Below are 72,089 nucleotides of genomic sequence, written 5' to 3' on the forward strand. Positions count from 1 at the left end.
ATTATTATCATGTCTATTTTAAAATAAACACTATGTAAAAAAGAAAAATATAAACATCTTTTTCCTTGTCCTGTATTTAAACAATTTGTACATAATGTTATTATATTATCGTCCCGAGCTATTTAATTAAGTCTCTCATAATTTAAATTAAAAAGCTGGAACGGCGCAATAAATTACAGCGAAAGCTTTATAAGAGTTGCTGCATTGAATAAAAACAAATGCTTGTTCATAATAACTTTGTTTTCCCTCTATCTTAATAGGATATTACTACGCGTGAACAACAACATGACACTGTGGAAGTAAAATATCGCAATTTTAACACATTTCTTTCGTTCTAGGCAAATACTTAGTATTAAACTAGCTGTCCACGCTTAGCCTATGTGTTCTTCCAGACTAGGTTCTACACCAAATTACATCCAGATCCATTTTGCCATTCTTCAGATACCAAGAAACAATCTTCAATCCATCTATCCATCCACACATCTGCATTTATAATATTAGTAAGATGTAGTACAATATCAGGAGAATAACAAGCAGTAAAAAATGTAGAGATCAAATAACTTATGTCCATTACTTAACGTCATCATTCCAAAAGTTACGATTTCACATAAATACGAGAAACTATTCTAGTAAATAATGAAACTTTCTTCACCTCCTACATGCCAATATCAATTATTTGAGAAATGCTCAAAATAGAGCTTAATTGACACTAAAAGTATTAAAAGTTAGACGTCGACTTAAGTTAGTGAGGTCGACTGCGACTCAGCAGTTTTCGAGTAATTTCAAAGTCTGTATGTAGTTGCAGTTCTAGAGCTCGAAATATTTGCAATAAATCAATATTATTACATAAAGCGCCCGCCCACGACTGCCTCACGTATGCGCAGGCTTTCAAATTTATTGACGTCACTGCTTTTAATCTTGATTCAGCATTTCCACTCGGATATTTGTTTCCACGTGCTCGATATTTATAAATGCAAAGATATTTTAGTATTTAGATACGTAGGTCAATCAATATTTATTGGATTCAACAAGAACTCAATCTAACAATTGTAAACCGTAGCATAAAGAATTTAAAGTAAAAAGTTCAAATTAGACTATAGCCTTTCCGACGCCTGTAAAACACATCCGCAAACCGGATCAGAACCAAACGAAACTAAGGTAAAAGCTGCGAAAACGAATGGAAAATGTAACGGAGATTTTGCTCCACATAAGGTTTGGTTACGCACTGTTATCCTACCTAGTAAATAGTTCATGAAAAAAACATTCAAGACTTACATGAAAATTGAGTTCGTTTCACTCTCGGTACGCTTTTTAATCTAATAAGGTAGAAATAAGGTTATATACAGTTCTACAAATAACTCTTCATCATAATTAAATCATTATTTAATATATAATAGAAATCTGTCAGTAAAAAGTTTTAAGTTATATGTGATTAAATGTATTTGTTAATTCAAAATACGTAATCAAAACCTGACTTCCATAAAACGATGATTTTTCAATTACCGGGGTAGTCGCGGTAAATTCAAGCGCGCTTAAGTCACCTTGACAGGCACGCCGGCGAGGAAAAAGCCCTTTAAGACTCTGTCACAATCTTTGTACAACAAAAGGACACTTGAATTACAAAACTTTAAACGGAAGCTCGCAAAACTTTAACGTGATTTTTTGCCAAACTTTTTAATATTAATTATAAAAAAAATTAAAGTCTTAATGCATTTTAATTCAACAAAATTAAAAATAAAATAAAAAATACTTTTAAGAAGTGAGTCAAATTAAAATATTTTTAAAGTAATAAAATTATATCGAGAAAAAAAATTGGCAATAAAAAGTTATATTAGAACTATCCTTGACTGAACTCTGAGTACGTCCGTATACTTATATTTATGTTATGTAGAAGCGACAGAGGTGTGTCCGGAGCGCTGTAAATAGAAGTCTACATGACCTTTATAGGTTACGGTTCGAATTCAAATTTAAACAATAATTAATTAGCTAAAAGTAGAATCTAGAACCACTAGGAGCCCCGCCCCAAGTTTTAAGGGTTGCCACCATTATGTCCCTTGACAATATCTAACATGGGTTAATTTAAATTATAAAACCACGTAACTTTTAATATCCAATAAACATATTATATATGATATAGAAGTTTATAAGTAAAGTTGTATTCAACGATGTTAATAACCAATCCCAGTTATATATATACAATTTACGTTTTAAGTTACGAATAATTTTTGAAGACAAACTTAGAACCAAGGTAGGTCATGAGAAATGATTCACCTATTATACTAAATATATACATTTAGTATATTTTAACAAATATATTATACCATTCACTGTTGTCCAAAGTTTCTCCTGCGCAGATCATGCGCATTTGATAGCTGCGCGAATTTCGACTTTATCAGGCATTAAAATTAAGAAACTTTTATCAGCTTATTAAAGTTGTTTTGCATGTAACTTTTACTCGAGTACATGATAAAAAAGTTTGTTTATAACTAAATAATAAAAATTTATATTATTTATTGTAATATAATGATATTAAAGTTTACTTACGTAAAAGAAAAAGCGTTGTCCATTTATTAATTACCTCTATAGGTAAGAGTTCTATAACTCTTGTCAAAGCTTTCGCGTAGCGCGTAGCAGCGTCACCTGTAGAGTCGGTATTTTTTCACATTCCGCGCGTTCTACGGCGTAGAGGCAAACGAGCGCCGGTACATCCGAACCTACACTGACGCGCCCCGCGCCGCATCGACCGCGCCCCCTCCCCGAGCGATCCTAAGAGCGACTTTACAAAACGCCTTATTACTCAGTCCAGTTAAATGCTATCGTTTTCCTTTATTAATCACATCGAAGTATATTGATAACTTATTATTTTGTAAGTAAGAGTACTCTAGTTTTGTAACACAACTTTTTTATTTCTGTACGAAATTTTTATTACTTCTATATTGGTAATGACAGTTTTAAGCTCGAGTTTATTCAGAAAACAGAAACAGTTCGTATCGATTGATATTTAGGCTAGATCAGGGCCAAAGCTCATCTCGTAGTATATCTAAGTTTCCTCGAATGATTGAAAATTTTACTTTTGCAAATTTTAACTATTAAATAATGAATATTATTTTATACAAAAATTTTAATAAATCACTTTAACATCAAAGTCAGAACGCATAGGTATCATATTATTGATATTTCTTATTATTCGTGGTAGAAATTTAATAAGAGCCCGCCGTAGCCAGGCAATATCATGATGATAAAACCAGATAAACAGCTGACTCTGGGACCCGTTTTACTGACTGATGTAAAAAGTGTTAGGTTTTTTTATCAGTCGTATAGTATAACTGCATTTAAACATGTATGATTGGGTTAAATATTTAGAAAAAATATTTAAAAAACTTTGCTAAGAAAATTTGCTAAAGTACATAATCTCAATTTATTTATTAGATTTATTTTATATTTAAACATGTTTTAAACTTAGACATATTTAATAAAATTAATTGATAATATACATAATACGATGAGTGTCGGTGGCTCAGTGGTCAAGCACTTAACTTGCAATCTGCAGGTCCTGGGTCCAAATCCCGCCATGTACCAATATGTTTTTCGATTTCCGATTTACATATTTGCATTTATCCGACGTTCTTACGGTGAAGGAAAACATCGTGATGCAACCTGCACATATCTGAGAAGAAATTCAAAGATATGTGTGAAGTCAACCAACCCGCACTTGGCCAGCGTGGTTGACTATGGCCTAATCACCCTTAACTTAGGGTAGGCTCCGAGCCCCTCGGTGGGGTCGTATAGTGAGCTGATGATGATAGTACATACATAATACGTTGCGAAATAGACACTGTCCCACGTTAATTAATGCCTTTTTTTAGAGTACTATATTTTCAATTTATCGCCTTTATATCAAGGATTATTTTGTTTTAAAAAGCTAATAGATAAATTAAATTTATGTAAGTCAAAATAATATTTTCAATCTTTCAGTTTCGTTGTAAAGTAATTCAATATTGTTTTTTTTTTTTACTTAACCCTTATGCATTTGTTTATCAAATGGATCGAAGATGAATCCGAAATAAATTTGTTAACTGTTGAAATGGATTTTTGTAAAATTTTAATTCAAAAATTGAGCCACAAATTCTGTTACTCTTTTGTCTTATTAAGAGTAGGTTCAGAATTAGTTATTTAGTCAAACTAAAAGTATATTCCATGAAATCTGAACGATCTTTTAGTAACCCATTAGTGTTGTATAGTCTCCTCGGCTCACAAGTTCGTCCTCCCTAAGCCGATTGCAATTCAATGTTCCCGAAGCTTATTGCTAAATGGCGAACGTGATAAGATAAAACGTTACATACTCAAACTCTTTTCGTGTGGATTTTTTTTTAACATTATCTCATTAATTTAAGTTCAATGTAAACTTTTTTTAGGTTACACGCAGTTTACAATTTCTTATAAAATTTTATGAGAAAAAAAACTACAAGAAGTTTTAATAAAAACGGAGCATTTAATTTTTTTTTGTAACAACGAGTTATTTTGAGAAAGGAACCTTTGAATTTTCCATTTTCATTTGAATTAATGATTAATTCAATAAATCGTATATGTTCATTATCTTTGCAAAAGAAATCAAAAGTGCTATTTGCTTTTTTATTTAAAAAAAATCATATCCATTTAGGCAAATAAAAATAATAACTAAAACCATTAGCTCTTACAATTACCATATCTTTTATCGATATTAAATTTTGTCACACAAAGCGTCAGTATTATGAAATTCGATAAACATAATCTCGCTAATAGCGTCCTCCAAATTGTTTATTTAATCATAGTAATTGGTTGGGTGTAATAGCAATTAATTATTATTTATTCTTTGCAGCACAATACAAAATAACTTCAATTTAAGTTGTCAAAATTACGTATTAATTTTCTATTAATTCGAATAAAGAAGGAACTGGAAGAAAAAAATAGCAAAAACACTTAACTGATGAAATAATTTAAATTTTTCGTGATAGCTTGACAATATGACTTCAAAATTATAAGTACATTGTGAAATATTATTTTAGTCACAAATATTACATAGAATCTTTCTTGTAAGGTTTTCATATCTAAAATCATAAAGGAAAATACCACAGCTCCGGGCATTAATATAACAACATTGTAGATTCTCTGACATATTGACATAATTCATTTGACCTTGAATTATCGGACGTCAAAAGGTCAATAACCTCTTAGAGGTCATATGTATTGGCAACAACTTGAAGAGCGATTAGTTGTCTAATATTATTAATGCAAATGCTTATTGATGTTTGTTAGAAGGTATCTTCAGAACGACTACACGGATCTTGCTGAAATTTGGCATAGGTGTAAAACATGGCCTGGAAGAACACATGGGCTACTATTTTTTTTTTAATTTCAGAGTTGGAAGTCGCGGGCGATAGCTAGTATGCTACACGCGAATGTTTAGTTGGATCTATTTTCTTAAGCAATAATTCCAAAAAGATATCAATCTTTATATTTGAACTATTTCCTGGATATCTAAAGGCCTCCTAGAAAGAAATCCTAGTTAAGCCACCATTATTGTTCAATGTACACACCTCTTGTTTTCTTTTTGCAGTCTTCCCCTAAGGAGTGGTATGCACGCAGAGAATTATGTTTCATAGAAGTCTGCGATAAAATAAAAGACCGTCCTTTAGAAATTTAATGACGCCAAGCCTAGTGAATGGACCTGGGACATTTAGTCATTACTGTCCGGCGTGTTCGCGGTCATTGCACGCACACTGAGTTTTTAACACTAAAACACTGAATTTACTATGAATTACGCATAACTTTACAAATTTATTTTAAAAATATAATAATCTAGCGTTCTAGAAATATGATTAAGTAAAAAAGCGTATTAAAGAATTCCGAATATTGTAACGTATAAATAATTAAGTACTGAATTCATAGTTTTCGGTAATGCAGCATTAAACAATAAAAAAATTAAAAAAAACAAGCTGTTATTACGTTATTGTTAGTTAAAATAATTAAATTTATTTTAAAACGAGCCCGAACTCGATGAGGATGTATTATTGCGAAGTTCCTATGGCCACCTACCAGCTCCATGTCATCATAATATTGCGTTGTGACGAGACTCAAATGTATGTTGAATTACAGGTCAGTCACCGGGAAGTGGCTAAAAATTAAATAACAATCATCTCTATAGGTGAAATAAAACAAACCCTTATATAAACTGCTCTCATGTAATTTTCCAATTAGATGCAACTTACGTCTACAAGAGTGTCAACTATTATATACCTCAAATCTCAAAAGTTAGATGTTAAAACATTACTATGTTACATATTTATAGGTGTCACTATAAAGACTAAGTTTAAAAGCAACGAAATATAATAAAGGAAAAGCAAACCAGGTCAAAGCAGCAAAATGCACAAGCTTTTAATATCTTTCTTGGAATACGTTTCTCTCGAGGACGTTGTAAAATCATAATATCTTGAGATGTATCCATGTTATCTGTAATATATTTTATATCAGAAATATCCTATACTATATAAATAAACTAACGGTTGCCCGCAACTCCGTTCGCGCGGAATTATAAAACATAATTAGTAGCCTATGTGTTCTTCCAAAATATGTTATATGTATGCCAAATTTCATCGAGATCCGTTCAGCCGTTCTGGACATACCTTCATAAAAACATCCATCCATCTATCCATTTAAACATTCGCTTTATTATATTAGTAAGAAGTAAGATATTGTATTATTACTTGATAAAACTGAAACGAAAGAATGACTTACGCACTGGTGATAATCACCAGTGAAGACTAAGGCCGCGGGCACGAAATTAGCGGCGCCACTGACGGAGCTGCGCGATATAATTAAAAGCATAATACAAAAAATACAGCAACGCTCACGAAGCGAGCGGGAGCGGACTAGTACTTTTGTCTACATCACCCTACGCCATCGCACCATCCTGCTTGCTAATATCGTGCCCGAGGACTGTTGTTTTAGTTTGATAAACTTATACTAAGCGACAGCGTAAATTACCATTACAGAACTCTGGGTTCTGTCGTTAGCGTGGTAATATGTTATAAAATTCTTGTGTCACAATGTTAGTTACCATACACCTCCAAAACGACTTGATCGATTTTTATAAAATTTTATACACATACTAGCTGTCGCCCGCGACACTGTCTGCGCGGGATTAAAAGTAGATGTTGGCCGATACTCAGACCTACTTAATATGCTCACAAAATTTCATGAGAATCGGTGAAGCCGTTTTGCAAGAGTATGGGAACGAAAATTGTGACACGAGAATTTTATATATAAGATTTAGTAGGTCTGATAATCGCTTTCAATCTATTCTTAATCGGGGACGTAGTCGCAGGCTGCTAGTTGTCGTATAAAATTTTTACTGTTCCATTTTCATTTCTAAGAAATAAAACACGCCTCGTCTCGGTGTGTGTCGCGTTAAATTTCCAAAGACGTTAAATTTCACAGGAAAGTATTGAAGTAGGTCACTGGTTCATTGCATTGTTTGCAGTTTTGTTTGCTGTCTCAAGTATGGCGTCTGATTTACGATGTCCGTTAGGTTTATTGTATTGTATTTATGTACCAGCACCGTTTTGGTACTGGCTGTAACACATCTCTTTTGTTTTTTCTCTTTTAATAGTAAAGTTCCATAGAAAGGTATTTTTAAATTATTCAAACTTTCGTGAGATATTATACTAAACTGATATATAAACACGGCTAAACACTGACGTATATTCGTCGCCAGTGAGCGACGGGCCGCGTCCGCGAAATAATACCAGTACCACTCATCCTGAAGCAGGGCCCCCAATGGGCTTGAAACTAGTCGGTGCCGCCACCGGACGAATATACGTGAGTGTTTAGCCTTGTTTATATATCAGTTTAAAGGTATTCTATACGTATCTATGGGTATTTACTTAAAAAAATGGACTTGGAAATATTAATTTCAGAAATTTGTAAATTATGTTTGGCTTCTTCTCAACTAAAAAAAACAGACAATAACGTGCAACATTCTGACATTGATTTGTTAGGTTAGTTATAGTATAGTGGATGGATGGATGTATGGATGTTTGTTATAAGGTTTCTCCAGAACGTCTAAACGGATCCTGATGAAATTTGACACAGATGTAGAATATAGTCTGGAAGAACACCTGAACTATTATTTTTTTTTTGATTCCGCACGGACGGACTCACGGGCGTCATTTCGTATTTACATACATTTCAGCTTATTATTTTTTTAGTAATTACTAATTATTCTATTCAGCATACGTTCAGCATTTATAATTCAATTTGAATAAGTCTAATCTCTTAATTTTAACAGAAATTATGTTTACCATAAATTCAACTTTAACAATGATAAAACGGCAACATTTTAATTCCAGCTTTCGTCACAATTTTTAGTTTTCTAGACAATCGTAATGCCTAAGCAGCTCATGGTAGTTCATTTGTTACTTTACGGTTTTTTTTACGATATTGAACCAGTCTCAATAAAAACAATCGTAGCCTAGACGCGTAAAAAACTCAGAACATAAAAAATACCAAAGCAATTTTTAGTAAAAGAGTCAATAAAATTGGATCACGTTTATGTATAATACATAATTAGTTAATATAAAAATCACAATATATTTTAATTGTGTACTATTATGCTTGCTCGAGAGTTGCATTTTTAATTTTTAAATATATTTTTAATTCTTGTATCATAAATTAGCAAACGACCGAACACCGGCCACCTGTAATCGCTAAAATAGCGAAGCGACCGTTGCCCATAGACATACGCAATTGCATATGCGTTGTCTACAATTAAACGACGGAGGAGGGGACGCACAGAAAGAGAATGTTTTCCTTTCCCATGCAACTTCTAATCCGGAAACCCATTTCCACTTTCCATCGTTTCCTTCTAAGAAAAAGGGGGAGGGGGAAAGAGGACTAAAAGTGTGTCAAGATATTTCAGGACACTAACTATTGGAGATTTGTTGTGATCTGCCTACCCCGCTTGGTAATGTGCGTCAGTTCTTATTTATCCTAATTAACAATTTACAATATATATTTCTGTTCTTATTAGAAATCAGAATTAAATTAATATTTATAACGTCATCCAGTAATAGTCATTAGGTAAGTTCATCAAGATCCGGCCGCAGTGTTTCTTCCGCAAACATTGCTTACCGAGCATTATTTATTCAACTTGCGTCTTATTAAATTGCGGCGACTTGTCGACGAGGGAATGTATAAAGAATAATCTGTTAGCTTTAGATAATAAACTGTTTAGTTATAAACTTATCTTGAAGTCTTTGATGTTTTTTGTGTTCACTGTGTTCTACGTGTATGCCAAATTTCATGGAGATCACGAGATACCTTCAAACAAACATCCATCCATCCATCTTATTATTCGCATATATAATATTAGTAAGATAAACAAATGTTAAACCATACCATTATTGAAATATTAATGTTTTGTTTTATACTAAAAGGTGGCAAATGAGCAAGCAGCCCCATGAGTTCGCCGTAATGCCAAAGCGACCGCTGCCCAGACACCCGCAATTGCAGATGCGTTGTCTACCATTAATCGTCGGAGGAGGACGCACAGAAAGAGAATATACTCCTTCCTGCCCACCCTTTCCCATTAGAAAGGAGAGGGAAGGAAAAGATGATTAAAATTAGGCATCCGACATCAAATATTACCATCTGTTTTTGTAATATATGTCTTTAGATATTAGTCTTTCGTTGTCGGATGAAACCCATAGATTGCTTGAAATAGAGTTAATAATAACGTTATTGGTATCATGTTCAGAATTTGAGAACAAAGTTATAATCGTTGTCAGTTATCAATACTCTATCGATCAATTACGTCCGTCCGACGGAGAAACTTTTGCCGTTAAAAGAAGTTTACTTTATGAAGCAAAACTGTTTCATCAAAGCATCATACTTTGTTGAAACAATTCTATCGACACTATTCCTTATTTAATAGCTGCGAGCTATCGAGGCTTTGTTCTAAATTCGATTCATAGTTTATCAACTTATTATTTTACACAATTTAAACTTTTTTTTAAATAAAATAGGAATTTAACGAATTTGAACACTAACCAGTACAATGCCAGTCTGTTTGACATGCTTACTAAATACTTATGTAATTAATTAAACACTTGAAATTAATTTAAAGAAATGTTAAGAGCGCATTGTTTAACACCTCAAGCGCCATGTATAACTTTTTGTCACAAAGTGTATTCAAAAGTATACACATTTTTGTATTTAAACACATCCCAACAAAAAAAATTTAAGATTACTTAGGTTTTGGCGCTAAGGGTGTTAAAAGTAATATGTAAGATTAAAAATAAGTTAAAATATATCACAAGATTTCGTATGGTATGTGAGAATCGAGATTAACAATTAGGTCCATCAAAATAATTTATTCATTGGCGATAATTTAAATTGTTATTGTTTGTATTTGATCCACCAAACATTGTTACGATTACCTTGAACGTAGCCTCAAGGGAACATTTACAGCTTTTACTAAATTGTTTTCAATTTCCTCGTCGAGTTTAATGATCGTTTTACGCCTCTGTTACACCTTTGTAATATCAACGGGACATTAAAGCTAATATATGATACAAACATAAGCTTCCATTAAATTTTTCATTGTCTACAACAGCAATGTGACGATTTTTTTAATGTTATTATATTTTTTTATTGAATTTGATTCTGTAGACCTGATAAAAATATAGTACATTTCAAAAATAAATGTTCATGAACCCGCGCCATATGGAGACGCCATTAGCCGTCATATCGAATAAAGTGTTTATAATCTCATTTCTAAATATCACAAAATATTTCTTAGTTTAATCTGTAATTTACTATTTTTGATAGTTTGAGATCATTGACTAGCACATACTTGTTTATAACACAATAGCAGTCGCCCGCGATTCCGTCCGCACGGAATTCAAAAAAAACTTGAGCAGTAGTCTATGCGTTGTTCCAGACTATGTTCTTCATCTATGCCAAATTTTCAAACAAACTTCTATCCATTCAAACAATAGCATTTATAATATTAGTAAGAAGTAAGATAGTAAACATATGAATTATAACCACGCTCTTAGTCTATGGTGACAACGCAAATATTTTGTCAGTGTCGAGTGCATGGTCGCCTGGTCGATACGTTCTCGAACGATTCTGTGCGAGTAAGTACATGCCATATATCTTATCGATTAAATTGCCTGTACTCTGGACCTGAACATTATCTTCCTTACAACGAAGTAAATCTGTAAAGTGTCTTGATGAATAATAATGTAGTTTACATACAAGATGTTACGGTCTTATCTATTGTAACTTACTTAAGATAAAAAAATTAGACAATGTTTCAACATACGTCAACCTTTTTATACTGTGACTATAATGGCCAGCGCGGATTTAACAAATCGTGACCGTTGAAAACATTATTATGCGTAGGTTTACGAATTGAGTTTTATGGTGCTACTTATGGTGAAACATATAACCACTTTGACGTTTAAAATATCCTTCACCGGCGTTGAAAGGGTTAAAACACTTGTCTAACTATATTTTTAGGGTAAAATATTTAATATTTAAATAATGTACGGAGCTCACAATTCCCGGGGTCGACTCACGTTTGACCGGTCTCGTTTTCTGAGCACATTGAATACGGGTGCATTATGTAAATGTACATTGTTCTAGGAAATCTTTGAGTAATAAGCGATATAGCGGTTGATAATAACAAGCTACTGGAACTACGCGGGATTGAGTTTGCATAATTATGCATATGCAAGTTTTGCATACATACGAGTATAGACGATTTTAGAATACAAAATCAACAATAAGACGACGGTGAAATTTTAAAGCAAACATACAAAATTATTAAAGGATATTAAAACTAGTTGTCGCCCGCGACTCCGTCCGCGCGGATTAAAAAAAATAACCTATTGGTCGCAGCGTAATGTCATATAGCCTAAAGCTTTCCAAAAATCAAAATGTTTCAAATCGGAGCACTAGTTCCTGAAATTGGCGCGTTTAAACAAACAAACCCACCCGCTTTATAATATTAGTATAGATTCTCGTCTAAAATGAAGATTTGCGTACTTTAAACTCAAAGATAAAACGAAGCAATATAGTCTTATTATAAAGTGTTATGCTAAAATACACCATTTATCTAAAATTACAACTCATGTTTTGAACATATTGTTCAGTTTAATATTTTATCACTGTCATGTGTTGAAAATCTCACTGCCATCATTTTGAACGCTACCACGTGAGAAAATGTATCATTTGTTTCTCTAATCTTAACGTCCGATACTAAAGATAATTTTTAAGGAATAAATTTTACTTAAATATTACTGAAAATTTTAACTTAGATACATAATTTTAATAAATAATCAACAGTCTTAGTTCTAGTAAAGATAGGAAATTTTATTTTAGATCGTATTTTAGCTTATTACACGTACCCACTGAGAGGCTCGGAAGCCTACTGTAGTATATGCATAAACGTAGTGTTGTTTGTCTCGAGCGTACACGCCATAAGTACATGCTGGAGAGAGGGGACGTCAGTCGATGACAGACCTTTGAGCCGGCAACACACGTCGGTACGTGAACGAGCCAAATATAGCACAACGATTGCTACACCTAGCCTCAGAGGTGACTAGGCCATAGCCAAACACGCCGGCATAGTGCCGGGTTGGTTGAAATCACATATATCTATGAATTTCTTCACTGATATATGTAGGTTGCATTACGATGTTTTCCTTCACCGTAAGAACGTCGGATAAATGTACATATGAATAGATAAACACAATTATCCATGGCGTGATTCGAACCTAAAACCTCCAGATTACAAGTACTTAACTTCTGAGCCACCGACCTTACTCGCTTAAAGTTTATGTCTGTTTATGAATATTCCGTGATTGAAGCATAATATTTCATACTAACGCTTTGAATAAATACAGTTGCAGTCTTAGTCTAATGGATGCAATTGCATATGCATATTTTATGCAAACTATATTCCCAGTTACTACCGATTGTAGAATTAACAACTCACTATATTCAGATTTACCAGATTAAAGTTAATTTTGTTCTGTGGTTTGTATTACATATTAAAGAAGTTAAAGTTTGTGAGTTAATGTATTTCGTTGTCTCTGTTTTCAGAAATTCATTGAACTTTAAAAAAAATCGAAACTTCTAGTAAGTGCCTTTAAAATTAGTAAACTTTATAATTATGAACATTACCGTTATCTTACTAATGTTCTAAATGTTTAAATGTTTGTTTGAAAGTATCTCCGGAACAACTCAATGGTTTTGAATGAAATTTGTCACAGACGTAGAACATAGTCTAGAAGAATACATAGATTACTTACTACCTTTTTTAACTCCACGCGGACGGAGTTACGGTCGACAGCTAGTATTACCTGTAAAGATTTAAAACTAGTTATATCGTTTAGTGTTGCGTGTAATAATCCTCTGATTAAATTTTCGTTCCGGATTAAATCCGGTCTGATAATCGATTCAATGTTTATGTGCGTTAACGTATGCATCTAATTTTACAGTTCACGAGGCTTTACTTAACGGGGAATAGACCCTTCAGTGGAAGGTAAAAGCTTAAGGCTATTAAATACCAGCTTAATTAATTCAACGTAGATTTCTCTCAATAAATCTAAAAAATATTCTCTTTTTATTAGTCTCCACTAAAAGAGAGAGTGCAGCAGTATGACATAACTACCAGAAATCGAAACAATGTTACTTCAATGTATCGCAAATATATGTGTTAAAATAATTTAAAAGCAAGCAAGTTTTATTAGTAAATAACAGAAGGCGTGCTACGAAACATTTTTTTTTGCAAGAGCTTTCATTTCTCGTTAGCGTCCATGCGTTGAGCGATAGACCTTACTTTTCCTTACCGCGTATTATACTTGTCAACTGAATTCCCGCACGACGCGTGCTTTAGATCGATTGCTCATTTCCAATTGTCGCTAATCAGTATACGGGGTTCGGCACATGTTGAATAACTACCGAGTTATCGATTAATTAAAATGTACCTTAATAAATATGACTGGTCGATGATAATCGTCGTGCGAGGACTTATTGACGAGCACAATGCGCGGTAAGAAAAGTAAAGATTATCGCCCAAGGCATGCGGGCGCTAACAAATAATAAAAACAGATTTCACATGCGACCGCAATGGCATACGTCAACAAGAAATCTCTCGCACCACGTATGCTGTATAATGACCAAGTTATAGACTAAGGAAAATTGTGTTCACTTATTTTAAGTTAGTACGATATTTTTATAATAAACTGACATGTTGCAGATAAAAATATGTAACCTGTAACAGTTCGTGCACATTTTCTCACGGGACAACATCATATGTTGTAGAGAGCTTTTGTACACTTGACAATGATAAAATATAAAGTACAGTGATAGAAAAATATGAAGTATTTTGTGTGATTTTTCCTTAAAATAGAGAAATAATACAAATAAAGAATTTCCAAGCGAAATAAATCTGTAAGCTTTGAGGATTTTGAAGGAAATCCCAGAGAAAATTGACTTCTTTAGTAATTTCAAAAGCCTTTAATCTTTTTAGCTTATTGATTTTATGATGATTCGGAATAAGATCTTTGAAGTACTGATTTTTATATTCATACATACGATTCTAGATTTCTATGTAAATTATTCTGATGCGAGAAATTGAAAAAGCTGCCTGTAGTCCCACAGCTGAGACTGTAATGGAATTGTTAGGACATGTCGTCAGAGCCGGCAACAGATGTCAAACTACACGAATGTTAGCAAAATATTTTTATTCACAATTTCAATGTTAGTGTTAAAAATTATTACGGTATCGTTAATAATTTTATTACGTTAATATAAGATAATTAATAGGATAGCGTCCTGGGTTCGAATCCCGCCATGTACCAATGTATTTTTCGATTTCCGATTTACATAAGTACATTTATCCAACGTTCTTACGGTAAAGGAAAACATCGTGATACAACCTGCACATATCTGAGAAGAAATTCAAAGATATGTGTGAAGTCAACCAAACCGCCCTCGGCCAACGTGGGTTGACTATGGCCTTATCACCCTTTAACTTAGGGTAGGCTCCGAGTCCTTCGGTGGGGTCGTATAGTGAGCTGATGATGATGAAAGTAATATTTAGATTTTTTTTTGTATAGGAACTTTAATTTATTGTTGGTACATCAGGACGTGTTACTACGGGGAAGAAAAAGTAAATGCAGATTAAACTAATGCATGTAAGGTCAACACTATCTCACAAAACCTAACGTGTGTAGCCAGCATATGTACGTGAGAAAAAAAATTGTCTTGAATTGACTGTTTTAATTACTTTATAAGATCTTAAATATAAATTATATTATGATATAATTTATATTCATGTTTCTGTCTTTACCAACATAAAGCAACATAATTAGACAAAGTTCTAACATTATTCGACATTTGTAAATTCAAGTGAAATGTTGTAAGTTAATTACGAGTAAGCCACCGACAATTCGCGGAAAGATACGCAACGTGGAACAATAATAGCGCCGCTGTTTCAATTAACTATGATGTGTTAATTAAATTGTTTAGAACATCGCTTTGACCAGAATATTGAACGTAAATAAACGAATTATTTCTGGATGTTTTACAAAGGTTAAGCTAAAATTTATTTTGAACGGTATGGAAATGTTTGCATTTTTTATCCCTTTTTTTGAGACCAAACCTACGCCAATGTTACTAGTCTCCATCCATCATCCATTGTATACATAATTTGCATACGAAAGAAATAATTTTTAAAAGTTTGACATCTAAGGAGCAATAGAATCTTTAAGCTTGTATTTTTATAACTAGATTTGTCATGAAAATTTCGGTACAAAATATATGCTTGCAATATTCAAAATGCTTGAAAGATTTATGTTGTACGCCACTCCGTCTACCCCGGTTAGCTCGGGTAGTGTCTGCAAGCTCACGCTAATATTTTGTCACTGTCGAGTGCAGATGAGCTCCTACCTTCACTTTAAACGCTTCAACGTGAGAAAGTGCACAGCGTTTGTCTTGTCAATATAAATTGCAACGCTATTGAAGCTAAACCGAATTTTGTGTTATAATAGAAATCCGAAACTCCGTCGAAAATCACAACAAAAGCTGGCTACCAAGTAAGGTTTCTAAAATCATTATCAGTGGAAGTCATCGTAGCCAATAGAGTTTTATAATCCAGTACAGTGTATTTATTTTAACGTGATATTCCATTACACTAAACCTAGTTTGTTATCTAAACTAATATAATAAAAGATTGTGGTGCATTTGAGCCTTCTATCTAGAGTTCGGATTTTAGAAATCACGTGAAATTATACATCCACAAATATCAAGGGAGATTAAATAGTATTCAATATTATACAAAAAAAAAACAAAGAAAAAACACGAAATAACAAAAAATGAGGCGGTAACAACCACAGAATGCATATTTGTGAAATCTCATGTTTCAAACTTTTTACTTAATACAGAAAATGTAATAAAATTATGACAGGAGCGCAATACGATCATCAACCCTCTTGAGGCAAATTGGAATCAATTTGCCTAAATGCATAAAAGTTCCCCCCAGGGGCAATATTTATGAAAATTGAGCTTCCCTCTACTGCTCATGTTTATTTATTGGGAATTGGAAAACCAATTTTACATCGTAGATAAGTATGGAATGAAAATCTCTTTATCGACATTTACCTTGCTTCCTTGGATGTGAACTGGGTAATTGAGATATTTACTCTTGTGAAGTGAATTTGTCACTTCATTAGCAAATTCCACTTCACGTAAAATTGTTCATTTCGTTATTGTGTTATCATAATTTTAGCGCACTAAAACATAGAGCGATTCTCTGTATTTTTCTTTTGGTATTATGGCAAAATATTGTGGCACACTCACACACACAAACTGCATAAATTTTAACCTATTTGAGACCAAAAATAGTAGAAAGCACTACCTACTGTAACCTAGGTCCTCACTTACCACAGAAGGCGTCTCGATCAATAAAGATGTATTCATCTACTTAAAAAATATAAAATTCTATGTTAAATGTAACGAACTTAGTAAATCGTTTCAAACAAAGTATATTCTACTTTGATAAATGTTCGTCCATTAATTCCTTATAAAGTCGAATTTCATTAATTTAGAACATCTACGTTAAAACGATCTAAAAGCACCTCCAAGCTCTATTGAATCCTTTTTCTTCTACCTTCAAAGGATCATTAATCATTATTTAGTTTGACGTTAAAAGCTCCCTACTTTACTCATTTAGTATTTACCTATCTATTGTTAAATTTTTCGTATTTTCATACGAATTTTATTAAATATATACCAATCATTACAAACTCTACATACATATTTTTGATGTATTCACACTAAAAGTAATAATTACCATAACAATGAAAATCGAAACAACCATACCAGTCAAAAATTTAGTTACATCTAAAACGCAACAAAAAAAAGAGCTTAGTGTTTTGTAATTCATGATGAATCCAAGAAAAGCGTTCTTTATTATTACTACATTCTTTATTCAAATAATACACAAAACTTAAAAAAAAGTTACAATGAACGTCCGCTACAATACCTCTTAAAAGCGTCTTAACGATTGTAGTTCTTCAATTTTGCTCAGAAAACTTTGCCAAGTTGAGCATTTTAAGTTTATAATCCCTTTAAGTGGTTCTAGTATTTGTCAGATAAGATTATTACTTCAATTAAGCAATTTAATTAAAAGACTTTGATCTATTTTTTTGTAAAAAAAAACAGAGACTACTATAGTGCAAGTGTCAAAGGTAATGGAATTTTAGTCAATAATGACCGGTCATTTGTGTGTTCTTGTATATGAACATGTGTTTTAATTAATTCTTACAATGTTGTGACGTTAAGATTAGGATATCTTTGTCATCTTACTAATATTAGAAATTCGAATGTTTAGATGGATGGGTGGATGGATGGATGTTTGTTTGAAGGTATCTCCGGGACGGCTGCATGGATCTTGCTGAAATTTGGCATTCATGTAAAACAGTTTGGAAGAACACATAGGCTACTTATAAAGTTTGTTTTTTAATCGTAGGCGACAGCTAGTATATTTATAAATCTAGTATACAATACTATTATTCAATTGAATTTCACATAACTTTGAAAGTTAATACAGATGTGAATATTTCATGCGGCATTGACGGCAAATGATGTCCTTATCTTTAGGCGGCTTAGCTTGAGTAACCGCACCGCGTTAGCTCAGCCTATCTAAATTACAGGCTCGTCCGTCTCTCGGCGAAACTTAGTATAATCTTAGTCGTAGGAATTACGCATCTAAGCCCTTTGATAATATTAGTTTATTAGTCTCAAATACAAACAATTACAGTGAAATATATTCTAGGAATACAAGCTAGAATAATTTACGTCGAAAACGAAATAATCTGCTAAAATTAACTGCTTATTAACAAAAAAATATCGGAAAGCGAAAGAAAGAAAAAACACTTATTTGTAATTCAAGATTGGTGTTTAGGATTAAAACATGATGTAGATTTTTTGTTCTTTATTTAAAATGACACATTTCGCTTAGGCTAAGTGTTTATCAATTTTCCGAAACTCTCGGCTAAAATATAAATAACTTTTTTACCTTCAGCAATAAAGAGGGGTCGGGCAATTACTTTAAAATTCAGGTTGCGAACCATTCCGACAAAAAATGTCTTAACTGCAGGCCGTCTAATACATAAGAACGTGCTTATTGCCAACCCGAGATAATAGTTTAAGTTTCTTTGGGTTTTCTTATAAAAAGTACGATATATGTTTTATTGAATATTTTTTAGGGTTCCGTACCTCGAAAGGAAAAAAACGAAACCCTTATATCGGATCGCATTGTTTCCTGTCCGTTTGTCTGTCAAGACCCTTCATTTCTCGTGATACAAACGCAAACAAGAAGTAATAAGATTTCGTTTTTTTAAATTGTAGTTTCTTAAACAAATTAGTACAATCTTGAAAGAAAGCTTTTACCAGTAGTTTTAAAGGTAAATATTTTTTCCTGTACGTCATTGTAACTCATAATAAAAGTTTAAACTGCATTAAAACTTTAAAATAAATAGATATCTTGCAGAAACGAGTAGAAAATTCAATAGAAAAGCTATTCGAAAGTGAAATTGAGTGTATACAAAAGTGGATGTAACTTAAGTCATATTGAGCTTTTAAAGAGTGAATTCAAAAGTAACTTTTAAGCGACGACGATCAAGAGAGGATTTAAACATTTATTGACTCTATTATCAAACATTGCTTAATCTCATTGGTTTAATCTGTCATCTATGTCTTGGGCTATTAATTATAGCTGTTTTCGTAAGATTGTATACTCCTTACTAATATTATAAATGCAAAAGTAACTCTGTCTGTTTCGCTTTCACGCAAAAACTACGGAACCTATTTAAATGAAATTTGATATATAGAGAGTTTAGAGCCTGAGAAAGGACATAGGATACTTTTAAACTCGAAAAAGGGTTTTAAAGCGTGGGTGGAAATTTGGAAGTATCGTCATTTCACAGTTAGAAGTTTGAAACTTATTTTGTAGGTTGTTAATTGGATTGAATATAACATTTAGGGATTGTTTCATCAAATTCTTGTCTATTTTATTTTGTTATGGGCTATTAATTTTAGCAAGTTTCTGTAAGATACAATAAATTATAAATGTATGGACACAATGTCATCGTATCGGGTACTTACGGGAACAAAGCTGACAAAACGCGATAATTCATTATGCTAACGAGACAGGCTGCCTTCGACGGTGATGGATTATAACATACCCTCGCATAAATATGAACTAAACCATCTCGCATATAAAAAAATAATTTGTAAACTTTGCTCACATAAGAACAAAGTCTATTTTATTGTCTTTTTTATTTAACTTCATAAAAATTACAGCTAAAATATTTTTTGCAATAAAAAAAAACAGTCATGTAAAATTTTTTTTATTTCCTTTTTGCATTAGATATTATGTTTATACATCCTGTAGTTAGATTGTGCAAATTATGCGTAATTAAACGCGAGATAGCTCTATCGAAATGTATATAAAAGTTTGTTATCTCTATTTTTCTCAAGGAGAATGAAAGAGATGACGATATATTCTTATACGAAGTATTTCTGTCAGAAGACTGTGCTTGTCAAATGTTATGACAATTTAGTTTATTATATTATGTCAATAGATGGCGGAACACATTGTTAGATCGCGGTATCAATTTATTTAGTATATTTATCGACTTGCCGATCGCATTTCATTAAAGTTGACTCTCACCAAGATATAACCAGTGTTTCATTGTGACTACTCGATACATCTCCAGTGAGAGGGAGACTTTTTGACTGCTTTACAGTGCTTTAGTACTAATTTGCTAGATTTAATTGATTTCTAGTTTCGCTTCTTTGTGTTTTAAACTTACATGACGTAATAATTGCTTCTTATAATAGAAAGATTGGTTGCAGTTCTTGCATTTATGCGGTCGTTCACCTGTATGTACGATTTTATGTCGTTTCAATTGCATTGATGTTGGAAAGCATTTATCGCACTGATCACACGTATAAGGTCTTTGACCTGTATGTTTTCTCATATGTATCTTTAAGTAGGACTTCGCCTTGTATTTAATACCGCAATCTTTGCAACTAAATGGTCGCATCTCTGTATGCCAGAACTTATGCTTTTTTAGTGAAAGTTCAGATGCGAAATATTTAAAGCAAATATCACATTGGAACTTTTTCTCTTTGTTTACGTACTTTAGATGGTCCTTCAAGGACGCCGGCGACTTGAACGTTTTATTGCAGTGAGTACATTTCACTGGTTCTTTTATATGCACTGTATTAAAGTGTACCTTTAAGAAAAGTTCAATGTATTAGAATTCTTATAAATGCGAAAATTTAGAGACATGGATGGATGTTTGTTAAAAGGTATCATAAGAACAGATGTAGAACTTAGTCTGCAAGAACACATACTCTATCAAGTTTTTTTTAATACCATGCAATCGGAATCGCGGGCGACAGCTTGTTTTAAATAATTTTAATTTAACTAATTAGTTGTGTTAAAACAATATTTTTGCTCAGAAATTATCTATTTACCTTTAAATACGATGCTCTTTTAAATGCTTTTCCACATATGTGACAAATGTTCTCTCTTACATTTGCATGTTCTGCCATGTGCGCCTTAATTATACTCCTAAATAGAAACCTGCAATTTATTTAAAATCTATACATATTGATAAAATTGAAGTGTCTCTTTTCTTATATCATAAGGTGGCAAAAGAGCGAGCGGCCACCTGAAATCGCTGAAATAGCGAAGTGACCGTTGCCCATAGACATACGTAATTGCATATCCGTTGCCTACTTTTAATCGACGGAGGAGAGGATGCACAGAAAGAAAATATTTTCCCCTTTCCATGCATCCTCTCATCCGGAAAGTCCACTTCCACTTCCCATCCTTTCCTTATAAAGAAAAGGATGGGAAGTGGAAGTAGACTAAATTAGGCCTCCGGGACGCACAGTCACCAGACTACGCGGAATAGCTTCCACTTGACGCCTGTCTTCAATGTGGTCGTGGTATTTCACCGGACGAGCCGGATTCGTGCGAAGATGTTAAAGCGGGCTCTACCACTGTTAAATCTGTCTGTATGTAACATCAAGAAAAAAAATCATATTTAGTACACGTGATGTGTAAGAAAAACCAATTTTTTAAATTCGCGTTCTTTCCGGGTAATCTCCGGTACGGCTGGACCGATTTTGATGGGACTTGGACCGGAAGGTAGCTGATGCTATAAGCTACTTTTTAATTCTGCTAACGAAGTCGCGTACGACAACGAACAAAATATTTTTGAGTAATATATGAAATAATTTCACTTTACTCATGTTTAAATTCTAACAAAATAGAGAAAACATGATAATTAGAGTAATGGCCGTCATGACCATTTGTATTTTTTTTTAAATTGCGTCGTTCAAATTTGATAAAATATACATACTTATTTCCACAAAGATCGCAAATATATTTGCCTTCTTTATGAAGTCTTTCATGATTTCTCCATGCTGTGTACGATCGGAAAGTTTTTTGACAAACGGAACATAGTCCGCCATCTTTTTTTAAATGCACCGATCTATAGTGGAACTGCTGTGTCTTGATAGTTGAAGTTGTTTTATCGCAAATATGGCAGATTCTATTTGCTGATTTTGAGAAAAATACGTACGGCTGATGAACTGATCTGGAAATAATATTTTTACTTTCGATTTTAATTTTAAATCCTATTTACATTATTTTAAACTGTATGATACTATATTTGAAATAAGTTATCAACAAAATTTACGATTTATAAATTTGTCTAACATCTAAACCAAAAAAAAACCTGTTCACGAATCCTTAAAAATGTCCCTTGTCACACAATTGAAAAGAAAGCTATTTATAACTCTACAAAAATTTAACTACAATACAAAAATCTTGATCCAAACAATAATCAAGTAAATTTGGAGGTAGTGATCCTCAGCATTGTTCCTTTTGGATATAAAGGAGCCTATTCACCCATCTCATTGTACTATGGAATACCTACGCAATTTTCCACAATCCTGTTGAGGACACTCTACAATCTTGACATACGATTTTACTCTGAGAAAAACAATTTTTTTATTCAATTCGTATACTTGATGATTCTTAAGATAAACAATACTTCTTAAAAAAAAACTATAAATAATATCCCAGAATAGCTTCATTCAGAGCTTTCATTCTGTTAGAACAACTTTTGAGTATTTTTAAAAATTAAGCAAAAAAAAAATCGGATTAAAAACGAAGTTATTTCAAGAACATCTGACCTATATATGCTATGACATCACAATATGGCGCAGGTTCACATACGTTCTTTATTTGTAACGCATTGTACGTGATACAAATAGTTGGAAAAATCTAACCTATGTCCAAACAATTCTGCAAGGTCCCGTCCCACATAGCTGCATAGTTTGCAACACAAATCATTTTTGTTCCAATGTTCGCTTAAATGTACCACCAGATCTTCACGACGTGATGATGAAAAACGACATATACCTTAAAATCGAAACAATATACATAATTTAAACACAAAGATATAGATACTTAACTATCTTTATTTTTACTAATATTATAAAGGCGAAAGTCCATCTGGATGGAAGTTTTTTTTTTAATTCGCGTTAGTCTTTTTAAACGGAGTCGCTAACGACAGGTATTTTTTTTTATAAAAAAAAAGAATCGACCAAACGGCCAAATTTCTTCCCTAAAATAGTGAATAACTTACACAAGAAGTTAAAAGGTTATAGATTCGTTACCTATCTTCAATGAACGGAGGAGCAGAATAAAGAAAGAGGATAAAAGCATTATACAGAGTAGGGGGAGCCTCAAATATTACATACTCCCTTTTTAATTCTTTCCTTTGAAGAGGATGTGAAAGGAAACAGGTCAGGAATTTGGCATCCAGCATACAAAATAACCCATATATTACATCTCATCGTATACTTACCACAAAATAATTTATTAGAATCTTTCTGTGTTTTTTCTTTCTTTTCAATAACTGGACGAGGCCTATATTTTTCAGTAATAACTGCTTTTGTAATGTCTTTATGCTTGAAACATGTTTGTTTCATATGTTTCATAAGACATTTTGTTTTCTCTAAAATAATTATATGAAACTTAAAAGATATACTTTTCTTGGTAGTAGATAAATTAAAAAAGAAAAACTACAAAACTAGAATAACTTTACTGTTATGACAATCCATACAAGAACAGAAACAGTTGCCCAGTTGAAAGAGGATATGTGCCCTTTTTATGTGTACTCTGCAAAATCCACCACTCCTTTCCTTTCCTTATAAGTAAAAAGTGTGAAGAGAAAAAGGCCTCCAGCACACACTCATCAGACGAAATGTTGAGTTACTTCCAATTTACATGTTTTCTGTAATGTCATGGTATTTCACCCTTATAACAGGCTCAATTGTGCAAAATATGTTAACCTATTTAAATAAAAATATACTTACGATATTGTTTCTTACATTTGCTGCATTCTAAAACTTTTATTAACTCCGCACCTTGCTCAGTATTGTTTTTTTCTTCATACATTATCTGTGTATTGGTCATGTTTTTTTGTCTACAAGATTTTCGGATAGCCTTTTCTATTATATCTTTATCATTGTTTTGTGACTCCATATCTTTTATATTGAAATCATGATTGCTTTCTTTATTATCACTTGAATATTCATTTTGAATTAAATTTAATATATCTAAGTCACAATTACTTTCTACATTCACTTCTTCAATTGTAGATATATTCTAAAAAATTTTTACAAATACATGTAATAAATATTTGAAGTTGAATTTTTGTATAACAAAATATCAATCTCGGAGAATTCAGATATGACAGCTGATAGAGATGAACATAGTGTTAAGAAGAAAATCAGAGACTGTGCCGGTGTAATGGCGCAATACTAGCCTTATTAAAATATCTATGTTTATGTCCCCTCACTAATTATTCGGACACTTGACTTAGCAACAAAAGCGCGCCAAAGGAGTCTAACTAATAATGTCTAAAAGTAGGAGTAGCACATGATAACTCTCCGTAGGGATAAAGGCTGGTTGATGATGAAAATATCAACCTTGTAGCAGCTATATGATATTAAATATATTTAGCCAGAATTAAAAGTGTAACTTCATTAATTAAATGAGAATAAACACACATATTTTACATGTTGGCAGTTATAAATTTCTACAGCCACATGTTTTTTATATGAAGAAAAATAGAACTAATGTAAAATATCTCAAAACTGTGCAATGATCTATTCTTCATGTTGTTATCATATCTGGTATCATGAATCATTGTCTTAACCTATATGCATTTTCATCTAAACCAACCAAATCGATAATAATAAAGGCACCACACACAACTAGCCTAGATATTTTTGTGGAACTACTAAAAAAAAATATTGACATGAAATATGAAACAAATCATAGTTACATTTCTATTGTTTGCTATAGATTTTAATATTTCATGGGATCTGTGACATTGTACTTTGAAATCGGCAAACTTCTTGACAATTGTAGCACACGTCTGACACAATATTTGGTACATGTCATCAGGTTCCACCTACAAATAACAAATTTATGTTAGAATGCAGCAATTACAGTAAATAAGCAAATCTTTATATAAGAGTGACAGTTGTGAATAAATCTTATTGGTTTTTAAGATTATGACTAGGATATGACACTGTTTTTGATAATTTACACCTACATTAACATGATTTGGGGAAAATTGTCATTACTAGGTAAACTTTCATTACATTCAAAACGGGTATGAAAAGAAATGTCATAATAAATTACAGTTTTTTAAGAATAATAATTAGAAAACTTACTGATATTCCTACACAAAACTCAAAAAGTTGAGACAGTTCACTTTTGTTTTTAAGAGAGACAAATCCTTCGTTGTTAGATTCTAGGCACGCCCGACATGAAATTGTGTCAATTGTATTATTTCTTTCACAATTTGTAATCATTTTGTACATTCATTTAAAGTAAAACATGAGAATAGCAATATGAAAACAAACAACAACCGTTTCACTGGCTGTCACTGATGACAGCTGTCATCTCACCGGTACACAAAGCATAAACAATCAATTCAAATTTCAAAGACAATTTTTTTTACATAAATTCTTCTTTTAATTACGTATAAGTAAAAAATTAAATTGTAAAGCTGTAAAGAAATTTTTAACTTGATATCTAGAGGCTGGGTATATGCTCTTAAGAGCGAAGTTTGCTGCAATAAAAATCAGTTCAAACTTTAAATAACTATTATCAATATTTACGAATAGGATGTTGCTGATCCTGATTATAATATATAAGAATTTTGGTAAGGTTCTTTGTAGAGAGCAAAAATTGTAATAAAATTTGATTTGTTCTTGTTATGTTTATTTTGCCATCCTAAATCAGATATAAAAACGTTTTTGTCATTGCATGATTGTTTTTTTTACATTACTATGATTGCTTATTGGAAATACCTTGTTTTCCGACTACATACTTCCTTTATAGAAATACTGCTTCAAAACTATCCTGAGACTCAAGGTATTATCGGAAGTTACGATTGCAATAATCCTTCAAACTTGTTACTGAGCGTGACCTCATTAACGTAAATAGTTTTCCGCGCAATTTTAAGCTTGATTACTCGATCGTGTTATAAATTATGGGTGCGTTTTGTATCAACCTTTGTCTTAAGTTTACAGACGAGGTTTGATATGGACATTGATCAAATCTATTGTAAAATTACATTCCTGCCATGGTTTGAGGGAGAAAGTACGAAACTGTAAAGTAACTATACGTACTATTTGATTTAGAACTGGCTTTGGCCTCAATAATTTAACTATTGATGGTTTATTATCAACATTGCAATTTGTTTCAAAGTGTCGGAGGAAAAGTTTCTATTATAAAGTTTCGAAATTGAATTGCCAAGTTCCGTAGAAGCAATTAATACAATTACCTACTTACAGCTTGCCAGGGTTAGCGGTGAGCCTCAAATTAGTCGGATTAAACTTTTAACCCGAGATAAGAAAAGTCTTGCTTTTAAATGTGAAAGTAACAGAATAAATGAGCTCACATGTGTATTATGAAAGCGACGAGGCTTACGACCTAGACCAGAGGAAATAGACCTCTATTATCCCTATATATTCCTATAACCCTAGTGTGAAAGTTATAGGAAATAGCCATGAACATTTAACTAAGCTTTCGTCCATTTTAATATATCCCTCTAAAACTTATAGAAATTAAAATATGTATTGTTCGTTGCAAGTAAATATGTTTTTGTTGTTTTAATAAATAAAAATTTATTCTTTCTTATTTATTACGAGAAGCATTATTAAAAGAATCCTCATTTAATGACATTTTCTTTGTTCAAATATTTAAATTATTAGATGACCGAAAGGGAACTGAATATCATCAGTTCAGGTTATTATTGCGCATATGCAATTCAACTTATCAATTTGAAGCATATTATTACTAACAAAATATTTTAGAATTCTATATAAGGAATTTAATGTTTATATTTCTAAAAAACTTAATATAAATCCAATAGAAAACTGAAGGGTAAGGACTAAGTGAGTTTGTGAAGCTTTTGAAACTTAAAAGAGCCAGTAAAAGCTTTTAGTGCTCCAGTACAAGACTAATTGACATTTAAAAAAGCCTGGATTCTTTACTGTTAGAGCTTAAAATAAAATTTAAAACTTTACGCGTTGAAAAGGTACAAGCAAAGACGATGAAAATCATCAATTTCAATCTTACTAATATAACAAATTCAAATGTTTGGATGGATTTTGTTTGAAAGTATCTTCAGAACGGCTGAACGGATCTTGATAAAATTTGGCATAGATGTATTATAGAACATAGCCTGGAAGAACGCATAGGCTACTAATTTTTTGTTAATCCCTCGCGGATCAATTCGCTGGTGATCGCTAGTGTTAGTATAATTTCAATAGAAATGTAACTTATATATTTTTAACTGGTTGTAATAATATTTTCTTAGGTTTTGTTGCTCTTTTTGTTGCGGACATTGACCTTGAAGAAATATTTGGATATTATAAAACAATACAGAGTAAAATAAATTAACAAATTCCTTCGCCTTAATAGCGTTAATGTTATTGTTACAACTCCCCTAAAATGCTCGTCGCGTCTGAGTTTGTTTAGAGTCAACTCGAAAGGACTGTTTTGGGAAGTTTGCTTGGCTTACGAAGCTCGTTTTAAGAGTAAAGTTTTATTATGTCAAGGGTCTCATTTTTTCGTATAATACATACATTAAAAATACTTAAAAATGAAATATTTAAGAGGGAATAATTGTAGAAACAACTTATTTTTATAACCAGAATTGTTTAATAGACCTTGTTTAGTACTTTCCTTTTATTATTTTTGAAACTTAGTGTTAGTTTCATTAATTGTTTCGATTGTTTTGGTATTTGTTTTTATCTCACATTGGGCTGTGTTTTCCTACTTTTTCAAGGACATGACAACTTGTTGTAATTTCCTAATAATTTAATTTGGCGTTCTTCTTACGGACACCGATTGCGTGCCGCAGGCCCATTGTTTCAGCAAGCTAATCTAAAAGCCAATTATAAATCGCATCGCGTGTTCTTAAAACGAAAGCAAGACAGGCCGCGGGGGATTGTCGTCGTTCCTAGTCCCAAACTTATTACACGTAATTTAAAAGAAAACTCATTAGTCTGGCGATGTTCGGTTGAGATAATTTAATTACATGTTCATATCGAACATTGAGTCTGATATTCCCGTGACATTTCTATCAGAGAGAGTCCAGTCTCGACGGACGATATCGATAAGCGAGAAACTCGGGTTACAGAGAAACCTTTATAAGCGAGCAAATATCACAGTTTCTTGGAATCTCGTTTATCCAGGTTCAACTATACACAAAAAGATTTTGTCTTTGGTTTTTCTAACAGAATGGAAGGGATGACAATGTTAATACAAGTGTTTTGCTAGTGTGAAAGTACGGTTAATATATCTTATATTAATACATAAGAAATAAAAAGAACAGATGTTTTTGTCTATTAAAACTCTATGTTATTTACTACTACTATTTACTTTATATTATTATTATTTATCACTTTAACAAAAGTAAATAATGCAAAATATACTTTATATTGCTGTAAATAATAATAATACGACAGAAATATTACTAACAACGATTACTTGAAATAATTTGGCAAGCTAATAAATAAAGGGAAGGACAAAGAAGTAAAATAAGTCCTTTGGGAACACCTGAAGGTATTGTATGGAACGACTCTCGTAGCTACTTTCTTACTAAAAGGGGACAAGAATCAATGAAGTACCTCAATATCAAATTATATGGCAACATTTTTACGAATTGTCTATGCCATTAAGCGAGTATAATAAAATAATTTTATTTTTGTTAAAAGCAAAAAGTTTTTTTTTTCGACGAAACCCGTAAACTAGTAAGCAAAACTCAAAGACTTTAAGAATAGTTTGTCGTTTCAGCTTTACTAAGATATATTTTCCTTTAGTTGAGCACATTCATAATATTCCCTTGAGAGGAGAATGATTGATGTTCTTACACGCCTACACACGACTAAATAAGTTATTTAAGTAATTAGTTGAAAACATGACGAAACAATGTTTTATAAATACAATATCGCGTCGGCCTCCGCTTTTATTATTTAATCTGTTTTTTTATTAAGTGATCTTTGGTGGATAAACATATAAGATACTGGCATCTACTAAAATATTTATTTAAAAAATAATGCAAATTGTGAAATTGTTATACATAAAATATAATTTAAAAGAATACGACACATAAGGAATACAGAAATATTATGGCTCCGAGTTAGAAAATAAGTGCTACGAAATATCTAAGACGTAGAAATTCCGCGTAGCAATCACTACGACGCGTAGAAGCCGTGATGACGACGGTCGTTTTGTTTCCTGCTTCGCGAATCATGTCAGTGTCTGATTATGAACTATGTTAGTTTGTTATTTGACTAGGTATGTTACGAATTCTAAAAACCGTCGAAGTTATATTGTCAAAACTGATATTTGTTTGTTTTCATATATTATAATAATATTTCACTAGTTATTTTCTGTCAGATCTTTAATAGAAGGATAAATAGGTTAATTCCAAACAAGTGTAAATTTTCTTTCGTCGTAATAATACTAAAAATCAACTATGACATTCAAATTTTTTTTAATAATAAATTTAGTCTTTCATTCAGCTCTGTAATATTAATATAAGTAGGAATTATTTGCACGAAAATGAGAGCTCGTAGCCTTTAATCTACCTCTATGCTCTTTAATCTATGGATACGAGTTGGAATCACTAAATACACAATACATCTCTGAGATGAAAAGATATTGTATTCTTACATATATCTATCCTTTTGTATTAAAGTAAATATTTATTTCTAAATGTTCTCTTGATTATAATAAAATAATAAAACTTCTGTCCTATATTTTACTCAGTTTATTTTGCAATTACATTTTCGTAGAAGGATGTAGAACAGTATTCATATAATATTTTCCTTTGAACCTTTCGTAGAAAATTTAGTTTCTCAGTTTTCCTCGAAATAAAAGTAAGTAAATACGCGGATTCAGAAATGTATTCCAGTCAATCTCACAACTACGCGTGTCGTCTTCGTACAGTAAATTTTTATCATCCCAATGTGGCCATCAAATTTGAATAACTTTAGGAACTAAACGTCGGTATGGTAATTCGTAAGTGCAAAGTTATACCACGATTTATATTGTTTACATTACATCTCATGAAATGCGCTGAAAGCAATGTTGGATTTGAATTATTCATATCGAAAAGTTTAAATTTATGTTCCCGTATGATTCAGCCCTTACGAGCATATTCTCACTGACATTAACGTCTTCAAATATTTTATGGACTGAATCCCAGACGCGGTTTATTCGTGAATTAATCAAGTTTCAGTAAAAACTTTCGTCGTCTTTTTTTGTTAAATGACCTATGTTACCTTTGTTTAAATCGTTACAACATGAGTTTTATTCTGTAAATAATAACAATATTTTTAAATTAATCATGTCACTGATGACAATATTTATTAAGAGAAGATAAAGTACATTTTCGGCTACATTAAAAATAAGGAGTAAATAAAACTAGTATTGTAAAAATAACAAAAGCTTCTGAAGATATTTATTATGTTAGACCTAATTAAAGTAAAATATTATCGTTATTAAATACTGATGAACGATAAGGTATAAATATAAAAGTCCTTTTAGTATGCAATTAGATTTTTATATTTAAATACATTAGAGTTTCCAAAATAACGCTGCTATCTAAAACATTAAAGTGGCTGTAACTGCTGAGAATCATCGTAAAACCCTCGAGCTATAATAATAAAGTTAAAAAAGTTTACGTTTACACGACGTCTGCTTTGAAATGTTCACAATTAACTCCTCTTAATGAACTTTAGAGGGCGAAGTCTAATTACACAAAGGAGTTTTTATTGAATTAATAAAGAGGAGTATTGGAAAAGGATTTAAAAAATATAGATGTTAGTCTATGGCAGGTGACCGTTGCTATTTACCGTCCTACTTATTCAGGTCCCGTACGATGTGGGTGGGCTAAGCTTGCTTATAGATCGGAGGGCGCCGGCCAGTGTGTTTCGAAGTGTCGGCGCGCGCGGACGTATCGTACACTACCCTGTTGCGAATAGACAGAGAGGTCTATACTAATATCAAGGTGCCAGAGTGAGACACGAACACGCGACGCTCAATTTCAACAGGTCGTTATTGAAACTTAAAACTAAATGGTGATCCTGTGCAATTATTTCAACTTCTGTTATGATTTTATTAAGTGTTTAAGTTGAAAGTTTTATCAGGCGTTCGGAAATTATAATTACTTTTGATAAAGAAAATAAAAAATTAAGTGAGCTTTTTATATTCGTTTTGATAAAAGCAAAAGCTATTTAAGATTATTAAATATTTTTTTAAATTTTAATTGTTTAGTGTAATAAAAATGTTTTCTTCTACTTTTCGTTGGGACTATACCCTAGTGTTACAATGATCTATCAACCATCAAAAGGTCGCGGATTGGATTCTCAGTTCATTTCCTTTAACAATTATTAATTTTATTAATTAGTAAGAAATCTTTGTACAATACCGAATTACGTAGGTTAAACAGGAATAATTTGAAAACTTAAATTAAGAATACACAATACATTTCATCTTTAATGGAGCCCTAGATTTCGGAATACTAATTGTAATTAAATACTAAGTTTTCAGCTTTTTTATTTGAGTATATAATAAGCTCGTATATAAAAATAATTGTTAAAATATGTTCTTTTATTCTAATGAAAATAATATAAACAGTTTTCCTATTTGAAATTCGAACGATTAAAAGTTTGAAATATTCCGTTAAACATAAATACATTATTTTCAGCCACATGTTTTTAAATGCATTTTGGAAAACAGTTACGATTAAAATAGAACGAAAAATAGTTGACAGGAAAGGATTTTCCGATCTCGAGTAATTACGTAACTAATATGTAGAAGTATTTTTTGTACGTACTATCTTTCGAATATTTATATGTGAAATATTCTTATAGTATAACTATCAAAAATACACGTAAACGCACATTGTTTCAGCTATCAATAATAGGTTTTGAAAAAGGAACAAGTTTTTTTTTCTAATTATACTTTTCTTTGCGTGTTATTCTTTAATATGTTATGAAAGTTCAAATAAGCTTTAAAGTCTTGAAGGCAAATTCTCATTGTGGTTTTGCCTAATAGGCTCTGTTTGACTTTCAATTTGCTAAGCGATGACTTAACATTCTACACACCTATTTTCATTAAGTTCTCGGACTTAGTTTTTAATATATTCACAATATGTGTCTAGGATTGATGACAATCAAATAACTCATAAAAGTTTAAATGTTACATTAAATTAACATAAAATATAATAGTCCGTTAAATAGTAACAGTTGTTAGCAGTCCTTAACTATTTCAGTGTAACACAAACACAAGAGACGTGTACATAAAGCGGGCTCACTGGACTCGTTAAATATGTACCGCGTGTTCTCTGATTGCTGAGCGAAAATACGCTAAAACAGCATTTTTGAGAGATTCTCCGTTTACTGTGAACATGTTTTTATGGTAATTATAACCGCAGAGTCTAAAACTCATCATGATAAAGTTATAACTATCATCATGATAGGCAATTTAATTCTATTCCTACCTTTATATCCTAGTAGTTTTTGTGATTAATCTTTCATTTTATTTAAAGTTGCCAAATTGAGCTTAAAGCTCATAAATTAGCACACTAATTCTTTTAAAAAACTAGTATCTGAAAAGAGTCATTTCATGTTTTAATACATATAGTATATGTACTTATATTATATAAAGTAAAAACGCAGACAAAATTATTGTCATAGTCTTGTTATAGTGTTTTATTTGACATTCGGAGAAAAAGAATCGTTTTATTCCACAAGTGGGTGCTACAAGTAAGTAGTAGACATTTGTACTAACTTTACGTTTTATTTTCAAGGTTTTTATTATGCATATAGCTCGATATAATGAATATAGATAGGTTAGATGGATAAAAATCATTCATATATAGAGGTCTAAATATATCTTTAAATAAACTGTCCAACCGTTTATTACACTAGCCAAAGTAATTGTTGGTCTTGTTTAAAACGTTTTATTAGAAAATATAGCTCCTACGTTGATTTTTTTTCTTAAATTGGTTATAAACGGAGCAACAAGTAAAGTGGATAATGACCTACATTTCGTCCACGCCCCGATATGTAATGCTGCTTGTTACGAACAATACAACCACACTAAGTGGATAGAAATTGATAACACATTTAGTATCACAATGCCTATTATTTTAAGGTATTTTAGTGACAGATTTAATGATGTAGAATCATGAATATTGTTAAATATATTGTTGAAGACATTCGGTTATGTATCACAACATAGTATAAGAGTAGAGCATAGTTGGTTTGTTTGAAATATATTAGAATAATCTGTCAATAATCTATTACAAATTTAACTTTTATAATTTGAATAACATTTGAGATAGTAACCAATTTCAGTAGTAGAATTAGTAGCCTTGATTGTGTATTGATTTTTAAACCCGTTCTGATATTGTCTGTTTTGTGGGTAATCGTAAAATGTATTGATTACACTTAATCAGAAACATGTTTGTTTCAATATTGGTATCATTAAGTAGAAAGTTCGTAGGAAAAAATCAATACGTTTGTGTACGTGGCTCATGGTCATTGCTCGTTGAACCAAGCTAGTGACAATAGGATGTTTTAGTTTCGATGTTTTTTCAACGATATTTAAAGAGGTAAGTTTTGATTATTTTAAAACAATTATTAAAATTCAAAGTAAGCTTAAAATTCAAGCATCATTATAACGGTCGATTTTATAAGTTTTTTATTGTAGAAAAAGAAAATTAAAAACTATTCCAATCCAATTTTAATCTTATATTTTTCGTAATCATAAAACAAAATCATCATCAAACATTTTTAAAACAACTTTAACAATATACGAAGGATACTTCTCTTCTTGTTCGTGGTAATTGCTACGATTATCTTCAGAGCCCTTAAAGCTTTGAGAAAGCTCAATGGGGTCTCGAATATTTAAAAGAAAGGTGAGCTTTTGATTCGTCTAATTCACAAAAAAGTTTTATTTTTTAGTTCGGATATTTTTCATTTAATGTCATCATTTACGATGTAATATAGAATTAATGTAAACTCTAGATATAATAACTAATAATACCTTCTATATATATTTTTTTAATTTTAAGATTTTTAAAATCAATTTCTTCCTACTACGAGAAATGCCTTTTGATAAATTGGCTACGATACATGTAAATAAACATGTAAAGTATCTCGCGGAGGAAAACCATAAACAATAATTGAACAGCTATACTAGCAATTTACAGCCAGTGCAAGCTCAAACAAAAACCAGAAGTAACCATAAACAGGCTATAAAGAGTAATGGTTCTGTTTAATCTCGCGTGCGAACTCCTTGCTTGAACGCCGTCCGTAGAAACTAATTACTAAGGTTTATTTCAATTGCTTAAAAAAAACTAGGTCTTTATTTTAAATTTATTACTATATTTTTACTTTATTTTTCTAGATGTATATCAGTTTTTAAATTTTATGTTGTCATAATAAACGTAACACATTTAGTTCACGCAATGAAGAAATATTTTTATTCTTTTGTTACGAACGTAACTGTTAAATATAGTTTTAGTGCCATAATTTTTTATCTTAGTCTGACATCGCGTAAATCAAAGTAAATACCAATTTTGTTTGTACGTTTACTTTAAAGAAAATTTCTAGTTGAAATATTTTAAATGTTATTTCGTACTTATATCAAATATTTTAAAGTTATTTTGTAATAACGAATAGGAAAATAGCTTATATCTGTTGCAGTTCGCCCTGGCTTATCTTGACAGATAGATTAATTTAAAAATGAGCCTTACTCTCATATTATTATGTGTTTGACAATAAAAAGTTTCAAGTAGATTTTAAGTTTAATTGAGGCCATAATATCTTTATTACATGAGAACAGATAAACTAAATGACTGTAATTATTTACATTACATGACATATTTTCAATTATATTTTATCCTTTCTATTTTTTTACTCTAAAGATAACTAAAATCTTAAATGATATGTCATCGATTTTTTTTTGTCATCAGACTGACGTAATCTTTTATTAATGTGTCATGACTATCACAGTAGTCGGGGTTAATAAAAGTCGTATGTTAACTAACGCGTTTATTACCACACTCTTCTTCACTAACTATTTTTTAGTCCTTTCATTTAATGATTGAAAACTTTGGCCTAGTAATTATTGAGTGAATTGAATTGACCTTTTTAGGGTTCCGTACGTCATAGAAAAAAAGCGGTACCGTTATAGGATCACTTTGTTGTCCGTCCGTCTGCCTGTCAAGACCCTTTTTCTCAAAAACGCGTGAAGGTATCTAGCTAAAATTTATCTCAAATACACAGATCTGCGCTCCCTTAGAGCTGTGAAAACATAAAAGTTCTAAACCAACGCAATCAAAAGATACAACTATTTATGTCGCGAATTTACGCATTTTTTTTTCTAAATCGAATGAAGTTACTTTCTTAACCGAATTTAAAAAGGAGAAGGTTCTAAATTCTAATGTATGTTTTTTTTTAAATAGCTAAGTTACTGCAAAATCTTAAGAAAACTATTGACGAGATATGATTATCTTATGGTGACATAAATTAAAATTTATTCTTGAAGTTAAAAGATTATTTACCAAGCCAGATTAAAAAATAAAATATTGTATAATTAGCATCATAAATCTAGTTCACTGGAGAAAATCTTTATATACATATATAATTCTTCTGTGAGTGTGTATGTCACTGAACTTCTCTCAAACGACTGGACCGGACCGATTTTGATGAAATTTTTTGTGTGTGTTCAAGGGGATCTGGGAATGGTTTAGATTCACAATTTTGTCCGCTGAACAATGTTTTTTTAATTAATTTTTAATTTATTAGTAGTTGTTGATTTTGAAATGTTTTACATTGGATCCGACAGACGGCGCTACCATCGCAGTGTCAAATTTTAAATAATATTCGAATTAAAGACGTGTAGACAGGAAAACGTCTGTCGGGTCCGCTATATTAATATAAATATAACGATGTTTGATGTTTTTTTGTGACGAAATGGACATTTATTATGTTACGTTTAGATTTATTTGTGTTCGGGGTTTTAACAATAGTAGCAACACACTATTGAAATCGTTACCACCCTGTACATGATTGATTGCGATGGTAATTTTTCAACATATTGGAAGCATAGTAATAGTGGTTCCAAAGGATTTATTATAGTATTTTTATATACATTAGTCTTTGTTCTATTCCAAAAAATATTGATTAATATTTTTATAATACTTTCTGACCCATAACTTTTTTTTTCTTTTCTCTCTTGGCGGCCAATAACTTATTGTATAGTCTATTTCATTATTACATAGGATAAGGATTTATTTAGACGGTCTATTGTAGAGACATTCTGTCAATATTTGATTAATAATCACACATTATTTAATAAGCTACTTAATAAAATAATATTAATTTTTAATATTACTTTCATTAAGTAACTAGCTGTCGCCCGCGTGCCGTCCGCGTGGATATATGAAGAAAAATAATTAGTGTAGTCTATGTGTTCTTTCAGACTATGTTCTATACGTATGCCAAATTTAATCGTAATCTGTTCAGTTGTTCTAGAAATCTTCAAACACCCATCCATCCATCTACATCACGTCCATCTAAACATTCGCATTTATAATATTAGTAAGTTAAATAAAAACCAGCTTTTCAAGGCATAAATTCGAAAAAAAAAAGTATCCTACGTCGGTCTCCTGTCTCTAAGCTACCTTCTCACCAATTTTCAGCAATATCGGTATAGCCGTTGTTGAGTTATAAATAGTGTAACTAACACGACTTTATTTTATATATGTAGATAATTTATCTTTAGCACGGCAGCTAAAATGAATTTATTTCGTTGTTAAAAACCTAATACTAAAACTATATACATATTCACATTAAACATTCCAACTAACTCTTATTCACGACTATATTTCGTTATTAACACTTACCTCGTCCCTTCTTTTTTCATAATTAAAAAGTCAAAAATTGTTAGTGGCCAGTATTCCATGTTTAACATAATTTTATATACATACTCTGTGAAGTCCATTCCTATATTTTATCATACTCGTATAATGCTATTTTAAAGCAATGGTAGTTTTGGCTTACAATAAGTTAGACTCATAGCAAAGCGTAGTTATTAGAACACAGTTTCACTTTGATAATATTACTTTGGATAGTAACTCGAGTTGGTATTAATTGTTCCTCTCAGCGTAATTCGCCTGGAACTTAATAGCTGCCCCTTTCAACGCTCAAATATCATATCTGTTCCGCTCTTAACAATATTGTATCAAAGGGTAAAATAATAAGTCACAATACATTAATTAAAGCAATTGCCTGAATATAAAATGACAAACAATTGAATTTTTTATATTTACTTGATTATTTTCATATTAAATTGTGAACTTAACATGATATAGTCTCAGAAGCTTTTTCCTTTTAAATTATTCTCAAACGTTACTGGAATCCTTTGAAAATAAAAGTAGATAAACTAATTTAGAACTTAATTTTCGATGCTAAGGATGAACGAGAGTCATGAAAGTCGATACAGACAGACGAAGTTTTCTCCGCGTCTCGTGGAAATTCAATAAGCTTTTCTTTTTAATACTAGACTAGACAGACGTTTATACGAATGTATTTCGTAGCTGTAGAGTGAGTTTATTAGTTTAACAACTTGTAAATATGTGTGTAAAGTATTTACTTTAAATTAATTATTAGTAAAGTATAATATTGTTTAGTATTTATCCTTTTGTATGTTGCCTTTACTATATTCCTAATTATTCGACGTTTTATAAACAACGCAAATGCTACGAACGCTACGTTTGCTACGGATTTCAGCTACATTCTTTGCTTTGCTACACCATTTATTTACGTTTAATTTTCTTATATTTAAACGGCAATATGTAACCGATAACATATTTATATGTTAGACGAGAAGCTATTAGGATACTTATATGGAAAATCCTTAAATACTTTTAGATAGTGACTATGTCTAAAACTATGCTGAGTACATCCTTGTAATATTTATAATAATAGGACTTATTGAATATCTATAAATTGTGGTATCTTTTGTTATCTTAAATGTAAAGAATCGAGGTCACGGCGATTTCGTCTCGAAACGATTTCTTACAATTTAAATTCTTGTTAAGCAACCAAAAAGGTTACGTAAGCATTCGTTTACAACTGGCTGATAATTCTTATTTGTAGTACTTCTAAGACATTTTTTTTTGGTTAGAAGAAGAGCGTTTAACACTTTATAGGTCTTTATACTATCGATTTGTTAACAATATTTACTCAAATGCTAAATGCTAACTGCTAACTGTTCCAAAATATTTAAAATTTTTGGCTTGTTACAAAGATCTTGTTAAATGCTTCTTGCATTTGACAGCGACCGTTACTGGAGATTTTCACACCCTTATTTTCCTAACTGCATTTACTGGCATGTGCATATTTCGTTATGTTTAGCATAACTCTATAAGACAGAATTTAATTGAATGTCTGGTGGACAAAAACTGGTGGATTTACCCCATATGAGTGGAAAAAGGATAGAGAGTTGATAAAGTGTAACTGGATAAAACAAATATTTAATATTTAAAGAGTGATGGTTAATTCATAAACAATTAGTTTTTAGCCGCGACTTAATCCGCGCGGATTAAAAAAAAATACTTTGTTTCTCCAAAAGTTTGTTCCAGAGATTTGTTTATCTGTTCCGGAGTTACCTGTTAACAAACATCAAAACTTTTGCAATTATAATGAGATTCAACCAAGCAATAGAAAACGTTAAACCCTTTCAAAAACAGTACTGTCTACGACTATGTAGAGTTTTTCAAAATATCAATATATGTTTTCTTGTTCCAGGACGGCAAGGAACGTAATACAATGTGTTACTTCAGCATAATACTGATTATATTCGATTTAAGTGACCGGTTGTGAAGAATTAGTGAAGGATGGCGCCGCGAATTGTAAAATTGTCAATATTACTCACGTTTTGTTTATCTGGAATCACTATTGGTAAGTTTTGCGCATATTTATTAATTAACTAGCGATCGCCCGAGACTCCGTCTATGCGGAATTAAAAAGAAATATTATTAGTAGCTTATATGTTCTTCCAGACCGTGTTCTTTATTTATGCCATATTTAATTAAGATTCGTTGATCCATACTAGAGATACCTTCAAACAAACATCCATCCATCGATCTAAACATTCGCATTTATAACATTAGTAAGATTAAATTACCATGGTTAACCTTTGAACTTAAAAGAATTGTTTGCAAAATTCTGATTTTTTTATATCGAGGAAAATTTTATTTTGTTTATTCGCATAAAAATGAAGTCTAGTTATTTTTCTTTATAATTTAAGCTACTTATTCGTATTCCAAAAATTCGCCACATATTCAGGAAGGCGGGAAACATTACTTATAAATAATTCATACAAAGGTAACCGCACCCATACTGAATATGTTTATGGTAACGTCGAAAAAGGTTAGGATATTTTTCTTTTGAATCAAATCAAATGTAATGATAAAATGGACAGAGGTTTAATATAAGTAACAGTCGATATCCAAAATATCTAATTAATCTTACTAATATAATAAATTCGAATGTCTGGATGGATGGATGTTTGTTAGAAAGCATCGGGAACACCTCAACAGATCTGGATGAAATTTAGCATTGATGTAAAACCTAGTCTGGCAGAACTCATAGCCTACTAAGTTTTTTTTTTAATTCCGAGCAAACAGAGTCGCGGGCGATAGCTATTTTATTAATTAATCTAATCTTTCTACCGGTTGGTGTTCCTGGCATTCCTGTAATGATATTTTGATTAGCACATGAATATCGACCACAATGTTTATTAACGATACTGGTAGATGCTACTATTTATGCAGAATACTATAACTAGACATAAGATAAAAAAAAACAACTAATGCTTTGGACTCGTTACAAAATAATTTGATAAATAAAATTAAAAAAAAAACACATAATATCCTACACTAATAATATTACCGTTTTTAATAAAAGTAGAGTCAGTCTCGGATTTACCGATGGAAATGGATTTCGTCGGAAAAAATAAACGATATCCGGGATAGAATTGTCCATCCAAGCAATTTCTTCCAACGTAGTAGAAGACGGAATCTTTATACCAACTAAGGGAAGCTTTGTGACGCAAAATTTGCATTTCATCGGTTTACACTGCTAGTCCAGCTTACTTGTTCTTCAGTAAATAAAAATCTCTTCCAAGTTTTTCCAACGACAATGTCCATCAGTGCGAATGAATGAACTAACTGCATCTTTTTAAAGATATCGAATATTTTGTTTCAAGTCGAAGTATTTTTGTGTTTATTTATTTATTTATTTAATAACTGGAAAACTATATTAATAATGATAGTTTTCGCATATGGACAATAAAAATAACAGTATAACATCGCAAAGAGAATAGACAGTTTTAAAATGGAAAAAAGAAAAACAGAAATACAAGAACACCAAGCGGCTAGCAAACTGGACAACCAAAGAATTCGCTTCTCAAATCGCTTACAAAATTTTATAAATTGTTACTATTTAAAAAAATTTAACATAAAATGACCTTTTTTTTTCTTAACATGGATATCCACCAGTAAAACACCTGTATAAATAATCCAATTTGTTTACGTTGCTGTAAACATTGGCTGGGTATCAGTCCCCAGAGTGACGTAAATGTGACCGACTAAATTATTGTTGTTAGAGTGTAATCTCTTAAAGCAATAAAACTATTACCTACATTATAAATGTACTGGCTCTTGCCCACGACTCTGTCTGCGCGGTATTCAAACATAGTAGCCTATGTGTTATTCCAGACTTTGCTCTACATCTATGCCAAATTACAGCGAGATCCATACAACAGTTCTTGACATACCTTCAAACATCCATCCATCAATCTAAACATTCGCATTTATAATATTAAGTAATATAGTAATAGTTTAGTTATATAAGTAAGATTAGAGAAATTCTATAAAGATTTTTGAATTACACAATAGGGATAGTAGTCAAGTGGTCAACTTAGTCGGATGAGCTAATGATTTAATGTAATACTAAAATGTTTTTGGTGGTTTTGGTTTAGTGACAGGCATGTCGGATGTTTGGGTGGAGCTGCGGGCGCCGCGCTTCGTCGTCCATCGGCACAGCGCGGTGCTTCGCTGCGAGCACAACGTCGACCCTGACTCTCTCTACAAGGTATGAATAAAAAGTGTAATTGTACACAGTGTGTAATTGTACAAAGTGTGTAATTGTATAAAGAATGTTACTGTATAAAGTGTGTAATTATACAAGTGTGTAAAAACTGTCCAACTGTACTTTTAGATGACACAGCAAGATTTCTTTTTGTTTTCATACACAGATAAATAACATCTTTTGCTCCTATATTACAAATTGTGTAATTTATTCCGATATACGTTGTCTTTAACAAACTAATTAATGTTATCAAATTTTGTTACCAGGTAGTGTTTTTCAAACACGGTCAAAGGATAATGAAGTACGTGCGCGGAAGGGATCCTCCCTTTGAGACCTTCAATTTTACCGGCGCTGAAATTAACGTAAGTTTTGATGTAAAATCCTTAATAATTTTATTATAATTGTACAGAAAATTAGTAGTCATATTTATCAAATTAAGCTTAACAGACACTAATCTATACTATTATTATAAAGAGAAAAGATTTTATTGTTTGTTTGCTTTGAATAGGCTCCTAAACTACTGAATCGATTTGAAAAATTCTTTCACTGTTGCGGGGCCATACTATTCCGGGGTAACATAGTAGGGTATATGAGATTTTGTGACACAGTTAGGCCAACTGCTTTCTTATAATGCTATCACATATGACTCACAGCCAATTTCATTCTCAAAATCTAAACATGTGAAATAATATTATTTTACAATCAATGTGCAATATACTTATTTCGTTTGAATTTGTTTGTAGGAAACGACGAATGCATCATGTTTGTATTTTTATTTGTATTTTACGTATAAAATATCAAAGAGTTGAGTCATATTTTCATTTCAGTTGATAAAGTTAACACCTACTTCCATAACGTTGGAGAAAATGGATTTCTCGGCTTCGGGTTCGTACGCCTGTGAAATTGCACTCGAGACGCCTTTGTATTCAAAAGTGTCGAAAATTCATGAACTGAATGTTATTGGTGAGTAGCTGTTTAACACTTCGTGACGTCCAAAACTATTTTCTACTTTAATCATTGAAAATAACAAAGTGAAGTGGATATGGTTAACGAATCGCAGTTATCCTAGCGAAAAAATCTGTATGCAGACAAAAATAAAACTTTTAACAATTTCCTCGTTAGTATTCGTGACACACTAAAAACAACATTTATTCTCTATTTCACTCTCTGAATTGTTATTTGACTTAATTCGTGTTTGCTTTTCTATATTTCATTTAGTCCGCCAGAAGTACCGTCCAAAAATTAAAATAAAACACAAGAAAGTATCGTCCAGTGAGAACTTAGAAGCGACTTGTCAGAGCGCCCCCGCTCACCCCGCACCTCACCTCACCTGGTTCATTAACCATATGAAGGTATGTCTACAACTACCTTTCCTATGCAATATTTGTAAATACGTGTACCCTATGTATCCGTAATTCTGTTGCTTAATTATCTGTGGTAGGTCAACAAGCTATGTAACACAGTGTAAGCAGTTTGTAAATAAAAAAACAATTAGGCCTTTTGAACATGAATGAATTAAGATTCATACAGATGCAGATTACGTTATTTAATTTAGAGCAAAAAGAAAAGCAAAGAAAGAGAATTGGCTCATCAAATTACTTTTAAAATTTATTATGAAAGCGAAAGAATGTAGTATGAAAGCTTGAGATTAAATCCTTTAATAACTGTAGTAAAAAGAGAAAACTTATCAAACTTCAAAAACAAATATGGGAATAAGTGCATTGTGCAAGTTTTATTGCAAATATCTTTGAAAATATTAAAGTGAAGGATATTTGAAACGGAATTATTAAATTCTTTAAACATGGATCATATTTTCTTTCTATAATAATTGATAGGCTTAGAATATTTTTATTTAAGATAAAAAAATCCTAAGGTTTACACGAAATAATTTTTGATGTACAGGTAGACGAAAGATTGATCGAACCTCACGGAACTTGGAATGTCCACCGTCATCATCACGGTATGCCGCTGTCGCTCACTAATTCCTCGCTCCACTTTCCGTTGTCCAGTCTCCAGCTGTTCCCCAATCAGACAGTGGAGATAACATGTCTGAGTACAATACCAAGCTACGCGAATCTCGGTGAAGGATTTGCGGATATACAAAATCATACGGTTACCGGTAAGCATTAATTATAAATAAATCTTGTAAGAAAATAAATGTACCTAAGTTACAATGGCTGCAGCTTGTTTTTTATCTCTGTTTTCTCAGAGAGAATGTGTGAGACAACACATATGTTTATGTGTAAATTTTTCGGGAGTTGTAACTCAGGGTTAATTAAGCTAGTATGGGTATTTACCGTTGGGCCGATTTTTTTTCCGATAGGGTTAGCCTCGATGGCACGGTATGGCGAAAACCTACTAGTAAATGTAACGCATAAACATTTCTACATTAAATATAATTAATGGTTCAAATGTATAGTTGATTATGGCTAACGGTTGTTATAAAATAGTTGTCTAGTTATTCTATAGAAAAGGTCTTTAATCTAAAATTATTAAAAAAATAACATCCTGTGTGTATTCATTAAAGAACAGAGTGTACTGGATATTTCGCACTACGCATTATAAAGTAAATTTTTTGAGATAGTGTGTATTGAACCTTATATTGTTTTCCAGTTAACGTAATCCGTATGGAACCGCCGCCCACTCAATTACCGGTGAAGATCATCAGTCCTGAACACAATTCTTCAAATCGTTACAACAATCAGTGTGTGCTTATAATTTTAATGTATTTGATGTGCTGTTATACTAAGATGCAGTGAAGTGTCACGATTCGTAATTTAAAATATATTTTTTCAAATTTCGTACTTCCATATTTTTATTTTTACTATTTTTATAAATTGATTTAACTACTGAAGGCAATGACAAAATAACTTCTAGATACATTAAATCCGACAGTAAGCTTGAATAATTTGAATAAGTCGCAAAGCATCTGACACTTTAGCTTGTAAAAATAACTTTGGATCTTGACTTCGATATTTGAGCGAAACCAAAGTGACCGCTTGCTCTCTCGCAAACTTCTCAAGGAAAAGTAAAATCTCTACGTTATCTCTCTATTACTTTATCTTGATGACGTATTTTAATTTAAATATGCAATAGAGGATCGATTTCTAAAAATTTTTTTTAGTTACTTTTGTCTTCATTTAAACATCAATTATAGAAGAAAATTAAATAATGGAACTTATACTGAACATTATTTCTTTACGAGTTTATGGCAAAAGATTTTTTTTATCGAAATTCTAATTTCGTGGCCTATTCACAATTAAAAATAAAAAACGTTGACTTTTTTAAAATTTTAAATACCATCCTTTTTTAATATATTGCATTAATTAATGTAAATGGGTAATTTTTTTTTAAACACTTTTTTACGCGAAATTATGAGACTGATGTAAAAAATAGGCGTACTAAAATGGCTAAGAACAGCAAACAAAAATATAAATAACTTCACGTTCACTTACGCTTGTACAAAACATATTGTTTTCTCTTTCTTTTCAATGGAAATAAGAGAGAAGATTATATGTTTTTGTACAGTCCGCAGCGCAAATATTTAGAGAGTTACAAAGTTCCAGTAATTTGTGTACACATTCGGCTCCAAAAATATGTATAAAATATCCATCAATAACCTGTAGGATCAATAACCGAAGGATTTTGAAACCGAAAAAGTATACATATTTTGGAACTTTGTAAATATATACATTTAAGCAGCTGACTGTACATTTGTTCCGATAGAAAAAGTCGTGGTTTCATTGAGAAAAATATTAAAAAAAATTAAACAGGGTTTAAAATACCTATAAAACCCAAGCTCGAAAAAGACACATCAAGTTACCTTGAAATTTATCTAGGTATTAGATGCTTAAAGCTAGCTACGATGATTTTACACGCAAAATACGCGCTACTCGTAGAGTTGCGTAGAAAGCCTATATAACTAAGTCCGATGATGCTAGAACTAAGTACTAAAACTAAGCGTAATCGTAAAGCCCCAATCCAATTGAACCCATTCTAGAATGTATTCTTTTCCACAATAGCATTTATTATATAATAAAATTATGTTTTATTTTTGTTACCAAAGCAGACTTTAATTTCGAATATTAATAATCAAAAAACAAAATAAAATCTTTCAATCTTGTAATTATTGCTAAACATAACATAAACTTTATTAGTCAAAATCATAATATAATTAGTAATCCTCTGCCGTAGCTTAGGAAGGAAATGGTAATTTTAAATGTAAATTAGCTTAATGTACTAAAATTTTATTTTAACTATACTTTCCAACTTAATTGTTAGAATTTTCTTCAAATGTGACAACGCGTATTATTTTTTATTTCTAAATTACTTTTATTTGATATCTAATTGTGTGATATCAGGTAACATTTTTTATCAAGTAATTTATTTTGAAAATAAAATTATATATTATAAAGTATTTTCAAATATTCGCATGTTAATCTATTGAACTTATGGAATTCAAATCATTGCTTAATTTTATTTAAACAGCATCTAAAGCTGTAGTATAATTTAAATTCTTAGGAGCAATTATGTAACTAAACATATCATTAGGAGTGAATATAAAATAGAAATTTATAAATATAATTGTTGTGTGCATTTGAAATTATAAGCGAAGATTTTCATGTATTTTTTTTAATGTGTCTATGAATTTATGTGATAAATATTTAAAAGATTTAAGCCGGCATTTATTACAACAGAGTTTAGCGAATGTTTAATGTTTTGTTTTCATTAAACTCAACAAATAATTGAAATATTATTATTTTAATTAATTTAATTTTATTATATTTTAATTAAATTGATGTAAATATTTAAAAAAAATTATTTAACAAAACAGGTTATTCCAAATTAAATAAAATATTGTTTGATAGAAAATATTAATCTTGAAAAAATATTTTATGGGAAATGTTAAAATTGTTTTCATAGGTAGCTCAAAATGTATTAGTCCAATGTATATTATAATTTCTTGTAATGTTTAAATCAAATAGTATTTTCAAAGATTCTAATTATTATTACGACTAAAAGTAGTTTATAGAAAATACCGATAACACTTCAAATTGGTTTTAATTATATTTTTCATTACGTGATAAAAAATTATAGAGATTTCAAAATTCGCTAGAGTATTGTACTTAAGATATTTTAAAAGCGATTAAAAGAAACCAGTTTTATTTATTATTGGGTATATCTGAAATAGCTTAGAAATTTGTGCAATTAGCACAATTTTATGTTGTATTTTGAAAGTAAGTTGTATTTTATAACTAATACTATATTTTCTATATTGACGGAGAAATTTATGCAGGCTATTAATGTCTTCCTGATTGCTATACACTCTTTATAAAACTTTAAGTGTACTATGTATATGTTAGATTTAATAAGTATAGATACGTTACTTATGACACAGTATAGTTAAACATATAAGTACTGATATATATCGAATTGCTTTTTTTACGACTGCCGCTTTAATACTTGCTGTCAATTATGCGTAATTGTTATTTAAAGTTGCTTTACGCAGATGCCGAAATTCATCGATTGTATTGCGCCTGTGAAGATATTTTAGCAATCTTTTCTTTGACGTGTTTAATTTTATTTTAAACTTTATTGCTATTAACTTTTAATTATACAAATTATTTCTTCATTGAACTTTAAATATACTGATTTCGGTAGAGAAAAATCTAGGATATCAATGAATAGGCATTTGAATACATCTCTAACCAAATGGTTTTCCAGTTTTAGTTGTCTTCATTATACGAATAAATGGTTAGATGAAGCGAAATGTGCTCGTCTAATCGCCTTTCATTATTTCGGCGTCTGTGTGAGAATGCTAAGAAAAAGAGTCGCTTTTCAATGTTGTACCGTCGTCAGATCAGTCCAAAGAATAAGCCCCAAGTGTAAGACATTTTTATTTATTTTTATTACACAAATATTTTATATTTTATTTTTGATGTTTTGTTTCTCATTTGTTTATATCAGAATTTTTAATTCCAATATTTAATAGAATTTTAGACTTGGAAATGCATTTCTATAATTTACACTAAATAATTAACTGAACAACCAAGGTATAAATCTGTTTTTTCAAAGGCAATTAAAGGCATTATAATGTTTTTAAGTGTTTCCTGTTGGGCCTGTTGGAAAATTTTGATCGGTAAACTCGGCCCAACAGCAAACAGTCATTTTTAGGTGAAATATTTCTGAAATAGAAATCTGCAGTTATGTTTTTAAACACGATTTATAAACTGTACAATTATTTATGAATATTTTAATAAAAATTATTTGTATGACAGAAATGTTATATAAAAATTCATATAAAATTAAAATAGCCAAGCTGTATGTAGCTGAATGGATACGTGTTTGTAATTGCGTGTTAAACGTGTACTCTGTACGCAGCTGTTCTGCTGAATTTGTATGGAAAATGTCTAATATTTACAAAAAAAAATGTGAAATTTTATCTCTTTATAAAAATAAATGTATTACACGTTCGATTTACACAATGGATTAATGTCGTTTCATTTCTTCCCCCCCATAACAAATAAAAAATAAAACTGAACTAGTGTTCTAGACTTGCTTTCGTAGTTTATTATCGCAGTTTCATTGGTCTATTTCATGAAGCAATTTGAATTTAAGTTCTTATAAATCATTTAATTCTTATTCTTGCGTAGTTTATTGCTAAAATCAAATTTGCCTTATTCGGAACTTTCTGCACGATTCATAAGGCAACAAGAATGACCTTGAAAAAACTTATTGAGGATTATTAAATCGTCATTCTTAGATTCATACGTTTGAATTTGTTTATTAAAATTTACAGTCTTATCTATAGGTAAATCTTTTCACGAGACGATTTCCAATAAATTCTTGATACTATAATAACTTAAACTAGATTGTTCACGTTTTGTCTGTTATAAAAACAGTATTATAGAAGTAGTAAGTAAAGCTTGTAATAATAGATTGTCGAGTTTTAGCCGCGCGTTACGTGAGCTGGAACGCTTATCTATGACCTTAGGCTACCATTACACGAGTGAATTTACATTTTATCACTTTGTTACAAACGTTCTTTGTCCACAGGAATTGCTTAAAATAGCATCAGCTTAAGCTTTTACAATTAAAAAGTTTAAAAATGTATTTTAAGTTGCTATAAGGAACTAGTCCTTATAATACTTATTCTACTCTATGTGTTAGTAACTTAATATTATCTTATTAATATTATATTAAGTTAGTTAGTTTACGATATAAATGCGAATGTTTGAACGGATGGATGGATGGATGTTTGTTAGAAGGTTTATCCAAAATGGATCAATGCATCTATATTAACTTTGGCATGGATGTAGAATAGAAAAACTTGAATATTTAATAATTTCATCTTATGAAGGTAAAACCGATGTTGGAAATTTGGTCTAATCCTATTTACATAGAGCAAATGAAATTTCAAATAGCTTTATTCAAATGCAACGTTTATTTAAAGCAGAAGTATCGAGTTATTATTTGACTAAATGTTTGAGATTAGTCTGGATATATATTACGTAAGTTTTATACACTTAAATAGAAAACATGGAAAAGTAGAGATTAAAACAGTTACCGCCTATTTTTTTTTCATATATGAACGAAATTCTTCGAGCTCAATCGAATTAAAATCTATACTAATCTATATATATATAAAAGAAAGTCGTGTTAGTTACACTATTCATAACTCAAGAACGGCTTCACCGATATGGCTAAAAATTGGTGAGGAGGTAGCTTAGAGTCAGGAGAAGGACGTAGGATATTTATTCATATTTTTTTCGAATTTATGCCTTGAAGAGCTGCTTTTTATTTAACTTACTAATATTATAAATGCGAATATTTAAATGGATATGATGTGGTTGGATGGATGGGTGGGCTACACTAATTAAGTTATTTTATATATCCACGCGGACGGAGAAGCGGGCGACAGCTAGTTTTGTTTTATAAACACATTTTCTATTTCAAAATTTACTACCTTCTAGAACCTTTTACATTTAACAAACAATACTAGTGCTAAAGAAAGTAAAGAAATATAAAGGTGCTGGAAACTTTTATCTTCAGAGCTTTGACAAAGCTCAGCTTTAGACTGCAGAGAGACGTGATGGAATTTTAACGTGTAAGCTTTTTTCATTGAGTGCTTTTGTAGCATTGCATTGTGTTGTACATTAAAGTGTTGTATTTTGTTAACTTAGATTTTTACGTTAAGAGATTACTGACGACCTAGACATTCAGAACACCAGTGGAACTGCAGATGCGTTGCCAGTATTTGAAATCGAGGTACCGAAGTTCGCATATCAGACATTTTAATAGATGCTAAAATAATTGTGGACAAGTAATCTCTAAGTTAATTAATACAATGTAAAATATATCGAACAAACATACACAACACACATTACAATAAAGGATGGGAAATGGAAGTGGACTTTCCAGATGAGAGGATGCATGGAAAGGGAAAATATTTTCTTTCTGTGCATCCTATCCTCCGTCGATTAAAGATAGGCAACGCATATGCAATTGCGTATGTCTATGGGCCACGGTCACTTCGCTATCTCAGCGATTTCAGGTGGCCGGTCACTCGTTTGCCACCTTAAGATATAAAAAAAAGAAAGATTTAATACTTGCATAAAAATAAAGCAATTTTAAAATACTTTCTATCTGTTGATTAATTTCTTGTGTAATTATTTTTCTCATTTACTTTTTATTATTTAACATCAAGAATATATAAATCTCGTGATTAACTGGACAATGAAATGGAACTAACCACAAGATTCAATTTAATGTCTGTCATTTACTGTTACCGCTATTTAATATTTCAATTTACAACAAAATATGTAATAAAGAAATATTAATATTTAATTAAGCGTCTATAGCGTAATGGTTTAGGGTACAGATTTCCGATCACGAGGTCGGGGGTTCGAATCCCACCATTCGACTATTGTCGTCAACACAAGCTTAGAGCTTAGTTGGATTGGTAAAAGAAACATTAGTAAATTTACAAAAAAAACTGCTAGAACCTACAAATAAAACAAAATTCCACTGACTTTATTACATATCGTTACTTTAATTTAAATTTGTTTTTTCTCTATAGAGAATGCAAAAGAAAACTATGTGTTTATCATACAAATGATTCGACAATTGTAACACATCTATTATAAATAATTGGGGTTAAAATAGAACAATTTTTTTAATATGCTTTTAAAAACTTTTTTGTGACGTAACATATGTATAAAATACCTTCAAGAAAAGAGCGTCCACCTTCCTCAAAGGCCGGCAACGCATTTGTGGTTCCTCTGGCGTTGCGGATATCCATGGGCGTCGGATCAAATAATATTAGGCGATTCGTTGCTCGTTTGCCCCATTCTCCTATAAAAAAAACATTACAACATCGATAATAAAATGAACGCTCAATTAAAGTTTATTACTAACTTGTATACAAAGTTATCAGTTGTTTTGAACAGGATTCTGCGGCAGTTATCAGCGTACATACATCGTTAACGAATATTTGTGTAAAAGTTTTAATTGGGGGACCGGTTGTACATATACGACACCCTTATAGGAACTGTCCTAATTCAAAGGTCTGGTTCGTTTAAGTTTTATAACCATAGGCTTCCACAGAAGCACCTATTGAAAACATATAATAGTACAATTATTACTATCTCTATAAAAAAAAAAGTTCTTGACGGACGTTCAAGTGATCCTATAAGAGTTCCATTTTTTTCCTTTCGAGCAATATTTTTTAGACTTAGATTCATAGCTGAATTACGTTTATATAAAATTAGCGATTGTCCATGACTTCTTCAGCAAAGGAAACAAAGGTTATGATTTTTTATTTTATTGGAGCAAAACTATATTTCATGTACATGTATATCCATACCATATCCATTAAGTCGAATGTTAGTATTGTGTTAGGTTTTTAATATGCCGCTTTTGAATAAAAGTTAATCTAATAAATCAGATAATAAATGTTAATTATACATTGATATTTCAAGAAATCATACTTAAAGAAAATTTCAACGAAGTTAAAACAGAAGAATTAGAAAAGAGAAAGTGTTTGAGCACTGCTGTATTAAATTGCCGACGAATAAATTGTCTGTAATTTTATCATCGGACCCTTCCTTACAAAACTTTCCTACAAATGTGATGACGTAACAAATTGAACACAAGAAAAGACAAAATGTAATTTAGAATAATTTAGTTGTATAAAGAGTGGGAAGAAAGGAATTTATAAAAATAAAACGATGAAATTAGTGATTTCAAACAAAGTTTAATTGCAATAAAGAACTTTTATAACACTTTAATTAAATGCAATGTATGTTACATCTGATTTGGCTACAAAAGTTCGCTGTAATAAATCAAATTCACATTAGGTTTATATAAAATTATGATTCGCTATATCCACAGTGTGCTACAGACCTTAAGCCATAAGACCGAGCTGTCTGTACTAATACTGCTCAAACATTTCAGTGTGTGTCGGCCCTTAGAATAATATTAATTAATTCCTGGTCTGTTGCGGATCACTTCACTTACATTAATTTAACAAACCTCGGTACTACGTATCCATGTATCACAAATAAAACATTCAGTTGTTTCTAATTACTCTCCCCATTATATCCAAAAAAAAAAGCTAGTCGAAGCGGCAATAGCCTTATGGTTAAGGGTACGGATATCCAAATCAGTCGAGGATTCGAATCCATTCGACTGTTGTCGTAAATTATATCTAACCAAACCACAATCCTATCAATACAATGATATTTTAAGAGTATAAAATGCAGTTTGTGAATATCAAAGAAGGCAATGCAAACAGAACACATAACATTGACGTTTGTGTTGCATACATTTATTCGAATACAAAATGCAAATTGAGTTTTAAACTTTGTTTTGTGAAATTTTATTTGTCGTTTTCGCGTGGATATAATAAAAATTTAAAGTATGTTTTAAACGTGTTCCTTTTGAATTGACAATGTATGTAAATTTGGTCGGAATATGCAGCTTAAAAATAATCGTATTACAAAACAATTATTTACCGTTTTATGTAAAACAATTCGATAAATAAATACAATTAAATAAAATTTATTTCTGAAATACATTTAAAACTGTAAATAATTGTCAATTATCTTTATTCAAAGTTTTTTTTTAATCATTACCACGCGTCCACTTCTTCATTAAACAACGCTCATATGAAATATAAACAAAATTAATCTTAAATTATTCAAACTTTCGTGAGACATTATACTAAACTGATATAAAACGGCTAAATACGAGTGAGCGACGGGACGCGTCCGCGAAATAATACCAGTACCACTCATCTTGATGAAGGGCCCCCGATGAGCTCGAAACTAGTCGGTGCCGCCACCAAAATTAATTTTATTACATATAAAAACACAGTTAAAGGTGTACATATTTCCTAAGATATGGGTTTGCATGCATAAAAGTTACCTCATTATAGATTTTGACGGACGAGGTGTCATACGATGCGTATATTTCCTAAGCCGAGTATTTTAGTTTTTAAAAAAACAAATCGCGATATGAAAAAAAAATCAAAAGTAAATCTAGAAGAATTCTCAGAGCTATAAACATTAGAGATTTGTTTCAAGGCGGCCGAGATAACCAGTGGATCAAGTAAACACAGTAAGGAGAATAAATGACGCCCTTCGGTTCATCCCTCGGCCGCACTCACGCCCTAATCCGATTACTTCCGGAACACAAAGTTTACTATTTACTACGATCGCATTTTGCGAATTGCCTACACAATGACGCATTTTTCCTCTTCTGTACTGAAGAATCTCTTTGTTTATTTTTTTAAATAGTATTAACTCTGTAACTTTACTTTACTTTATCCGTAAGATATTTTTGGTTTAATTTTGTGACCTCTAATTCTGAAGCACCCTTTAACCGAACACATTTTTGTCCGATTGGTTTAATCACAATAATAAAGCCGCGGATATGTCACCGCATTATATTTAGTTAATAAGAAATTGTTCGATTTTAAAACTTTAACTGCAACATGCTTTATTCGGATCAACAAGTGTGTAAAATGTGTACTAACAGAAATGAGGAAAGACACATTTTAGAATCGAAAAAATTGTTGTAAAAACTTTTATTTAAAACTGTAAAATCATTCAGAAAACATACAAGTATTAATTAATTGCAGAAACATGTTAAACGGAAATAATAAGTTGTGTTATGAAAATGCAGGAAATATGACCAAACTTTACACTAACAAATAATTAGTTTTCGACAGTGCACGCTGTTACAACGTCGTGTCGGTCGCAACACACGAATCTATGTACGGAACTATTGAAATGTTTTGAAACACGATATTAAGAAAGTTTATTAATTATAAGTATGTAAGTAAGTAAATGTATATTCATTTATATATCTTATTCTTAATATAAAAAATTTCATATATTAAAAAAATTATACAAAATGTATTATATTAAAAATAGAACACCACCGGCTGCGGGGTCCCGTGACTCAAACAACCAACAGAGACAGGAACCTTCTCACGACGCGCGCGGTTTCTAGGATAACTGTTGTATCGTGCCCAAAGATTTATTTGTTTATTATTAAGAAAGTGTATTATTATAACTGTTACTTTATATATGCTAAATAATTAAGACATCAAAATAAAATTATAAATATTCAAATTCAAATCAAAACATACAATTCAATTCCCAAGGTGATAGGCAGACAACAAAGCGTCTTAATTCAAAAAAACCCGTAAAGGTTTCGAGGTTAATATTAAATATTATATATGTATATTTATTCAAATAATTTGTTTAAATCAATATAAGATTACAAGAACAAGATTTATCTTTAGTATAATAGATGGAAATTCTCTATTTAATTACATACTACATGTTTTGATTGTCAGTTGACACTAGCGAAAAATAGTAGAAATCGTCAGTGGAAATTGACGTTAATAATTTCGCTTCACACATAACAAAAGTTTATGCTGTACAGGTCATGATCGACCGCTACGAGACAGCGTAGCGGACGTGACGTAAGTTACTTCAGCACGAAACCGGAAACTCTGATACTTCCGCTCAATATCTACAACGTAAGACGCAGGTTGGGATTATTTTACATTACAAGACAACTGGAAATCTATATTTTGTACCACGTTTAATACCAAGGCCATAAAATTGAAAAAAAAAACATACGATACGGCAGAAGAATATTCGTTTACAAAATATGGCACTTTTACTTATTATCACACTTTTAAGTTAATTGAAGGTAAAAAAGATTTCGGCTAATATATTAAATTAGCTAAGGCTAAGAAGTTTAAATCGTAAGTTAAAGCGTTATCACCCAATTTCTACAAATTAGAATACGAGGTTTTATTGAATTTCCCTCAGCCGTCGACAAATCAATTGATGTAAAAGCGTTTTTTATTTCGCAAAAACGTAACATCGAATTCTTCACAACGAATAATCGAACGCTGTCAGACCAATCAGTTAAGTGAATAATTGTATTAAAATGTAAATAAATGATAAATGGAAAAGAAAGGAGAAATTCATGACTAAATTTAAATCAAACTTGTACTTTAACTCTTATAGCTTTTTACATAAAATTTACTACAATAATCTTAAAAACATCGGCTCTAGATTTCCTAATACAAGGAATATATGCATTTTTATTTATTTATTATTAATATTAAATAATTTTAACGGATAACTATTATTTAGTCTACCAATATTATAAAATTTTACTAACATTTTAAATGCGAAAGTCTGAATGTATAGACAAAGTTTGGAAGAACACATATTAATTAGTATTGTTTTAATTCAGTGCGGACAGAGTCGCGGGCGATAGTCAGTATACTATAAAACCTAAGGATAATGCTTTCTACTAAGAAAACAAAAACGGGACAGTAAATTAACAAACATGATTGATTTAAAATGTAACAATGGTACATTCCTGTTCAAACTCAGACCTCGTATTTGCGTCTGACAATGTCTGGACAATCACACTCGTAATAACGTTGTTCCTATTTGAATACACGCTAGACTAAAGACAATGGTATGTTAGCTGTTACTTTATTCCTGAATGTATATGTATACTTGTAGAATAGAAAAAATGCATGCAATCGTAGACCTTATAAAACTATAGATTTTATTGATTTTTGATGATGGAATAATAGTCTGCTGTTAATTAGAGGTCTAAAGACAAAAAATAAAATATTACGCGTCTTAAAATGTTTTTAAAATCCAGGATAAGTATGTAGATAGGTTGCGAACTAATGAACGCAACCACTACCGACTGCCAGAAAAGCAAGAAGAACGACGTATCACAAAATCAGCTGACCTGAAATTCTTTCTCAAAAACGTTGCCAAGTCCTATACTATAAGTCGCAATAAGGTCTACAAGCCAAAATCAAAGATACTTTTTTTACTTACCCAGTCTTAGTGTAGATTTCTTAAAGTGAATATACTAAGGGACATTTATTCAAGTGAGCAATAATATTGTTAAAACACAATAATTTGTGTTTGTAAAAATATTGTTAATTTATTGAGATGTATTCAAATAAAAATAATATTGTTCCGCTTTATCGACAATTATTCTAATCGTTTGACAACTAACGTACCATCACAACGTAAGAATACGATTTATTTTTGACAATTTAGTATCTCTATAACGAATTATTTATTTTATCAATGTTTGTTTAATATTATAAGAAAAATTGATTAACTAACAAACAGTAAAAAATTATAATATATATTTGTATTAGTTTATACATAAGAAATAAAATAATTAACGCAAAGAAATTTTCTCAAAAAAAAAAAGTTCCAACACTCGATTTACTCTAGTTAAAATTTACATTGATGTAATTGACTTTCATAATAGCATCTCAAACTCTACTAGTAAGAAGTAGAATATGTGTAAAATAACAATTTAACTAAGAACAAACACTATTGAAACCTTGTTTTCACGCCCAACTTAAAATGTTACATAGTTTTGCAGAATAATAGACTAATTTGTCTCTTTCAGTGGGAAAGTTTCGCCGTTTAAAGTCCTATGTAATCGTTTAGGGAATAAATTTCTTAACCTTACAGTTGAAAAGTTATGAAATAGGTCTAAAAAAGATTTTAAATAAATGTTGAAGAAGGGTTTCCACATCTAAAATATCTATATTTTAATATTACTGACTGTAGTCCGTGGCTCCCTTAGTGCAAAATTAAAAAAAAAAAACTTGAGTAGCCTTTGTGTTCTTCCAGACTGGATTCTGCATCTTTTCGTTTCTACTATGAAAACAAACTTATTTTCATTAATTCGTTAATATTCTGAAAATGTTGTAGTTTCCGTTTATTACTTAAATTTTAGTAATTTTATTAAACTTCAAAACCTGTCAATACAATCTGGCTTCATAGAATTTAAATACAAAAAGTTGTGCCATGAAATTACTACATAACAATTTATATAATAACATTCGTAATATTATAATACATAAAAAAATATTAATTAAATTTCATTCGTTTGTTAACTTCATATGTGTCCGAAGAACTGTTGTTAATAATATTTACGTTAATATAAGAGAGGCTGCCAGCCGCTGGTATGATTTAATGGAATTAATATAGAGAATGTCTGAAGCGAACCAACACAACATTACTATGAAAGTCAAAGATATTTCCTTACACAAAATATATACTTCATACTATCTTCCTAATATTATAAATGCGAATGTTTGGATGGATGTTTGTTTGAAGGTATCCTCTAAACGAATGAACTGATCGCGCTAAAATTTAGCATGGATGTGGAACAAAGTCTGGAAGAACACATAGGCTAAAAATTAAGTTTTTTTTTTTAATTCCTCGCGGACAAAATCGGAGGCTATAGTTAGTATTTATATACATTTGTATTTTAGTATACATTCTAGACTGCATAGGTTCAGCGTTAAAATAACCACATGCAAATGGAGTGTTATAATATTTTTTTTCGGTTTTTCATTCAACTATAACACAAAAGGTTCTTGTGTGTTGTTAGTTTAAATTCTTTATAATTTGACTAAACACTAAAAACACAAAAGTGCGAATGATAAAGTGGGAACCCTAAGTCAGTATTTACACTCGTATTTCTGAAGTGAACATTGCGCCGAAGTTTAATTAAACAAGGCATTCCATAGCAAGCAGACTTTAGAATGCACTGTCGAGCAAATGAACTCCTAGAATTTCTAATTTATGTATGTGGAATCAGCTTCACATTATAATTATAACCTACTAATTGTTGGTTTCTGGGATTAAAAACCTTCTATTAAATATTATCTTTCTGGATTTTGGTCTCAGAAACCAACGTTAAATCAGTCAAGTATGTACGCTTCACGAATTAAACTTTGATAAGTCCTGGAGATAGAGCGTCGGTGACTCAGGGGTCCACTTGACTTGCAATCTGCAGGACCTGGCTTCGAATACCGTCGTACTAATATACAAGGTATACTAATTAAGTTCATTTTTAATTCTGCGCGTACGAAGTCCTCAAAACCTAATAATTTATAAACATAGGTACTCGCATCCCTTCAGAAAACAGGTATTGTGAAAAACAAACAATGCGTGTTGTTTGTTTTTGCGTTGTCTAAACATACGTAGCGAGTGTTTTTCATTCTCAACGGATCTTTTGTACCAACCCTAATGACACGAGGCAGGATATTATAATCTTACTAGTATTATAAATGCGAATGTTTAGATCAGTCTTTCCCAAAGTGGGCGATAACGCCCCCTTGTGGGCGCTGCAGGTCTCAAGTTGCGGGTTATAGTAAAAGTTTCGTTTAGAATTTTCCGTTAATATACAATATATAGGTCACAATAATTAATTAATGTAATTTGAAGTTATAGTGGTTTTTAAATGTGAAAATATGAGGGCGCTAAGAAAATATTTATTCTCAAAGTGGGCAGTAGACAATATGTTTGGGAACCATTGGTTTAGATGGATGCATGTTTATTTGAAAGTATCTCCAGAATGGCTTAAGGGATCCTGATAAATTTGGCATACATATAGAACATAGGTTGTAAGAACACAGACTGCTAATTATGTTCTTTTAATACCACGCGGATGGAGTCGCGGGCGACAGTTAGTGTTTACATTTATATACGCATTTTTTTTTAATTTTGCAAAGTTTCAATTAGTGTATTATTTTTAGAGGAAAAGAAAATAGTATTATAGTTATATTGTACAATTTACTTACGTAAATAACTAAGGTTGTAAGTTTGGGTCGTTTCACAAACCTCGTAGATTTGCATAATTCCAGTTAAAGCTTTTGATTTTCGTTGACATTGACCTTATAGTATTTGCATTATGAATATTTAATACGGTATATTTAAAAGTTGAAAATAAAAAATAAATAAAATTAATTTCCATTGCCGAAACAATATGTATGAAACAAAATATCATCCCTCTCAATTAAAAAAAATAAAGGTTTTAAAACATATTTTTCGGCAGTGAACTTTCATTTCGTACTGTCAATAACTCTTGATATATTCAATTACGTCTAGGCGATATCAATACTAAGATTATTGCCTACGTAAACCTAATATAAAATCATAAAAAGCCTTCGAATGAATGCTGACAGATTCGTTTATTATCCACAAAGCAAATTTATTACCTCCAATGTAATAGAACTTTTATATCGTTATTTATTTTTACAGTTTGATGTTAAAAGATTTATTACGTTTTTTTCTACAAAATGAATGTAAATATTGATTTACTTTAGGCATAATAAAACACATCTGAATAGTTTGAACGTATAAAATTTGTCGTTCTTTACGTAACATTAAAGTTTTAAAAAAGGTAGGCAGGGACTACGGACTTTTATTTGGCGCTGTCTTGGCACATCTTTCTCATCTCATCCACGTTCATACATACGCATGAATGGTCATCAATTTCAGATGCTTCTATTCCTAATCATTAAAATTATAATTAACTAATTAATTAATTAATTGCGGTTCCTCTGGTATTGCTGATGTCCATGGGCGTCGTTGAACACTTCGGTGTTCCCGCTGCTCGTTTGCCCCCTTCTGTTATAAAAAAAAAAAAAAAAACCTAGCTGTCGCCCACGACTACGTCCGCGGTTCTCAAGAAACCTACTACAAAGTATCCATACATCTAAACATTCGCATTTATAATATTAGTAAGTTGATCCTAAAATATTATTGTAATTTTAGCGTAAAAGTTCTTGTTTAGGATCTATTATTTTTAATTAAAATTTATTATCAGTTAAATAATTTTTAAACTTCTAAATTAAACAATAGCTAAGTGGTCAGAAGTCCGTCTGCGTTCGTTAGTCTGGAGAGTTAGTTAAATGCAATTTTAGACACATTTTAACTTGCGCTAGATAACAAATACGAACTCGAAACTCAAACGCCTGAATCATGCAAACATCGCTAACTCGACTAATTTTATACTAACATTAAAATCTACTTTCATGAGTTATTACTGTTTAATTATTATTTCCGCTTAGTATCAAAATTGATTTCAGATCACACCTTAGTAGTCCTTATATTTTGGATTAAATGATAACAATACGTAATTAACAGATTAGTATAAAGAGAAGCTAGGTTTAGAGCTAGAAGGCCCGATGTATTGCAACCTAATCGATTTTAGTCAGTAGAAATCTGACATAACTCTGTCTTTCCCCCTAAAAACTACGACGAATCTAACTCTTTAGATTCGTCAGTTTTTTAAAGTCAAATAATTTTGTTTCTCGAGATTGCATAGTTTCGAGTTTCATTTGTTTAAGTTTTTAAGTCTGAAATACGATTGTAAATTGCAAACATTTTGATGGATGTGTTTTAAAAGATATATAATTTTCAAATAACACATGTTCCATAATTAGCCTTCCCAAAGGCGAGGTTTAATATGAAAACGCCGCGCAGATGGACCCTTTGTAAATTTTCACTCCACAAAGGCCGAACGAGATGATTAAAATACACAGCTTTATTGTTCTTTTTGTAATATTTATACTTCTTTTTATCGTATATATTTTAGAAAGATAATTGAAATTTACTTTGATTTGTACATAATAAAAAAACAATGTAAAATATTTTTGTTTATCGATAGAGTAGTAGATTCTATTAAAAAAAAAATTGTTGCTTTTTTACGTCTTATTGACGTCAATAGATTGCCACAGATTTTAGATTCAATAGAACGGACACACGAATGAAAGTAAAAAATAGAATGTATTTCCTTTCTTTTGTTTTGTTATGAAATAAAGTTACAAATAGTATTAAGAAAAACAAACTTTTTAAAAACATGCTTTTTTATGTCCTTGTTAATTAAAAGATCTAAAGAAGATTCAAAGGAGTACAGACTAGATGCGTTTACGTCGTATTGTGAAGTTCCTATGGTCACCTTCTACTATTATCGTATCAGCGCCATGTTAACATAATGAATTTCAGCTCAATCAGTAATCAGGATGTGGATCAAATGAGTGTAATATGAATTTACTCATTCACTATTACACACTATTATACACTCAGTTTCTTGTTTTTCTATAGCTTTTCATTATTGCCTTACAATATTTTTGTAAATTGTATACAATTTTATGCGGAATAAAATATATATTCGAAAAGAAAGAATTACCTCAAAAGTTTAAGGACAATTTCATGCCAGCGGTGCTTCTCCCAACAAAGTTTGTATGAAAGGGTGGACTGTCAAAATAAATCTATGTCTCACTAAAGTTAAAAGCGAAGGTTCTTGAATTTCAAAGTTCGAAACTTCGGATACGCAAAGAGGACATACTCTTAAGAATGTAGTTAGCATATTGTTAAAATTAAAAATAAAAAAAACAAATTATAAGATGAATTGCCTTCCACTGCACTTATACAAGACCATCTTGATCTCTCTCTCACTTCTCTTGAAACACTAAGTGTGCTCAAACTAAAGGACAAGATAACAAAGTTCACATTAAGAAATGCCTTGCAATATATTGTTGTCGACTTTCGACTTGTTGTTGAGTCCAAAATCTCCATTTAAAACATATTTCTATCTCTGTTTCATCAAATATGAAAGTCAAGGATGACGATATGTTTTATACAAGGATATTGGTGTCAGAAACGATAGTAATAAAAATTTGACGGTAACATAATATAATAACAGATTATGCATTGTAGATAAATTTATAGCCAGCAATAAAAGTATAATTTTGTCTATGAAAATCACATTTAGCTTGAATAACTATGAAGAATAAACTACGCTTCTTCGAATAATTCGCAAAATACGAACTCACAAATGATGGTGTAGGCGTAAAGTGGAATGTGACGTTGATACGCCTACACAACGCCCGCATCTTTGCCCTCGGATCAACAAAACATGAATAAATTAATGGAACTTTTCACATCTACGTAATTGGATAATAATTTGATATTTATCTAGCTACTAAAATAAATCAATGAATATTTATTTTCGTATGTCATTCGTATTAATCTGAAATAAAATTAGTAAAATGGTTGCCTATACTTTGGATAAAGAAATATTCCCTTATATCTTCTCAATTTTTCCTAAAAACAATAGAAAAAAAACGCTAAATTGCTAAAGTCACTTAGTGACTAAAATCACCGGGGTTTTTTGGTTTCTATGATTTACGCTGCCTCGTGTACGAAGGTCCTAAACTTAGAAACGCTTCAGAACTACACAACTCATTGCTGTTGAATCTAAACTACGCAGTGTTTAGTCGAATAACTAAAGTTCCTCTTAGAATAATAAACGTTTAATAAATACTACAAATTGTATTACTAAAGTTTATACCAACAGTAGTCAGGTTTATTATTTTAATTATTTAACTTTAAATTAACCTTTGACTTTCTGTTAATAAAATTTTGTTACTTTGAAATAATTTACAATTGTTTAATTGCTGTAACATCTAATAAAAATACAATTTATAAAAAAAATATATTTTATAAGAATTCACATAACAGAGTACTATTTACAATCCGGCTCGAAGGACCATGTGAAGCAGTCTCAAAAAGTCTCCTTCTCACGCGAGTTGTATAAAGTAATCACAATAAAACTCTGGTTATATCTTGGTGTGAGTCAATTTTAATGAAATGCAATCGGCAGGTCGATACATATGGGAAATAAATTAATACCGCGATCCAGCAATACGGTCCGCCATCTATTGACATAATATTATAATATGCCTTGCCTAAAGGGACTCCTTTTAATAACATATTTTAGTGAATTATTCGATTTTTTTTAATATTTTATTTTATATCATAGATTTAAGACATTTAGTATTTAAGATATTTGACAAGAGCCTTTTCTCGTTTACATTTTTAAGCCAATAAAGGAAATCGGATATAACGTATCCTAATAGAGGATACGAGGATACTATCCCAATAAAGGATACGATCGTATATTGAATAGAGTATTATACGTTATTTGATTTATTAATTTGCAAATTGAAATCACACTAATAATCTAATTTTAATATATATAAGTTGGGAGTTAAATTGTAAAATAACAAAGCAACACAACTGGAAACATCATCGTATCCAAGAAAAATGAGAGCGTGCAAAAGCAAGTCCATTGGATGTTGTACGTGTGTAAAGAGGTTGTACGAATACACGAGGAAAATGAACTGCTCATCCATGCTGAGTTCGGTAGTTAGTGTGAGATTTTTTATCTCTTTAGATGTAAGTACAAGAAAACATTGCATAAAATTACTAAATACATTTTAGATTAAGCCCGATTTCCGAAAGGCTTTTATTCAACTATTTGCCTACTAGTTTGATTATTTCAATTCAATTATTTAAATTGATTAACATTTCAGAAACTCGCTGTTATCAGAGTGTATGTTAATATTCAAACAAAATTAAACATATTTATATTATTCATTTTAATACTTACTATCTTTAAATTTATCTTACTAATTTTATAATTGCGAATGTTTGGATGGATGGATGTTTGTTAAAAGGTATGTCCAGAACGGCTGCATAGATCTCGCTGAAATTTGGTATAGATGTAGAAAATAGTCTGGAAGAACACATTGGCTAATTAAGTTCTTTTTATTCCGTGCGGACGGATTCGCAGGCGACAGTTAGTTTTTGAATATAATTTAACTGCAATAGCAGCGTGTTCGTCGCAAAGTCATTTCCCTACGTTTGTGTTAACGCGTGTCGTAAAGTTTTGCGTTTTCAATTACTCGCGAGCAAATTGAAGAAATGTTGAGTCTCTTTTATGTTCGTCTTAAATCCATTGTAAAATTATATTATAATACTGTTTTCAAGTGAGAAGCGTCATGCTTCTATAATTTATATATAAAATGATTCATATTATTTTTATTATCAAGATATTTTAAAGAAAAATGTCTATTCAGTACAAGCTGTTGCCCGCGACTCCGTCCGCGTGGATATATAAAAAAACTTAATTACCTAGTCACCCGTAATATAGGCTAGGTTCCGTGCCCTCAGTGGGGACGTATAGTGAGCTGATGATATTGATCTATAGTATCACAAATCCTTGGAGGCAATTTCCGATTTGCCGCACACGTCATTACTTTTTATAGCCTTTCTGAATATAAGCATAAAACTGTTATAAGCTGTTAACATTATTTTTTAAATCTGAAAATTTTGAGCAACATTTTACCCTACTTACTCTGGATGGTCATTTTTTTCGGGCATAAGCAAATGTTTACGTATGTTCCTTTGTGACTGTCTGAATCCTAAATGACTTAACAGATTTTGACCAGAGGAATGTCTTTCGATTCTTATTCTTTATCTGAGTGTCATAAGTGTCATAGGGGTACAATCAGATAGGTTTTTTTTTTTAATTTAAACGTTATTTTTAGGGAGTAAAGACGACGGAAAATATGAGTATGGAAAGAGCGGTTGAATATAGAGAATTTATATAATAAAATTAAAAGACAAAATGAAAATATAAAATAGAATAGTGAAAAGAAAAGATAAGCACGCACTATTAGAGGATATATTTACAACTAATATTTTTAAATATAGAGAAAAAGGAAGAATAAATATATAAAGTTCCAAATACAAAAATATAAAAATTATGATTAAAAAACGTGTAAAAAGGTTCCATATCTGTCGGCAACATGGAGTAAATTGTTTTTGGCGCAATAATTTTATGAAATACAAAATTTACGTTTATATTTGTAATATTCTGGAATGTCAAATTTCTTTGCAGAAATATATATCATATGAGTCTAAGATGCTACATTATTCCTTGATAAAGACATATTCATTATATAGAGACTTAGAAAGGCGTTAATTTCTCATCGTCTCAGCTTTAACCAAGTTTAATTTAAACAGCCACAAAGCTTGGCCGTTGCAGTTAGTTTAAGTTGGCGTCAAAATTGGAAAAGCAATTATGAAACGAAAGTTTTATCACAACCAAGGGATGAATTTCTTCTTATTTGGAAGACATTTTCATATTAAGTATTACTTTACATCCAAACTACATTTCTAAGTAGAAGTACATTTATAGTATTAGTACAAGTACATTTCTTTCTTGGACTTAACTTCGGTAAGTGGACTTCCGAAAACAATTTTACTAAAATTTAATTAAATTAATTTTCTCTATGATGTAAGGTGACATGTATTTAACTGTAACTGCCGGTACCTTTGAGCAGGTAACGGATATGGGCTCATAAGATTTAACGTTATTCTGAAGCTACAAGGTAAGGTCGTAATACTTTACACAGTATGAAATGAGCCAATAAAATTCTGTTCGAATACGTACTTGCAAATATTAAATTCTAGAAAATAATCAAGATAACCTTAGTAATTATATAACAGATAATCTATATATATATAAAAGAAAGTCGTGTTAGTTACACTATTTATAACTCAAGAACGGCTTTACCGATATGGTTGAAAATTAGTGAGAGAGAGAGAGAGAGGTGGCTTAGAGACAGGAGACGGACATAGGATACTATTTATTCTTTTTTTTCGAATTTATGTCTTGAAGAGCTGCTTTTTATTTAACTTACTAATATTATAAATGCAAATGTTTAGATAATAATGTGGATGGATGGATGGTTCGGCTACTCTAATTAAGTTTTTTACATATCCACGCGGACGGAGTCGCGGACGACAGCTAGTTAATACACAAAAATAAGAAACAGCACTGAAATTTTTTTAAAGCTACCTGAACAAACACAATTGTTCTTACTAAAAATAGAATAATATGAAGTGTTTAAAAGAGTTAACACACGACTCTACAAATAAGAAAGGTGGTACTAAAAGCATCCGAAACCGACGTGCATATATGCGTAGATGTATGAATGTAGAAGAAGCGAGACGACGGACTCAGTCCGCGCGGAATTAAAAAAAACTTAATAAGTCTATATGTTCATCCAGACTATGTTCTACGTCTATACTTTTTAAAGAGATCTATGCAGCCGTTCTGGAGATACCTTAAAACAAACATCCATCTATATATTTAAACATTCGCATTTATAATATTAGTACGATTACATTGTGAAAGAGAATCCACGATATAATTAAGTGCAAATTGAAATAGTGCTGCAATAACAATGTGTCTTAACAATTAATTAAAATTTGAAGGAGTCCATTGCTGCGCGGTGCGTTCCACTCCGGTTTGGGTTGAGCCTTGTTTAATTAAGCTCCAGCTCTCTTTACAATAACACTCACTGTATAATCATACCGAAGAGATTGTTTGGATGAAATTTTGTCAGCGACTCTTATCTTTTGCGCCAACTGTTTATAATTAACTCGAGTCTTAAACAACATTTTATTCACTAAATTATATACAAAAAAAGATGCTAAATACACCTCTATTCTTAAAGAATTAAGAATGGAAATATAAATACAGGAAATATTCACTACAGAATAACTGGTTACATGTCTTAAGTTATTACTAAAAGATGTAACTTTTTTCGTCGAATCTATGTGAGTATCCAAGTCTTCTCAAGGTCATTACGTTTTCAATTGTTTCGACAGTGAATATTGTTACAAATGCCGTTAACATACTATCGTACTAATATTATAAATGCAAAAGTTTAGATGGATGGATGTTTGTTTGAAGGTATCTCCGAAACGGCAGTATAGACCTCGCTGAAATTTGGCATACATGTAAAACATAGTCTGAAAGAACATATAGTCTACTTATTCAGGTATTTTAATTCTTCGTGACAGGAGTCGCGGGCGACAGCTTGTAATAAGTTTACGATGTAAACATAACTCTTTTATTCAGTTGGTAATAGTTATGTACACTTCAAAGTAAACGTGTGTTACGATAGTTTAATTGCTAATTAGTAACGTAAGGATGTCTAAGAAAATGTTTCACGTTGCACAGTAATTACTCTGTGGCGCCTAATTGCTGAGAGTTCGACGTCGCGAAGCAATTGCAATTTAATATAAGAGACGGTATACAAAATGTAATCTTACTTCTTACTTGCCTTACTAATATTATAAATGCAAATATTTAGATGGATGGATGGATGTTTGTTTGAAGTTAACTCCAAACCGGCACTACGGATCTCGCGAAATTTGGTACATATGTCGAACATAGTCTGAAAGAACACATAGGCTACTGATTAACGTTTTCTTAATTTCGCGTAATGTCGAGGGTGACAGCTAGTTCTTTATTAAAGGGTTTTATAACTAAAATACGTGTATTTCTTACTTGGAAGTTTTTTTAGTGCACCGTTTTTCAGCTGTAGTTATAGATCACGTTCACGGCAGACATGTTTGTCGACGCGGCTTCATTTCCTTCGCAATCTGACCTGTTCTATCGACAATTCAAATTGCCTCTACAAATGAAACTTGTTTTTAATTTCACGTATGATTTCCTTCAAAATGCATTGCATTGTATGAAGAAGCGAGGTATGTCAGGAACCGACAATAGTAGGTATGTGGTCTCTGCTTACCCCTCTTGGTTACGGGCGTTAGTTATGTTGTTGGTGTTTAATTTCTTTACTCTTAATCTTCTAACCTATACTTAAATAGTTTAACACTATTATAGTATTTTTTTACTACCTTTATTAACACGCTTATGAATGATATAGGACGGAATATTATTCACTTAGAAATTAGAAAATATATTACGTAAACATGTTTTTCCGTAGTTTAAATCAACGTTTTCATTTCGAGAATAATACCACTGAGTAAATGAAGACGAGATTATGACAAAATTAATTTCTTTACAAATAAAATAACATTAAATGATTCAAATAGAAAATATTAAGCAGTATTATTTAGTGATTTGAGCCATTTCTTGAAATATTTTCTGGTTAGTATCGATTTGGCCAACCTAAATAATTTATATGATAGGTCACAGCCTAAATTTTGTAGACAGAAAACAATCTATAATTAGAAATGAAATATTTCAATCCTATTCAATATTCATAATGTTATCATGAATAAAGATTGTCATTTTTAGATAATAATTTATTATTCTTTGTTCTAAGATTTATTTTACGAAGCTTATCAAATGGAAGTCGAGTATTTCAAAAATGTTCTCGAAGACAATTTCATCTAATATAACCTATAGTTATCTACCTATTTGAAAATAACTAACCTTAGGTTTCCGAGTTCAAAATCTTCGGTTAAAACATATTGTTATCTGAGTATTGTTAAAGATAATGACAGGGATGACGATATGTTTTATGCAGAGATTTTCATGTTAGAAATCCACGGTAAATCGACGCTTGATAATTATAGCCCTACAATGATTTAATAAGCCTCCATGGAGAATCTATACTAATATTAAAAAGAGGAAAGATTTGATTTGAATTGACTACGAAAATATTGAACCGATTTGAAAATTGTGACGTAACCTACGTTTATTATTAGATTTCTTTTTAATTCTGCGCTGATGAAGTTGCAGGTGACGTTTAGTAATTTATAATTATAATCTGTACCACACCCGAATAGAATGCAGTTTACTTCACATAAGATTCGGTTTATGACTGGCCGCTAAAATACAATTAAAAAAAAATATTTACTTAGTTGATTCTTAGAGCCAAGCTATCTGTTGGTACAAACGTCGTGAAAGTTAATTTACATTTAATCACCTCGAGGCAACTTTTCTCTTCTCGTTTCTCTTTGAAAAAATGGGAAGCTTATTAAAAGTTTTATTAGAAACTGTGGAAAGATTTGTTGATACCAACCGCTCGTAATGTTATTTACTTTACAGGATTAACTTGATTATTTTTATTTAATTAACTAAACAAATAAGAAAAAAAGAATGAAGTATATCTGTTAATTATTGAAATATTATTACAAAGCAATTGGCATTTTCTATCTTACTAATATTATAAATGCGGATGTTTAGATGGATGGATGGATGTTTGTTAAAAAGCATCTCCAGAACTCCTGCATGGATTTCGTTGAAATTTGGCACAGACGTAGAGTTACACCTGAAAGAGCATATAGGCAATTAATTTCCATTTTTTAATTTCCCGTGGACAGATCCGCGGGTGACAGCTAATAAAAATTAAGCGAAGTATTAATACTTTTTAATTTAAATAAGATTATGTTAACAACCCAAATATTTCACATCTAAACATCAAAATTGTATTATAATAAAATTAATAAGCAGCATATTTTTAAAGTGTAATTCTTAATTGCATTACGAGCGTATTCATTTCAAAAATCTCTTCTCTGTTTGAATGGAATGAGGTTAAAAATTTCAGCAAATGGAGTCTTATTTTGAAACCTAGGTCAATAATACTTGTCTGTACATACAAACCAAATGATACATGTATAAATATAAGTATATAAAATAAGTTTTCTCAAATGTTATAAAATTAGCTTAGAAAGTTTGATAAATTTTCCTAAAGACGAAACGTAACAAGTGCCAATAGATCCATATTAAAAATAGTTTTTTGTACAATTAAGGCAGTTTAAGACTAACCATGGGTTTCAGAGACCAAAATCTCTGCATCCCTGTCTTTAATCTTTGACAACAGAGATAAAAATAAAGATTTAAACGAGGATTTTTGTCTCAGAAACCCACGACAACTGACGCTTGAGATTAAAAATGTTTTACAATTGTGACGTGATAATCATTTTTTTAATTATCAAATAGTCTTTTTCATGAAAAAAATAATAAGTTTTGCGACATTAAATGCAAGAGATATATACGCCGTCAGTGTTATTACGGTACAGTGCTTTCTCCGAATGAAAAACCCTTTTCGCGATATTACTTGTCTAGACGGGGAACAAACAAGCGACTTGCTTTGTTTATTTACAACAATATGGCACATCTACTCGTATCTTCTTCCCTTCACGCGTCGATATGGAAAATTTTCATTTGAAATTACTAATAACAATATTCTTTTTACAACTAACTTAAATCATACTAATATTATAATTGCGAATGTCTACATGAGTAGAGGTACAAGGTATCTCCAGATACGGCTGGATGGAAGTCGCTAAAATTTGGCATGTATTTAGAACATAGTCTGAAAGAACAACATAGGCTACTAATTATGTTTCTACAATCCCGCGCGGACACGCGGGCGACAGCTAGTCATTAGTAAATCTAGAGTCAGTGGCTCAACTGTTAAGCACTTGACTAATAATCTGCAGGTCATGGGTTCGATTCCTGTCAATTACCAATGCGTTCTTCCGGTAAGGAAAACTTCAGAAAGAAATTCAAAGATATGTGTACGCATTGGGCCAGCGAGGTTGAATATGGCCTAGTCACGCCTAACTTAGGGTAGGCTCCAAGCCCCAGGTGGGAGCGTATAGTGAGCTGATGACGAATAAATTGTAATGGCTTTCTTTACACATAAATGAACTAATTTAAGTCAAGAACGTCACTTACGACCGCCATTAATTAACACAAGTAAAACTAACTTGGACCGTACTTCACTTTGTTCGAGCGATTTGTTACAAACTTGTTCTTCGTGTTACATAAAAGCCGAATACTCAAGCACATATTATATACAACTTTTTTTCCTCAATTAAAAAGATAAATGTAATTAATATAACAGCTCTATACACTTATTTAAAGTTTTAATTATTTCTATAGTAGCGTGTTCCAATGACATGACATATGTACTAAAACATATTATAATCTCTCTCAATTAAGTAAAGGAACAAATAAATGCTTGATTAGTTCAGTCAAGGAACGTAATACGTAAGTAAATTTTTACATCTTCAACATATTAATTAGATTGAATCATCTCAAATAAGTCGAAATTAAGATACTGCCAGCGACATCTATTATGGCATACAGTTAACAGATAACTTTTATATTTACCAATTCGTGTCAAAATTTTCGTTCCCATACTCCTCCGAAACGACTTGACCGATTCTCATGAAATTTTGTGAGCATATTGAGTAGGTCTGAGAACCGGCCAACATCTATTTTTAATCCCGCGCGGACGGAGTCGCGGGCGACAGCTTATTTTAGATAAAATTTTCACTTATGCACTAATAATAGTGATGTAAATTAAAAAAAAATAACATTTTACGCGGATGCGACGGACAAAAGCTTTTATCATGCAAATGAAAATTTTAACATGTTAATTAACTAAAATGAAATAGCTTTTCAAACCTTAAACGTAGTTATATTAATTAATTATCGTTAAAGGTCATAAATTACTAGTTAACGATACATAATATTTAACGTTTTGTTGTAAAATAATTCGTCATACTTTTATCACTCATGTGGGGTTGGCGCAACAGTTTCTGTCCACCAAGTTTTTCTATCTTTAGCAATTCCAATTATCACTTCCTTCTAATCATACCACCTTTCATGCAATCCTTTCATCTCTTCCTAGGATTTACCCTTAGTTGTACTCCTATATATAATATTCACCATATTTAAAGTTGTCACATGCGATTCTTCCCACCTCAAACCCATACCATGATAACCAACCTTTTGTTTAATTCTTCTATCATTAGTCAAATTAAGTGGACAATTATGTATCTATTTATTAGCAATAATTTATGTTTCTTTATTAATGTTTAATAAGTAAAAATTAAAATTCCTTTATTTTTTTTCTTTATTTTCTTTAGGGACTTTCAAAAACAACAAACAAACAACCAAATCTTTACGCTTTTTAACTTTAGAATAGATATTTCGCATTCCAGTATAGGATCGTGGTAGTAATTAAGCATGAGGCACATGTTTTGTAATGTAAAAACTTTGCACTTCCATAATTACAAGTTGCTGAGAGAAAACAACTTTAACAATTTTCACTTATAGCAACTTTTCTTATTAATTCCACGAATATGTCAGTACACAGATAAATATAAACATGTAGTAACAAAGGAAGGTAACATAATAAGTAACATGATTATAAAGTATTCCTTGAATGTTAGCCGTAGTTTACACAACTTCCTAACAGATGGCGCTAGTAGTGAATTTTCAAAAAGTATTATTGTAATTCTATTTAAATTATGAATTATTAGAACGTTATTATTCTGGTGATTAAGAAAAATAATGACTAAGTCAAAGCCCAAACTATAACATTTGAAATTATGTTCTTGCATAGTTATTCTTATGAAATTATAAGAGAAACGCCATCTAGGTTCAATAATGCTATTGTAGATGTCTCCTATAAGTTAAATGTACTGACTACAAAACATGGACCGGCTATAAACCGTGGTTTTTCGTGCGTACTTGATATCCGCCATTTTGGCGTTGCGGTAGGTAGCGGTGGTGAGGACACGAACCACTGATATTATAGTATTAAGATAGAATTAACTGTCAAGAACTTCAACATGCGCGTTTAAGTTGGAACAAATCAGAAGCTGTTATATCCAAGC

At 31.1% G+C, this 72,089-nt stretch overlaps 3 protein-coding genes across 4 annotated transcripts in view; 1 reads left to right on the forward strand and 2 right to left on the reverse strand.

Annotated features, from left to right (window-relative positions):
• Positions 1 to 12,092, reverse strand: part of LOC106124946 (uncharacterized) — a 20,072-nt gene extending 7,980 nt beyond the window's left edge. Inside the window, exon 1 of the mRNA XM_013321991.1 lies at positions 12,040 to 12,092. The gene's annotated coding sequence lies outside the window, so the exon portion shown is untranslated. The remainder of the gene's footprint in view (positions 1 to 12,039) is intronic.
• A 7,875-nt stretch (positions 12,093 to 19,967) lies between these two features.
• LOC106124232 (zinc finger protein 2 homolog) lies at positions 19,968 to 25,557 on the reverse strand. 2 transcript variants are annotated; one of them, XM_013320701.1, is made up of 8 exons: positions 25,387 to 25,557; positions 24,993 to 25,121; positions 24,019 to 24,310; positions 23,508 to 23,657; positions 22,927 to 23,059; positions 21,993 to 22,229; positions 21,100 to 21,208; positions 19,968 to 20,855 (listed from the first exon to the last, which is right to left on the reverse strand). In XM_013320701.1, exons 1-8 carry the CDS (start codon positions 25,534 to 25,536, stop codon positions 20,388 to 20,390), a joined length of 1,668 nt encoding a protein of 555 aa, XP_013176155.1. In that variant the 5' UTR covers positions 25,537 to 25,557; the 3' UTR covers positions 19,968 to 20,387. The 2 variants fall into 2 exon arrangements, with proteins under 2 accessions (XP_013176155.1, XP_013176162.1); XM_013320708.1 differs by lacking the exon at positions 23,508 to 23,657.
• Positions 25,558 to 31,179: 5,622 nt separating this feature from the next.
• Positions 31,180 to 44,165, forward strand: LOC106123391 (cell surface A33 antigen). Its single transcript, XM_013319666.1, has 8 exons — positions 31,180 to 31,287; positions 39,061 to 39,213; positions 41,297 to 41,409; positions 41,673 to 41,768; positions 42,234 to 42,369; positions 42,625 to 42,758; positions 43,309 to 43,525; positions 44,020 to 44,165. Exons 2-8 carry the CDS (start codon positions 39,150 to 39,152, stop codon positions 44,163 to 44,165), a joined length of 906 nt encoding a protein of 301 aa, XP_013175120.1. The 5' UTR covers positions 31,180 to 31,287; positions 39,061 to 39,149.
• Positions 44,166 to 72,089: the final 27,924 nt, after the last annotated feature.

This window comes from Papilio xuthus, unplaced genomic scaffold, assembly GCF_000836235.2.
Source record: "Papilio xuthus unplaced genomic scaffold, Pxut_1.1 DF828952.1, whole genome shotgun sequence".
Taxonomy (NCBI): domain Eukaryota; kingdom Metazoa; phylum Arthropoda; class Insecta; order Lepidoptera; family Papilionidae; genus Papilio; species Papilio xuthus.

Bases quoted from the DNA above. Each gene is read 5' to 3' on its own strand.
- LOC106123391 (XM_013319666.1), top strand. From the start codon at position 39,150: ATGGCGCCGCGAATTGTAAAATTGTCAATATTACTCACGTTTTGTTTA. The intron at 39,214-41,296 runs GTAAGTTTTGCG...GTTTTGGTTTAG, and splicing joins TTTATCTGGAATCACTATTG to TGACAGGCATGTCGGATGTT. The intron at 42,370-42,624 runs GTGAGTAGCTGT...TATTTCATTTAG, and splicing joins TCATGAACTGAATGTTATTG to TCCGCCAGAAGTACCGTCCA.
- LOC106124232 (XM_013320701.1), bottom strand. From the start codon at position 25,536: ATGTACAAAATGATTACAAATTGTGAAAGAAATAATACAATTGACACA. The intron at 23,060-23,507 runs GTAAGTATACGA...TTCGATTTTAAG, and splicing joins TTCTAATAAATTATTTTGTG to GTATATGTCGTTTTTCATCA. The intron at 20,856-21,099 runs GTAAATAGATAA...CTTTTCTTAAAG, and splicing joins AAAGAGCATCGTATTTAAAG to GTACACTTTAATACAGTGCA.